The following is a 72,089-nucleotide window of genomic DNA, read 5'->3' on the forward strand; positions in this document are numbered from 1 at the left end:
TGTCAAGGTAGTTACAATTTTTTATGCTTTCTTATTTATCGGGTATGGGGACAGCATACACACATGGTGCAATTGAAGATCAGAAGGCAACTTTTGGGAGCTGGTTCTCTTCTTCCACCATGAGGGTTCCAGGGAATAAACTCAGGTCATCAGGCTTGGCAACAAGTACCTTAACCCCTGAGCCATCTCATTGGCCCTTGTCAAGGTATTTTATCACAGCAACAGAAGTACTAAGGCATACCTCTACTGACAACAAAGAACATTTTCCTTGTCATTATTCCCTGCAATACATAGTGTTTACATTGTAGTTGATGTTATGAATAGTTGAGAGATAATGTGTGGGAGAACACCCTTAGATTACTGTCACTGTTCTATTGCTGTGAAGCGACACCATGACCATGGCAGCTCTTATAAAACAAAGCATTTAACTGGTGCTTGCTTACAGTTCCAGGGGTTTAGTTTATTTTCATCATGGTGGGAAGCATGGAAGAACACAGGCAGACATGGTGCTGAAGAAGTAGCTGAGAGTTCTACATCTAGATCTGTAGACCTCAGGAAGAGTCATTGGGGGGCTGGAGAGATGGCTCAGCGGTTAAGAGCACTGACTGTTCTTCCAGAGGTCCTGAGTTCGATTCCCAGCAACCACATGGTGGCCCACAACCACCTTGAATGAGATCTGGTGCCCTCTGTTGGCAGGCAGAAGACTGTATACATAATAAATAAATAAAATCTAAAAAAAAAAAAGATTTATAAAAAAAAAAGTCATTGGGCCTGGCCTGAACTTTTGAAACCCCAAAGGCCACCCCCAGTGATACACTTCCTCCAATAAGGCCACACCTCCTAATCCCTCTCCAGTAGTGCCACTTCCTGATGACCAAGCATTCAAATACCTGACCCTATGAGGACCATTTTTATACAAACTATCACAACACCACAGTTATGTATGATACTAAATCACTTTCTAGGAGGAGGTAAGCATTGAGGGCTTGGTATCCTTTGAGGTCCTAGAACCAACCCCATACATATTAAAGGTGACTGTGTATGTGTTAGCAACTTTTTCCTGATGCACACTCCCTGTGCTTAGCACATAGTGGGTGGCACTCGGAGGTGCTCAGTAAGTGACTAGTCACTATCCAAGGGGACAAACTCTGGCTTACTGAAGTTAACTCTAGTATGCAACATATTCTGGATTGGGGAGTGGGGCTGTCTACAGAAGGTTCTGAAATAGATTCCATCAGACAAACCTGATGTGTACCTGGTTCCTCTCCACCAAGACAAAAGTGAAGGGACATGGAAGAATAGGGGACCCTGGCTACAGCAGCTTCTGTAAGTCCCTACAAGATGCCGCAGCCCTCCTGCCAAGCAAGGATTCTCCAAACACTGTTTTCCCATAGTTCTTGGACTTCTTATGTAGCAGCCTTTTTCTTTTGGGCCACCAACCAGCTCCCAAATCATGACACAGAGACTTATTATTAGTTTTGAATGCTTGGCCTAGCTTAGGTTCATTTCTGGCTAGTTCTTTTAGCTTAAATACCTGTTTCTCTGCATCTACCTATTGCCTTGGGGCTTTTTACCCTTTTCCCTTTCTTTCTGTATATCTTACTTTCATTACTTCTCATGTCTGTGTGTCTGGCAGCTGCCACATCATAATGAAGATTAGACACATCAGGTGCCTTAGGCAGGCAAGGTGAAACAAATGTAACACATCTTTACATAATCAAACAAATACAGCATAAACAAAAGTAATACATCTTTATGTCATTAGCAAAAGCAGCAGAAACAAGTGTAACACACCATCACATAGTTAAATATCCTGCAGCATAAACAAATGTAACACATATTTGCCTAGTTAAAATAATATTCCACAGCATTTTTAACCTCTAGATCCATCATGTCTAATAAGGTGGCCACATGTGGCCAGTAGGCACTTTAAAGATCTAGTTTAAATCATAAAACAGCTGGAAAGCTGGCTCTGCAGTTAAATGATGTGGAATGTCCTTCTGTGTGCTGTGAATATGTGTTGCTTTTATTGGTTGATGAATAAAGCTGTTTTAACCAATGGTCAAGCAGAATAGAGCCACGCAGGGAATCCAAACAGAGATAGAGAGAGAAAGAAAGAAGGTGGAGTCAGGGAGATGCCATGTAGCCGCCAAAGGGGTAAGATGCCAGAACATTACCAGTAAGACATGGCCACCTGGTGATACACAGATTATTAAAAAATGGTTTAATTTATATGAGAGAGCTAGCTAGTAATAAGCCTGAGTTATGAGCCAAACAATTATATTTAATATTAGCCTCTGAGTGATTATTTCATAAGCAGCTGTGGGGACCCTCTAGTGGAAGAGAAACCAGTTCATGGAGACCAGCCGGACAGAGAAAAACATTCAACTACAGTTAAATGTACTTACTACTCTAGCAAAGAAATAGGTTCAGTTCCCAGGAGCTACATTAGGTAGCTCACAACCACCTGTAATTCCAGTTCTAGGGGCTCAGACGCCCTCTTGTGGCCTCCTCATTGGAAAACAGTAATTTTTGAGACCCTAATCCAAGCTGATCTCCCCTTATGGCAAGCCTCCTGCCTCAACTCCCCAAGCGCTGTAATTCCAGATGTGCACAACCATACCTGGCCCACTTAAAAAACTGTTAATGTTGATTATGCACTTACATGACAATTTTATATGGTAAAATGACTAAAATACATTTTAAAAATCTTGTTTCTCTTGCTTTCCTCTACTTCTTTCATGTGACTATTGGGAAAGTTTTAAATGGAGTGTGAGCCCCATGTTGTTTCATTTGGACAGCATAGTTCTATTAGTTTGTCAACTTCTGTTTGTGTGCGACCCTGGGACTTGAATCTAGGGCCTTGCACAAGCTGGACAAGTGCTCTTCCACTGAGCAACAGCCCAGCCCAATAGCACAGCTCCTTAAGAACCCTCATCTGCATCAGGCCCAGAACATGGTGAACCAATAGAATTTCTTAGCTATATACTTGTATAAATAGAGGATTGGGGTTCATTTTTTTTCTTTTCTGTTTTTAGACAGGGTCTCATTAAGCAGACCTGGCTGGCCTGGAACTCACTACATAGATCAGGCTAGCCTTGAACTCACAGAGATCTACCTCCCTCTACCTCTAGAATGCTGAGGTTAAAGGCCTAGCTATATAGGGGCTTTCTTATTCACCAGCTTAACTCTATTCTGAATGTAGAAACTAATGTCCTTTTTGGGGGTTGTCTCTACATAGCCCTGGCCATCCTAGAACTTACTATGTAAACCAAGCTGGCCTGGGATTCACTGTACCTGTGAGAACTGAATTCTGAGGGCTGGGACTGAAGAAGTGTGCTACCATGCCCATTGAAATTAATGTCTCTGTAGGTGGGGGAAGGAGTGGGCAAAAGACCATTCATTAAGTCTCCATTCTCCTGGCTGGATTCTACAGCTAACCTCCCAACTGCTGCTTCTCAAGAATCTCTGGTACCAGGCTACAACTTCCTGGTAGAATTATGGTTCTTCTTGAGCCACCTTGGTAACATCCTTCTGGAGTTTCTTCAGTCTCCAGAGCCCTGGGATAATTCCAGGACACCCGATGCTCAGGCACCAGCTGAAATAGGCTATTGTCCCTGGACATGTTGTCCACAGGTTCAACCAGTACAATTGTTAGTTCAGATAGGAAATACATTAGAGAGCCTGGGTGACACCATGGCAGTAGTCTGAGCAGTTGGAAGGACCAGTGAAATACCTCAATTTTCAGGTTCCCATGGAAAACCAGCACCCAGTGTTGTAATTTTTAAAAAGCAGCATGAGAAAAAGACACCATGCAACAGAGTTCAAGGAGAGGATTTCCTTTTGTTTGATTTTTGTTGTTGTTGTTTTGTTTGTTTTTTCGAGACAGAGTTTCCCTGTGTAGCTTTGGAGGCTGTCCTGGAACTAGCTCTTGTAGACCAGGCTGGTCTCTAACTCACAGAGATCCACCTGCCTCTGCCTCCCAAGTGCTGGGATTAAAGGTGTGAGCCACCACCACCAGGCTTGGAGGGTTTTTTTGGGGGGGGAGGATCATAAAAAGGGGAAAGGGGAGGTCTAGAACAGCCTCTGGGGACAGGAGCAGTGGGAGAGAGGAAAGGTAGGTAGGGGAGAGAGGGAGGGAGGGAGGGAGGAGGGAGGGAGGAGGAGGGAGGGAGGGAGGGAGGGAGGGAGGGGGAGGGAGGGAGGGAGGGAGGGAGGAGGGAGGGTGAGGGCAGGTAGGCAGCACCCTTTTAAAAGGCAACATAGTGAATAGACACAGGTGGTGCTCTTAGTGGCAGCAGCTGGGGGCATATCCTGTCAGAACTCCAAAGGCAGGCTAGTACAGATGCCCAAATACTAACACCCAGTGGGTATGTGTGCCTCTGCCTCTTGTGACCAGTTCTGGATACTGCACATACTGAGAAAGCCAGCGCTGGCTGAGCCACTCACTGGGCATGAAGTGGGTCTCTCTGTTTCTGTAAGCCTTGGCTTCCTAGCTTGTAAAAGTTTGTCAATTAAATCTACCTTACTAGGTTATAAGGATTAAATGAAGTAATTACACATATTGGCTGATACCACGCGTGGTATTCAGTTCCAGTTCAACCAATCAACAGGGGTGATTAACAACTACCCCACTAAAAACACCTGCAGACTAGCAGACCAGAAGGGATGTGATGTCACCTGAACAGAGGCGGCTACTGTGGTGGCGTTCTGTACTTCTTATTCTTTTTATCTACCAGTCATCTATGTATGCTCGTCAGACAAAAATAGCTGACATTTATTGAGCACTCAGCACAAGATGGGTACTCCGTCATATATTTAACACTCATCATCCCTTTCAGCCGTTGCTATTTAAGGCAAGTGCTAATTTGTGGTCAACTTATGTAGGCAAAAACTGAGGTTCAGGGAGGCAAAAGAAGGTGCCCCAGGTCCCACAGCTATTAAGTGACTACATTAGAACTCGACAGGCTCTCACTAGGTGGCTTCTAGTCAAAGGCTGGACCAGGAATCCTGGAGATGTGGTAGGTGTCAGAACGGAGGCAGAGGGGATGGGTACATGCTGTCAAGGCCATTTACAGCATTATGCATCACTCTTTTGTGTTCATGGAACCTTCCAGGTGTTAGGCACTCTGCCAATATGTTTGGGAGTAATGAACAGAGACTCACTGTTCCCTCTAGTAATTGGAACAGGAGAGGCCAAATGCAAAGAAAAGAGACAGGAATCTTGATCACATGACCACACTTTATATTAAAAATAAAATCAGAGATGACCGCACTCCTGGGCTTCATGGGTTAAAATTATAATTTTTGTAAAGATTTTATCTATTTATTTATGTGTATGAATGTTATGCCTCCTGGGACGCATGTACCATGTACATGCCTCGTGCCCCTAGAGGTCAGAGGAGGGCATTGGATCCCCTGGGACTGGAGTTACAGAAGGTTATGAGTTGCCATGTAGGGACTGGAAATGGAACCAGGTCCTCTGCAGCAGCAGCAAGTGCTTTTAACCACTGAGCCCATCTCTGCAGCCCCTGAAATTGCAATTTTTATGTGACAAGCTAATTAAAATACATTACTACATAAATGTGATTTAGAAACTGGACAATCATCTCCTGTTCTCTGACCCGGAGCAAGTGTCCTGTGCTCTGCATTCCCAGGTGCAGCTGCTGAGGCCTGGTTTCTCTCTCTCTATTTCTCTATCTGTAGCCCATCACTCACTCAGACGCTTGACACAGCAGAGCACCCAGGAAAGAATCTGTAGTCTTGCTCATTGTCTTTGGTCCTCAACCAAGGTCATGGCTTAGGCCTATCAATGGCTGTCTTTGGGTGACTGTGTTTCCCAGGTCTAATGAGCTAAGGTCAGATTAAGGAGAAGTGGCATTGGCAGGTGTAGAGCTTGACCACAAAGTACGCCCAGCCTGGTGTTGACTGCAAACCCTGGACAGACCCAGCTGCCACCTTTACCTTAATGGTTGGCAGAAATTAACAACCAGGAACAGCTCCTGTGGCCTCAGACACTGTGACCATCCCAGATCACCTGGGTCTGGTATCCATGAGGAGAGCTCATGGATGGTCTACACTGTGATGACACTTAAACAGGCTACAGTGATGCCCAGACATGAGAAACCCACTTATGCCCATCCCATCACCCAGGTGACTTTCAGTCTACGCAGTTCAAAATACCGCTCCTCCAGACTTCCTGGTTTGCCTCCCTGTTTCATAACTTCCCTTGCCCTTCTCCAGAACACCACATTAGTTCTTAAGTCAATGGCATGACCCTGTCCCCTGCAAGGTCAGTCCTAGGAAAGAGAAATCTACTCTTCGGTTTGTTTGTTCTGCCAAGTCCTAGAACTGCCTGCATAAATGGTATGGGATATGACCCAGGACAGGTAGAGCAGGGCGGTGGCACTGCTGAGCCAGCTGTCCAGTGGAGGACACAGTGAAAGAACACATTCAGAACTAGACAGAGTGACTGGGGTGCTTAGGGGAGTTTGCTCCACAAGGGGAAGGTGGAGGGCCTGGCTTGGGATGGGGGCTCACCCGTGTGTGTCCTCTGCTGGGTGAGAGTCAGGCAGGGTGAGAGAGAGAGAGCAAAAGGAAGATCCAAGAGGCTGGGTCAGAGATGAAGATCACTTAGTTTGAGCTGGGAAGAGCTGCGCTTTACTGAGTGCTGACTAAGGAGTGTTTTGGTTTTTGGTTTTTTTCACTGATTGTCTTGGCTATTTTCTGTTGTGATAAAGCTTGTGCCCAAAGGCAACTTAAGGAAGAGTGGTCATGGGCATGGTCTCAGCAGGGGGTTAAGTGCCCATTATGAGTCAGGCCGTGGTGGTGGTGCATGCCTTTAATCCTAGCACATGAGGCAGAGGCCAGAGGATCTCTGTGAGTTTGAGGCCAGGCTGTTCTACAGAGTTCCAGCACTGCCAAGGCTACACAGAGAAACCCTGTCTCAAGAAAAAAAAAAAGACGATAGAAAAGAGAAAGAGTCCATTGTGTCAGGAAGGCATGGCAACAAACAGAAAGCATGGTGGCAAGAGCATTAAGCTCAGAGATTAACACCTTGAAGATCAAACATAAAGCAGAGACCGAACTGGAAGGAAGGCAAGACTTTCAACTCTCAAAGCTCAGCCTCAGTGGTGTACTTCCTCCACCAAGGCTGCACCATGCCCCATAACCTCTCCAAACAGCTCTACCAACAGGGGACCAAGTGTTCAAATGCCGGAGCCTATGAGGGGTATTTCTCACTCAAACCCATCCCACCTACCTTCACACAGGCACTATACCAGGATGTGCAGCAACGAAGCGGGGAAAGTGGACTTGGAAAATCAACCGGCCTGGCTTTTTAGAAAGTGAATACTGGGGACCGGGAAACCAAGCCACTTAAGAGATCATACAGCCGGGTGTTGGTGGCACACATCTTTAATCACAGTACTCGGGAAGCAGAGGCAGGTGGATCTCTGTGAGTTCGAGGCCAGCCTAGTCTCCAGAGCGAGTGCCAGGATAGGCTCCAAAGCTACACAGAGAAACCCTGTCTCAAAAAACCAAAAAAAAAAAAAAAAGGCCCTGACTCCTCTCCAGCAGCCCCTCAAACTCCTTCTTCCCTTTTTTCCATCACTGCCATCTCCCAGAGAGCACAGACTAAGTACCAGGGAGTCGGGGAGAGACACTAAGGGAGAGGGGTAGACACTGCTCTCAATGGCTGATGGGAGGCTGCTCAGCCAAGAGCAGGGGCAGTATCTGTTAAGGGAAGATGGCCATCATTATCAAGGCACCAACCCACAGCAAAACTTCACTGAAGACAGTGGACTCAGAAACAGGGGTATCTTTACACATATGGAAGAAAATGTATGTATTTCTCACTAAAAAATAAGGGGTAGCTTGATACTGGCTAGAACATAGGATAGGCTAGAAAGATTTCCCCAAAGGCAAATGGGACAGCCCTAGAGAGGTATGAAGGCCAGAAGCAAGGCAGATACAAGGTGGAGTGGACTCTTCAGCCTCACACAACCTCCTGCTGACTCTGAATGCCTGGCTGCCTATTTCAACTTAGCCCCAGTCATGGTGGGAGAATTCAATAGAAGGAGTATGCCAGGCTACTTTCTCCTCTATATCCTGGCCTCAGGAGAGTTCTTTTGTATGGAAGGTATCTGAAACATAGGGGCCGAGCGATGTGGCCATTGTTGCCACAACCATCTCCAAAGACCAAATATGTGTCATGGTAACAGAAATGCCCATATTAGGCATTTGCCCACTATGTCCCAGAGTTCTCTGAAGGCAAGTTGTGGTGGTTTGAATAATAACAGCCCCTATAGGCTCATATATTTGAATACAAAGATTAGAAGGCTTAGGAGCTGTGGCCCTGTTAGAGTAGATATGGATTAGTTGGAGGAAGTGTGCTCCTGGGAGTAGGCTTTGAGGTTTTAAAAGACCACGCTGGGCCCAGTGTCTCTCCCCTCCCTCCCTTTCTCCCTCTCTCCCTCCCTCTCTCTCTCCCTCCCTCCCTCCCTCTTTCTCTCTCTCTCTCTCCCTCTGTCTCCTGCCTATGGATCAGGATGTAGCTCTTAGCTATTCCTCCAGCACTGTGCCTGCCTGCCACCATGCTTCCTGCCATGGTGATAATGGACTAATTTTCTGAAACCGTAAGCAAGCCTCAGTTAAATGCTTTCCTTTATAATAGTTGTGGTGGTCACAGTGTCTCTTCACAGCAACAGAACAGTGACTAAGACACTGGCTTGCTTCCTTTCACCTAGAGCTCAATGCACTGCTTCTTCCTCAAGGCCTTCAGTCCCTGCTCCAACTCTGTCCACCCAAGCCTCCTTATCTCTTAAAGCCTAAATGTTCCTCAACCAAGTCAAGTCCCACAGATCCCTTCTCTCCTAAGCCCCAGTCCCAGCCCTAAGACACACCTCTAGTTCAACCTCCAATCTGACTCCATCTCACAGTCCCCAATCAAGTCTTAGAAAAGTGCCACCAAGTGTGACTTCTCAGGGAGTTCAGCCAGTCTTGTTTGTGCACAGGGGTATCAGTAAACAAATGAGGGCAAGATCAAGCAGCAGGCACACTTCAAAACGTATTAAGGTGGGTAAGAGGATGATGGCACACGGCACAGAAACCTTCAAGGTATGGATCTAAAACCTAACCCAGGAATAGGTAAGAAGGCACATAGCCTGGCCACATGAGACTTGGCTGGAATGAGGGAAGCCAAGTCTTACCTGCCATGGCTGTGGTGGTCTCTTTGACCACCAAGGCCAACAGAGTTACAGTCCGAGTGAGGCAAGAAGGCAGCCGGATTCAACACAACTAGCAGATAATGCTGGTTCAACTTTAGTAACCAATACATCAGAAATTCTTTTTTTTTTTGTCTCCATACAATTATAATTTCCACTTTTAGAGCCTTCTAAAGAGTACCTAATTATGCTAAAATCTGTATTATTACATTCGGATTGATCAGTTAGAATAGTTCAATCAAAATATGCCCCCATTCATGCGACTAGATATTTGTATACTATCTTTTGTCTAGACAACTGGTCCCAAAGGATAAAAACAGTTTTTAGCATGGTAAGGACAGCATCGTACTCTCCTATTACAAGTGTGCCTTTTATCTCCCCTGGCAAAAGGCATATGGGTTCTACACTGACAAGCTGAGAGTTAACATGTAATATAGTCAGTTAACATAACAGCATCATTTGGGGGGTCAGTAAAATTATGCCCTTGTTGTTTCCCCAAAGTCTTGGCTTGACAGGTTGAAGTCTTGATGTCTCTCCAAGTTATCGACTCACTCTTCCTCTTGGGACATCTCCTTTTGATGGATCTGTTGTCTATCTTTAGACACTTGGTTTGTCTGCTGGTCTCTGGGATGCTGTCCTTGTTGGATGTGTCAGGGCAGGAGTCATCTTCATTGCTTTTCTGTAAGATATAAGCATAACCTTGCCTCGACGTTAGACCATCGGGCCTTTCTATTGATTAGATTTTATATTTTTTAAACATATACTTTAGGTTGTGTCTCCTTTAGGGCAAAATGCTTGTGGGAAGCAGAAAAGGCATTCTCTTTCAAAGTGAAAAAAATTAAAGTTAGTATAGCTAAAATGTAGCATAGTACATGGGAATTTAAATTTGTGTATCGGTATTTGATGGTGTTGTTTTATAATAGTTTGACCTGTCGATTGTAAGGAATTTCAGTAACGTGATTGTAAAATCTTTTAATGTGTTTGCTGGTATAAGCAGGTCCATTATCAGTTTTTAGTTGTAATTGCAGTCCTAGGAAGGAAATGTATAAGGACCTATTTGACAAAATCAAATTCTAGATATGACAGAATGGTATTTTCCTGGAGCAACCCCCCCCCCCCCCCGCCAGGGTCCCCTGTCCTGTCTAGGACTGTGCTCTGCAGGTGACTAGGGAGAGTCACTGTGAATGTCTTTGGTGGTCTCTACACACCTGACAGTAGAGAAGGTCCTAGACACAGACAGCCCTAGCTCTAGATGTCAAGCTGATATGAGAACCACTCACTATAATTACGACTAGAATTCTATGTAAACTAAGCCTTCAATAGAGGTTAGGCACTCATGAGCCTCCTCTAACTTCCTCCCTGCTCAAGAGTCTGGTCATTGATGTCAGACCAAGGGCAAGCACAAAACTAAAACAGAAGTAGAACTTACTTAATTCGCAATGGCCATTAGCTTTTAAAGATTTGAACCTAAGGCTATTTATGTAAGATTTGGGATCTTTAAATTTAGGCAAATTTTAATCTTGAGTTGGAGAAGACTGCCCCTATTAGGGAACAGGATATTCAGAAGTACCTGAGAAACAACCACAGAAAATTCTGAAGGAGAAAACAATTGGATTTTCCCGTGTAAGCATGAATGTACATATCTAGCTAACACTGTAAACAAAACAAAAATGTGAACAACATCAAAGCACACCAGTTCCGTGGTGGAAGAATTTCCCAGAAGGCTCTAGTTCTTACTACATTTCACAGATTCTCAGTCTCTACCAAAAATAATTTTAGGTGAAAACTTTAAAATAATCTAATTCATATTGATTGCATCTCTGGCTTAACCCCTTCTGCCCTCCAAGGAAATCTGAGAAACATGAGATTATATTTTCAGTCCTTGGCCACCGTATTATCCAGAAGAAATATTCTAAAACATTTTCTTGATTCCAATTTGCCCCATTTTCTCACCTTAAATCCATGTTAAGCTTGTTCACATTGCTATTTTAAATTTTTTGTTATGTTGTACAAAAACACAAATTTAAAAAATGAAATTTTAGTAATCATAAATACAATGGAATCTGGGTGGTGTTGGTCTCTCAGTTCCTGAAAGGTCTGAAGTCAGAAAGTCTCCATTTTTTATGGAAAGACAAGATAAAATTCCTTATTTTGCTAAGACTGTGAGCATATTGCCAGATATGCTTGTTCCATCAGATTGCACCTGCCCTGACAGAGCCTGTCTGAGTTACCTCCAGGAAACCAGAGTAGCAGTGGAATCCACATGGCCTGCAGAAAAAAACAAACATTCTTTTCTCAATGATCCTCCAAGCAATATATGACTGACTCCAGCTTGCAAAATAATTGACGGGAATTTTATCTTCTCTTTCATGGGCCCTTTTTTTTTTTTTTTTTTTTTTCATTAGCTCCTCTCCATTTCCAATTTTCTTTTTGTTTTTTTGAGACAGGATTTTTCTCTGTGTAGCCCTGGCTATCCCAGAACTTTCTCTGTAGACTGCCACCGCCTGGCTGTATTTCCAATGTTCAACATCAATAGTTCCTTGTTCAGGAAGCCAAGGACTGAATTTTACAGATACTTGTACCAAGCAGCAGAGCTATTGCTCTGAATATCTTGTTCCTCTGGATCTTAACAAACATCTCAATAATTGTATCAAATGCTTAGTCTCAGAGGACTGAGAAGAACCCAAACTTATTTTACTATCTTACTTACGGTTGTGGCATCTTGGGTGAGAGGACCAAACTCCTATCCCCGATTCTATTAAAAGAAAAAATCTTACCTTCTCCAAGAGTTGAGTCGGTGGCCAGTTGTGCACACACCACCACAGTTGGACACCCTGATGGTAGCCAGGCCATGCTTATGGTGCCCCCACCCCCCGCGCCCCCGCCATGATAGCAGCCATGCCATGCATATGCGACACCACTATGAGAGTAATGATGCGTGTGAGGCAAAGGGACAGTCTAGTTTAACATGACTCAATAGCCAGTGTTGGTTCAAACTTTTATTTTATTTTACTTTATTTTTCTTTCGAGACAGGGTTTCTCTGTGTAATCCTGGCTGTCCTGGACTCACTCTGTAGACCAGGCTGGCCTCTAACTCAAAGATCCGCCTGTCTCTGCCTCCCAAAGGGCTGGGATTAAAGGCGCGCGCCACCATCGCCCGGCTAAGTGTTGGTTGAAGAGTCTGACACCAGGTAGTTTATTTTAGGTGTATTTAAGCACAGCATAACTTGGTGATAACACAATCCCGTGTGCACAATAAAGTACATGTGACGTCTCCATAAAGATGGGTTCTGTAGATTGACCACACGAGACAGTTTTTTAAAATTTTATTTATTTGTTTTTGGTTTTTCAAGACAGGAAGTTTCTCTGTGTAGCCCTGGCTGTCCTGGACTCACTCTGTAGTCCAGGCTAGCCTCGAACTCAGAGATCCATCTGCCTCTGCCATACAAAAGCTGGAATTGAAGACATTAATTATCACCACCACCCTGCTGATTGATTACATCTTAAGGATCTGGGGGAGGATCTGGCTTTGTCTTGGTCATACAGATAGCACAAAGGTCAGCAGAATATTAAACAACTCCACTCCCAGCCTTCTGGGTGGAAAACAGTTATACATCTCTTCCTTTGAAGAGACGGCACTGCGTGTTTAATATCCTGGTTTCACCTTGGTGCTCACCTGTGAGAACAAGGACTTTGGTGCCACATGGCATTCTGTGGCTCTAAGAGGAGTGATAGCTCTCTAACTTTGTTCCCCAAGTCTCCAGAGTCAAGGCTCTTCCCTCTGCATACTCACCAAAGTAAAAAAAGGTGTTCCTCCATCGTGGGCAGTAAGGTCTGGGAGCATACTCTGTGGCAGCAACCTTGCTCTCCGAGCCATGTGGCACCCACGGACACCACCACCGTAGCCTAAGGCATAAAGTTAGGCAAAGCCAGCTGCTTATAATTTCCACTTCAGAATGCATCTTCTGACCCAGTCATCTGGCAGTAGCTCACCTGGGAGAGACTCCTGCAGGCAATCATGGTGAGACATTCAGGGCTCCATTCCCTGCGCTGTCTTCCTGATTTGGTCCTTCCTCACTGATGGCAGTGAGAATGCTCCTAATTAATGAGGGATAAAGAGTCAACATGAAAACAAGTCCTATTCGTCTAAAATCGCTCCCTACAGAACAACTGAGCAGTCATAAATAGCAAAGACACAGTTCAGAGGCTCACTCTCAGGGCTCCTCACACCAAGGTGCTGCTATCTGGCAGCCTTCCCTGCTGCTGTCATTAGTGGCCTGCATCTCAACCTCAAAATCCGTCCTTCTCATGCTCCCTCCTAAAACAGATCTCCTTTCATACATTTAGTCTCATTTCTTCAAAGGCCCACTCAGGCACACCAACTCCAAAAGATTGCTTCTGCCAGGCATGGTGTTGCACGCCTTTAATTCCAGCACTCTAGAGACAGAGGCAGGAGAATCTCTGTGAGTTCAAGTCCAGCCTGGGCTACAAAGCAAGATACAGAACTACAAAGAGAGATCCTGTCTCAGAAAAAGACACAGAAAAAGATAGTTTCACTATGAACCTTGTAGTGGTGAGTACATATCACCCATTATATTTAACTCACCCTGGCCTTTCTAGATTCTAAAGAGTCAATCCAAAACCTTGTTCTCTGATAGCAGGGAGACAAGCTGAGAAGGGCCAAGCCAAAATATCTCCTATAAAGGAATGGTGGCACACGTCTTTTTTAATCCCAGCACTTGGGGACAGAGGCAAGTGAGCTACGTAGTAGGGCCCTGTCTTAAAATGAACAAACAAAACAGAAGGAAAACAAGATGCCTCCTATCACTGACACTTACACAGTAGCCCATGTCCCACAGGGAGGCTGAACTATTGGGCCAGTAAGAAGCAGGAGTGTGTGAAAGCGCCAGCATTTGAGAGGGACAGGAGAGGACCCTCCAAACACGGGAAATGGCTTTCAGCAACTCCTCTCCCTGCATTGTGGATGACCAGAGCACAGGCAGTCTGTGGTCACTTCTAAATGCAGGTCCATACAGGGGAACAGACATCAGGCCAAGAAGAGGTGCAGATACCAGAGGCCCGCAGCCTGAGTCCAGGGAAAGAGGCCAGCCAAGCACAGGCCCCCATAGTGGTCTTTCTTTCCTACAAAAGCCCCATAAAGCCTCATGGTCTCTAGGTTGGGAACTAGTAGGGACTGGGACAGACTATATGCACTCAAGTCTGAAAAAAAAGTCATTTCTGTTATCCTTTTACTTTTCAAATACTGAAAATGAAGTTCTGAGTTGGTCTTTGACTGAGAGTGACAGACCCGGTTTTCCATGTCTGGTCTATCCTTATTTCATCACTCAACGCCCTTGACAACATGCATGGTGCTGTATCAGATGCCAGGGACCAATAATCCAAAGAATGAACTGGACAAGAGATCTACCTCAAGTACAGGTGGATCTAGAATGTTCCTGACAACTCCCATGATGCTCCTGTACACAGTGGATTCACTTGCAAACAGTATGAAACTGATAACAGCACCCAGCTTGCCACTGCTCACAGCAGGACATGTATAAGGAAAGGGGTTGGAACAGGAGTTACCAGACAGTTTGTATCCCAAAACTGTTGGCTCTTATTTCCACAACAAACCCATTGTTCCCTCTGACTCCTACAATACAGCAGGGCAGCTGTCACCAATTACACCACTAAGTAACCCCCAACAGGATGAAATGGATGCAAACAGCAGGTGTGTGGGAATGTGCCACTGTGGACTGACAATGACCTTCTAGGAGAACTTAATTCCCAGGGCAGGAAGCAAAAACCCCAGTGATGCAATGACGTATATGTGGATAGCTCCAATACCCTAGAGGCCCAAGTGTATGTAGAGCTGAGAAATCACAGTATGGGAAAGCCCCCAGCACTGGAAGGCATGGCTGTGGACCTTCCAAACACAGGACCATTCTTTCCACATTTCCTCTGCCTGCACTACCAATGACCAGGGCATGGGTTCCCCCTTATCACTTACAAATGCAGGGCCAGAGAGGGCAGAGGGCTTGTTGTCAAATGCAGAAGCTGAGAGCAGTCAGCTCAGCCAAGTATGAGGACTGAGGAAGTACATCGAATCCTGTAAAAATTCCTTCCACATGACCAACAGATGAGACAGAAGGAGACACACCCCAAGAGTTTTTAGGCTGTGGAACTTGGGACGAGGGGCCGGGGAGTTCCTGACCCTGAGGAAAGCAGTCTAGTTATTCTGCTTTCTGGAACATAAGACTTTGTCCTGTTGAGTTTTATGTCAGCTTGATACAAGGCCCTGACCCTGAGGAAAGCAGCCTAGTTATTCTGCTTTCTGGAACATAAGACTTTGTCCTGTTGAGTTTTATGTCAGCTTGATACAAAGTACAGTTATCTGAAAAGAAGTCCCAGTTGAGAAAATGCTAGCCTAAGACCCAGCTGTAGGCAAGCCTCTAGGATTGTTTCTTGACTAATGACTAATTGATGGGGGAGGACACAGCCTATTATGGGTGGGGTCATCCCTGGGCAAGCCATGAGGAGAAAACCAGTAAGTAGCACCCCTCCATGGCCTCTGCATCAGCTCCTGCCTTGAGGTTCTGGCCCTGTTTGAGTTCTTATCCTGACTTCCTTCAGTGATGGACTATGATCTGGAAGTGTGAGCCTAATGCACCGTTTCCTCACCAAGGTGCTTGGGTCATGGTGTTTCATTACAGCAGTAGAAACCTAACTAAGACAAACCTGGGTACAGGGGGATATGATGCAGATCCTTCCCGCTTTCTGATTCAGACTTCTGCTGCTAACCCACCACAGCAAGGAGGATCATGGAAGACTCAGGACTGAAGCAGGAACAACAGGAATCAGTTGCACACCAATTGCCCAAAGGAGAGTAAAACTGGGGCACTGGATGCAGCCATCTTCATCTTCTGTCCATTTGCTTCCTAGTCTATCCCATTCCTGGCAACCTGTGCACATTCCCTCTTGGGGACAGCCATCTTTTTATTTGTTTGTTTGTTTAAATTTGTTTGTTCATTTATTTGTACATACTGACAAGTTTTCCCTCCCTCCTCTCCTCCGGTTTCCTCCCCCCTCCCTCCCCCCCCATTCACTCCTCCTCCCATGGGAGTCAACAAAGCTTGTCACGTCATGTTGAGGCAGGACCAAGCTCCTCCTCCTGCATCAAGGCTAGGTGAGGCATCCCATCATGGGGAATGGGTTCCCAAAAGCCAGTTCAAGTGCCAGGGGCAGGTCCTAATCCCACTGCTAGGAGCCCCACAAACAGACCAAGCCGTCTTAAGTACAGACCTTACCATGGGAGCGCTGTGGTCCGGCTGCTTCCTGGCAGGGTAGATGTCTCTCATGGCCCCTCTGCACCAAGGTGTCAGTTCTGCAGTAAACAAGAAGCACTTAAATAAGCATCTAAATGCCACCTGCTTATGTCAGTCCTGGGAAGCACATGAAGAGGTCCCAGTGCAATAGCCACATGGAACAAACACCGGGAGGCTAGATTACTCATGACGCAGCATTTTCCTGTGAGGCAGCATTTTCTCGTGACGCAGCATTTTCTCGTGGAAAAAAGAAAGACATTGGCAACATCACAGGGACAACAAATCGTCTATTGACAGAGCACTTTTCAGATCTTATGTGAGAGCTCTGATAAATTGCAGCGGTTCGAGAACGTTCCTTTATCCTGTCTCCTGTCAAAGAACCTCAAATGGAAAAATACTGGCTGACTGTCAAACCACCGCCTTCAAAGACCTCAGCCCTGCGCAATCATCATTTCAGATAAGACCCTACCTGTCCTCCACAAGAAGACCAGTTTAGGGTCAAAATGAGAAATCGGTTTCATTCACACCACAGATAACTGCAGAGGTGCCACGCAGCCATACACAGATCTGCCTTTGCAGCTTCCCTACCCCAGCAGGAAGGAACTAGATTCACATAGGACCTGGGTCTTTCTGGCCCGAGTCCAGACTCCCAAGGGCCCCACTAGGCTTTCCTGCAGTCTTTGATGGGCTGATATCGGAGCCTGGCTGAACTCCACCTCACCCCTCTCTTGACGCTCATGGAAAGGCAATTAGGTGGCACTTACCTGGACTCCTGCTTCCTGGACAGTAGCGACCACCACAGAGTGCAGAGAGTCGGGGGGAGGGGCGTTGGCTGCCGCAGACTAGCTTCGTCATCCTTCGTGGTGTCAAGAGGGTCTCGCCCCTAAGGCCCAGCAGGGAAGCAAGCACTGGGCATGGGGTTTCACGGCAAGACGCCACACCGGAGTGCGAGCGCTGCGTCCTAGGGTCCTGGGCGCATCAACTTGAAAAGATGCAGATCCGATCGCGGGTCAACAGTCTGAGGACGCTGTGTAAAAAAGGACAGGTGGCTTCGGATGCGCACCGGGGCTCAGTCCCCAACCCTCCGCCTCTGCCCAGGAGCATTGGCACCGCGTCCTTCAGTCGCCCCCCGAAGGCTATCTCCCCAGAGGTTGGGTCATCAGACTCCAGAGGCCAAGATCCAAACTCACCAACGAACTCCTCCCGGTACTTCGGGAAGTCCACAGCCTGCAAGGGTGGGGGGATCAAACCCACATCCTAAGCTCCAGGGTCCTGGGTTTCCCAAGTTAGAGACTGAAGGCCTTGGAGGCGGCCAAGAGCGCAGACCCGATGCGACTCACCTAGCGAGCTGAGACGTGAAGTAAACAGTGCGAGTGCCGCAGTGTAGGACTGCGCAGGACGCTCCTCAACACCGCAGTGTCTACCCAGCTGCGGCTGCGCGCGCTGCGGTGCTCCAGCTGCACCAATGCTCACCCAGCCAGTGCTCATGGCTCTACAGCGTCCTCTGCGGGAGTAGAGCTGAAATGCTAATCCGCCAGCAAGGCTCTCCTTTCTAATTCCTAGCTTCCATTCTACCAAACCGTTTATTCCACCCACATTTCCATGCTCCATTTTGCCAGAAAATTAGTATGGAACATTAGCTTAAGAATACGTCTATCTGCCTGTCTGTCTATTCATCTGTCCACCCACTCAACTTTTCATTAATCTATCCATCTAGCTTTGCACCCACTCAAAATACCTATCAAGGGCCAGTCTACGCGCTAGAAATAAAAGGTATAAGACAGGCATGATCCCTCACTTGGTTAAATTTTAATGGGCATGAAAAAAATAGGCCAGAAAATTTGATCGTTAAAATCATAAGTGCAGCCGGGGTAGTGGTGGCCAGTCTGTTCTACAAAGAGAGTTCCAAGATAGCCAGGGTTGCTACAACACACAGAGAAACCCTGTCTCAAAACACCCCCTCCAATTGTAAACTCTACAAAGGAAATAGGCATAGCCATAGGCAGGTTGCGACAGTGGTGACCTATTTATCCAGGGTGGACAGTAGGGCCTTCTCTGAAGAAAAGGCATTTAATCTAAAACCTGATGGAAAATAAGGAATGAGTTGTGAAAATGGTCACTATATTATAATCAGGAGTATATTAACAATTGACGCAACATGGAGACAAAGTTCTTGCAAATAGGTCAACAATGTTTCTTGGTTTGGTTTGGTTTCCTTGAAACTGGGTCTCTACATATCCCTGGCTGTCCTGGAACTCACAGAGATCTGACTGCCCCCGCCTCCTGAGTGCTGGGATTAAAGGTGTGTGTCATCATACCTGGCTGTTTCTTGTGCTTTAAAAAAATATGTTGAATTTGTGTGTGTGTGTGTGTGTGTGTGTGTGTGTGTGTGTGTGTGTGTGTGTTTGGTGGACACACATGTGCCATGGTGTACATTTAGATATCAGAAGACAACTTCCAAGAACTGGTTCTCTTCTTCTACCATGTGGTCTAGGATTTGACCTCAGATTGTCATTCTTGGTGGCAAGTAACCTTATTGGTTGAGCCATCTAGTCCAACCTAGCCATAATTTCCCAGTGTGATATAACTGCAATGTCTGTTCTCAGTGCAATAAAGGAATACAACTAACAGCCAGTACTTTTGAGCACACAAAATATTTCAGGCATTTTGACTCATTTAATTATTATGCCAGTATTATGGACGTAATGGATTTCCTCCCCTAAATCCATTTTGTAATCCTGCCTCTTACCATGGGGTTGTATGATGGAGTTATGTGTGAGGTTATGAGGGTGGAGCCCCTTCTAAGAGTCCTCTGGAGTTTGCTTCTCCCTTCTGCCATTTGGAGACAATGTGGAAGGCAGCCATCAGTCAGCCTGTGATACAGGGATGGGGTGGGGGTGGGGGTGGGGCTCACTAGTTACTAAATCTACAGGGTCCTTGACCTCAGACTTGCAGTGTGTCACTGTGACAAAATACTGAGGAAATCCACTTAAAAGAGTAGAGACTTGTTTTAGCTTTTGTGGTTTCTGGGCCTGTAGTGAGGTAGATTGTCAAATAGCCATGCTAAGGAGTACCTGATGAAAACAAAGCTGCTTGGAGTGGCCAGAGAGCAAAAGAGAAAGGGTTGAGCTTCCAATCCCCTGCCCCATGCCCCTCCCATGTTTCCAGTCACCTCTCCTCCTTCTACTAGGCTCTACCTACCAAGCCATTAGTACATGGCCTTTGGGGACATTTCTATTCCAAAGCATAGCATCTAGGCTCCATAGCCACAAGAGATAGATTTCTATTGTTTATAAGCCATCCAGTTAATAGCATTTTGTTAGGCCAGTTCAAATGGACTCAGAACCCAATTCTATAAGGTAAACATTACCATCATTCCATTTGCTGGTAAGATAATAAAAGTTGGAACTATTTGATGGACTTATCCCATGTCATATACTTCACATGTCAAGAACTGCATATGCTCTAAGTGTCAACCATACTTACAAGCTGAGAATTAGCTCAGTTAGAGGACAGGACTCTATTGCTTTTGGAAAAAACCATAAACAGAACAGGCTAGAGAGATGGTCTCAGTGGTTAAAACATTTGTCACACAAGCATGAAGGTCCCCAGAAACCCTCCTAAATGGGCATGTCAGACCTCATGTAATTCCAGCCTCAGGTGGAGACAAGGGGACCCCAGAGCAAGCTGGCTAGCAATGAATAAAATGGAAGAGCAGTCAAGGAAGATCCCTGGCATCAACCTTGGGCCTCCACATGTGTGCACCCTCACACACATACAAAAACATGCATGCATACCATGCACAGAGTGGGGAGGATAGGAGTAGGCAATAGACAAAGCTTTGTGTTCTGGTTGGTCCCTAGTGCCTTAGTGCCTTGGAATATGGAGTAGGGGTGGCGCAGTACCCCTGCTATGAATCTACACCTGGTATTTGCTGGGAATTCACCATTTTGTAGAGAGCAGAACTAAGCTGCTTTTGGTTTATGATGTTGTTTACCTTATCTCACAAGGTCACAAGCTGCAAACCCCTAAGAAACTACCCAGATAGTCAGCAGTCAGGGCCTTACATTGGTTTCCTCCCAGCAGTAATGTGCACAGATGTTCAGGACCCACAGCAGACAGCCCTTCCCAGTAGCAGACAGAACAGTCATATCACACCCAGAAAGGCATCCAAGGGGTGACGGGTCCCAGGATGGGACCTCACAGGTGGGATCAGTGTTCGTATAAGGAAAATCCTAGAGGGCCTCTCTGCCCTTTGTACCATATGATACATATCTCTCTGTCCCTGCAGTTGAAAGTGGTCCCCAGCCACCTACTTGTGCCTTGATCTTGTTGTTGCAGGCAGAGGAATATGGGAAATTCTCTGGGTTGCAAGAGCCCTTGACCATGCTTTGGAACCTGGTGCTTTTCATATATATGGCTTCCCTTCTGTCCACAGACTGTGGTTTCCTTGTGTAGCTTTTCTTTTTTTTTTCTAAAGTAAATGTACAGATTTTTTAAAAGTTCTTTTTTTCCTTTTTTACATTTTTTTTTGAGACAGGGTTTCTGTGTGTAACATCTCTCTGGCTGTCTTGGAACTTGCTTTGTAGCTCATTGTAGAAGAGAATGAATGACCTCATTCTGAAACAAGAGAAAAATTCCTTGCACCCCAGTCTACACTTGCTCCTACAGACAGAAAAATGAATGAAAGAAAAATGAATGAAAGGATAAATAAACTGATACATAAAATAAAACTAATGAGCCACCAGTGGTGATGCTTGCCTGTAATCCGTGCACTTGGGAGAAAATGTCTACCAGGGTGCAATGTGGCATACCTGTGAGCCCAGCACTGGTAAGCCTGAGGCTGGAGGACTGAAAGTGTGAGGCCAGCTTGGGCTGCAGGGGTGGGGTGGGGATATAGTTCAGTGATGGAGGGTTTGTGTAGCTTTCTCGGGACCCTCTGTTCTTCAGCATCTAACAAAACAGCAAAAATCCAGCTAGTTTTTGTAGCTAAGTACATTCATTACTTTTATTGTTGCTGTGAGAAAATCCATGGCAAAAGCAACTTAAAGAAATAACATTTTGGCCTTTGGGCTGAGAAGGTGCCATCACGGTGGGGAAGTCACTGCAGGAGGACTTCTCATGGCTGCTGTCATATTGCATCTGCGTTCTGGAAGCACAGAGAGAAGAACGCTGGTGCTCAGCTCTCCCCTCACTCCCTCCCTCCTTTTCTCCCTCCCTTCTTCCCTCCCCCTCTTCCTCCCTCTCCCTTCTGCATTCAATCTGGGACCCCAGTCCCAGTCCCCGAGGAATGGTGCCACCTGCCTTCAAGTTTGGTCTTCCCTCCCAGTTAAACCTCGCTGGAGCCAGGTGGTGGTTCACGCCTTTGATCCCAGCACTTGGGAGGCAGAGGCAGGCAGATAGATCTCTGTAAATTTGAGGCCAGCCTGGTCTACAACATGAGTTCTAGGACAGCCAGGACTGAAACTCTGTCTGGAAAAACAAACGGAACAATAACAACAACAAAAACACCTTACTGGAAACATCCTCACTGTCAGGCTCAGAGATGTGTTCACCATGTGATTCCAAATCTGGACAAGCAATGAAGATTAACCATCACTGTGAGTTCTGCAAAGCTAAAAAACAAAGTAAAAACAGTAACTTCATCCATACACTGTCTCCCTCTGAGATGATGACGAAAGAGGGAGCAGGCCTCCCTTTACAGACTCACCATGGTAACAGGTAAAGGGTGTAAATGGAAGTTACAGACCAATTCACATTTGACTATAGACATAAACATCTTTTCAAAATACTGGCAAACTTCAGGCCAAGACAGCCATGGTCCAGTGCCTTTGAAGGGCTTGAAATAGTGTCTTTTTTCTTTTTTTTTCCAGACAGGGTTTCCCTGTCCTGGAACTCACTCTGTAGACCAGACTGGCCTTGAATTCACAGAGATTGTCTTGCCTCTGCCTCCCGAGTGCTGAAATTAAAGGTGTGTGCCACCACACCTGGCAAATGGTGTCTTCTGACGCTCCTGTTGGTGAGGATTAGCCTTAAGAATCAAGGAGATGCTGGGTGGTGGTGGCGCATGCCTTTAATTCCAGCACTCAGGAGGCAGAGGCAGGCGGATCTCTGGTAGTTCTAGACCAGCTTGGTCTACAAGAGCTAGTTCCAGGACAGCCTCCAAAGCCACAGACAAACCCTGTCTTGAAAAACAAAAAACAAACAAAAAAAGAATCAAGGAGATGGAAATTAATTACATGTTTATCAGTGGTAACAGAGACTCACCCTGGCCAGCCTGCCTGCAGGTTTCCTGACACCTATCCTCCTGCCTTCATCTTGATTGCAGATACCCCTTCCACAAAGCCCATGGCTGGCCAGGACAGATCTGGAATCTGGTTAAGTGTTCCAGGTGCAGGCAAACCCTGGGACCCAATTGGTGACAAGCACATTCTCAAACATTGAGACAAGTTAGATGATGGGCATTGGAGGGGGGGGGGCGACTTCTGCAGCTGTAACAAGCATGGAAGTGAGGATCCTTGGTGTGAGGGATAATTTGGATTATCAACTTGACAGGATCTAGAATCACTTAGGGATTCTAGAACTGGTTACTGTGGTAGAAAATCTCACTCTAAATGTGGGAAGCATCATTTTATGGGGCTGAGGCTGAATGAGAGAGACAGAGAGAGATAGCAAGGGGAGTACCAACATTGTCTTTCTCTACTTCCTGATTTCAGATGCAGTGCAACCCGCTGGCATTTCTGCCTGACATTCCTGCCACCTCAATGTACTATAACCTAAAACTGTGAGCCAAAAGAAACCTTCCCCCGCTAAGGGGCCTGCGCCAGGCATCTTGTTGCAGCAATAAGAGAAGCAACTAATATACTTTGACTCAGAAGGTAACCAAACATTGTGCTTGGAATCCAAGAAGTGAAAGACTGCATTTTCCAGGATGCCCACGCATTGCCTGCACAATCTCCTTTGTCTCCAACAGCCCTGCACAATCGCACTATCTCAGACTTAATATTCTTCTGCTTAACTTCATGAGGCAGGGGTGGAGGTGGGGGTGGGGGGTCAATCCTGCAAATAGACTATTAGGAGATATTCTCAGGAGTCTTTATTAGAAGGACCTGCTGTTCAAGCATTGGGTGGTGTAACATAGGGTCATTCTGCTCCACCAGAGGAGGCTTCCTGGGAAAGTTTGTCCCTTCAGTCATACATTTTTGTGGCAACAGCTCAACCAAGCATTCCCAGCATGTCTACTTCCCAGACTACGATGCCAATTGTGTGCCCTGTGCACAGTCTGCATGACTGTATGTGCTAGTAGTCCCTGGAGCAATTTCAGAACAGCCAAGTGGACCTGGATGCTGGGCTGGCTGAGGCTCCCACCAGGTTTCGGCCCCCAACCTCGGGAGCCCAAGCTTAATCTTGCAGGTAGTAACAGTAACAGATGAGCAGAAAGAGGCAGAGCAGGACAATGAACAGGTACATAGCACCCAGCAGGACAGCCATTTGTGCTCAGGGATAGGGCCTGGAGCTCTTGCAGGCCTCAGTGAGCTTGTTGCTGACTTTCTGCCTTGACCCTAGGCATCACCTCCTTGGAAGAGTCTGTGTGGGCAGCCTTGACTCCTCCTCTTCCTCCAGGGAAGAGTCCCAGGCCTCAGGAATCCTCAGCTACTGTGAGGTCACAAACTCTCAGAGGGTAGAATTTTGTTCTCCCTGCTCTAGCCAGACTATTAGTAAAACCTGTATGTTGAAAGAAAGAATCCTGATATAGAATCATATTTGTTTCTCTCGCTACACTTTCTAAGTGGATGTGTCTTTTCCTTTCATCTAGAAAATACTGGGCATGTCCTATAACTCTTTTGTGTCTTTCTTACAAATAAAAGTTTTTAGAAAACTGGGTGAGGCTGGAGGCATCACATCCCTCACCTGTAATCCCTGCACTCAGGAAGCAGAGGTAGGTAGATCTTTTGAGGTTAGTTTGGTGTATGTAGTGAGTTCCAGGCTTCCAAACATGCAAGGGTTACATAGTGAGACCTGTCTAAATAAAAAATTTTAAAACGCTGGGTACAGTGACTGTGGTGGTTTGAAAAAAATGACTTCCAAAGGGAGTGGCAGTATTAGGAGGTGTGGCCTTGTTGGAGGAAATGTGTCACTATGGGGGTGTGCTTTGAGGTCTCCTATGCTCAAGCTATGCAGCGTGGTACTCAGTTCACTTCCAAGTCAAGATGTAGAACTCTTAGCTCCTTCTCCAGCATCACGTCTGCCTGCGTGCCACCTGCCATGAAGATAACAGACTTAACCTCTGAATTGTAAGCCATCCCCAATGAAATGTTTTCTATTATAAGAGTTGCCTTGATCATGGTGTCACTTCACAGCAATAAAACCCTAACTAAGACAGTAGCACAGATCTATAGTCCCCACATTCTGGATGCTGAGAGTTTATGTCCAGCTTGGGCTACAGGACAAGGCCTTGTCTTGTAAGGACTAGGGATATAGCTCAGTGGCAGCATGCCTTCTTAGTATGCTTCAAAGGCCTTCAAATTGATTTTTACCACAAAATACAACATAAAATAAATCTTCAATCACTAGAATTTGAAAGCAGAGTTTCTTTTCAGTTACTTTAACACTTAGCCTAAGCATGCTTTCCATAACCATCCATAGATAAGAACTTTCCCTTCCCAACCAGCTAGGGGAGAACACTGGGAGCTACTAGGGGAGGGCATGGAGGGGAGGGGCTGCTGTCTCCTAAGGGTGGCCTTCTCTTGCATCCAAACTCATTTCTCCACTAGAAGACTTCTGTCATCTCACACACTCTTAGGACGCCCAGGAAGAGCCTTGTGGAGGAAGTATAAGGTAAAAGGGACATCTCTATTGACTGGCCTGTGTCCCACTGTAACATCCTAAAAAGTGTAATTCCCTCTCCTTTCCATTGTTCCTTTTGCGCTGTTAATACCTTCTCACTAGAAAATCTGGGTCATGGCAGTGGTGGCGCACACCTTAAATCCCAGTACTTGGGCGGCAGAGGCAGGTGGATCTCTGTGAGTTCGAGACCAGCCTGATCTATAAGAGCTAGTTCCAGCATAGCCTCCAAAGCCACAGAGAAACTCTGCCTCGAAACCTACTCCCCAAAATATTTTAAACAATTTTATGTGCATGAGTGTTTTGCTTGCATGTACTATATGTAACACATACACGAAGTGTTCACAGTGGCCAGCAGAGGGGATCAGATCCCCTAGAACTGGCCTTACAGATGTGGACAAGACTGGTAACTGAACCCAGTCCTCTGCAAGTGCTTTTTGCCACTGAGCCTTCTCTCCAGCCCAGACTATCTTTTGTCTTTTAAGAGTCACTCTTAGAAAATGTAAAATTAGGGCTGGGCATTCCTTAACCCAGCATTCTGGGGCAGGGATGGGAGGGTGCTCTCTCTCTCTCTCTCTCTCTCTCTCTCTCTCTCTCTCTCTCTCTCTCTCTCTCTCTCTGTGTGTGTGTGTGTGTGTGTGTGTGTGTGTGTGTGTGTGGAGGAGGGCCTCCCTCAGCATATCCCAGCAACATTCTACAGTTCCCTCCCATCACAGAGACCAACAGCATTCAATCTCAGAACCTTATGATCATCTCCCAAGTGTGGAATATGGGATCTACTCACCCTCTAGGACATCCCACCAGCGCCGCCCCCCTTTCCCTCAAGGTTGCACAGGGCAAGTTTGGATTTTCCTTTTCTCCTGACCTAGTGAGCCTCTGGAATCTTCCAATGGAGTTCCTTCTTGAGCGTCAAGTGCAGGGCTGCCGTTAAGCCAAGAGCCACATTTAACCCAGGCAGAGACCCTCCTGCTTCAGCCTCTCAAGTGCTGGGATTAAAGTCTTGTGCTACCACAGCTTGGCTCCCTTGAGATTTTTAGGAAGACGTTTAGCAAAGTATTCATTACGAGTCTACTTCTATGGACTTCTATCTCACCTTCATATTCCAGCCTCAAGCCTTTACTGACATCTCCATGTGGTGGTTTTGAAGAAATACGACTGTAACTTATCATTTGTTCCTTTGTGGCACCACTGATCCAGGTGCTATGGAATCAGCAGTGAATAAGATAGAATTTATCCTTATAGAACAAACAAACAAGCAAAAAGTAATGAAGGACGGTTTCCTTGTAAACCCTGCCACTATCAAAAATTAACTTAACATGAGTTGGCCGGTGGTGGCGCATGCCTTTAATCCCAGCACTCCGGAGGCAGATGCAGGCGGATCTCTGTGAATTCGAGCCAGCTTGGTCTGCAGAGCATTCTAGGACAGGCTCCAAAGCTACACGGAAACTCTGCCTCAAAAATTCGAAAGAAAACGAATAACTTAACAGGTCCAAACAGTTGTTTGCCTCATCTGCTCCAGGGGGCGCTAGAGTTTCCGCCAATCGGAATTGCCGCTCTAGGCTGCACCAAGCCTTAGTATCTGTACTTCCGCCGGCGCCCATCGTGAAGAGTGAAGCTTCCTGTCGCGTGGACGTGCTTGCTGTGTGGCCAGTGCCATCCATCGAAATCTGTGGACATCTCGCGTGCTTCGGGCCTGTCTGCTCCTCTGCCCAGTGTAGAGCGCCACGGTGAGTGCAGCGGGGCACGAGGGCAGCGCCGTCCCCTCAGTGGGGCAACCGAGGCCGGCGGGCAGTCAGTGCACAGCGGGCCTGGGTGCGGAGGAGGGCGCCGAGCCCCGTGCTTTTCGTGTCCCAGCCCTCAGCCTTTGCGTTGTGGTTTCCGAAGCACCAAACTCATGCCTGTCGCCCACACAAAGCCGGTCGTTGTTTACGACCTGTGTCCCACGGTTTTAGAATCCTTCCAAGGCGAACCCCTGGGCCAGGGTTTAAGTTCAGGACGCTCCCAGGACCCCTGGCGCAGCGTCCCGGAGGCCTGCCTTGCACTGCAGCCCTAACCTTGTGCTTTCTTGTCAGGCCCGTAGGCTGTGCACCCTCCTGGAAACCGATGGGAGCTCCATGGGTCCACAGATTACGGCTTCTGCCGCAGCTGGGGCCCCCTACTCTCTTCAACTCCCTAGTGGGCGCCCACTGCCCAGGGAGGGGATGCTTGGGTAAGTGCTGCGACACGGATGCCTCTGCATGGCCTTCCGGTGGGCACCGGCAGAGTGGGGTGGAGTTCAGAGAAGCCTGGCGGGGGCCAGAAAGACCAAAGGCCAGATGGCTGATGTTAAGTTTCAAACGGGTCAGACAGCTGAGGTGCCTGTTAAGCAGACCTGGCCTCCAGGTTTCTCCCAGCATCCCTCGGTCTCTACCTGTTACAGGGTATGGCTGGCTGGCATACCCCTCCCTCCACCCTAAACTCTACAGCCCATATGATCTTCCCTGAATAATCCAGACATTTTGTTACCCACCGTTTTGGGGCCTTTGGGCCTCCTGGCTGCTGCACCTGGGCCCCCTCTCTTACTTTCCCGACCCCCTTCCCACGTGGCCCAGCTCAGTCTGATCATAGCCACTCTGGATTCTGTAACAGTGCTCTCCCCATAGCTATAATAGACTTTTTCCTCCACCGTATCCAGGAGCAGTCACGTCCTTAACTTTCCTTCTTGTCTTTTGTTGTTGTTTGTTTGGGTTTGGTTTGGTTTTTTGAGACAGGGTTTCTCTGTATTGCTTTGGAGGCCCTCCTGGAACTCGATCTGTAGACCAGGCTGGCCTCAAACTCACAGATCTGCCTGCCTCTGCCTTCAGAGTGCTGGGATCAAAGGCGTGCCCACCAATCCCTGGCCCTTTACTTTCCTTATTTCTTTTTTTTCATTCAGTTTTTAAGCCACTGACAGGCCACAGAATGGCAAGACTCTGGGGACAGTTCAGGTCCATGTTGCATAGTGGGAATCCCTTATAGATTTCAAAGGAAATGGAGACGTGAGAGTCCTTGCCACATGGTTTGCTGGCCTGGCAGCTTCTGTGTCTGGTACGCTGGATGCTATTCAGATGGCTCACCTGGGCTTATTGTTTGCAGAAATAACAGCTTGGGTGTCTCCATCCTGTCAGACTAATGGACCATGGTGCTCCTGAGTGACGATCGTCCCCTGGCATCTGGAGGTCTGTGTCCCACGTGAATATGTGCAGTTTCCCAAATTGCATTTGAGTGTGTAGAGGTGAGTTAGGTTGAGTTCATCAGATCCACATTTGCCCTTCTTGGGGGCTTTGAGGTATGCCTGCTTCTTGCAGAACCAACTTAAGATGTGCCCTCAGTCCCCTTGTTCCTAACTTTGGTGGGTTGTCATCAGGAAGGATTTGGGGATCACCCACTACCCATATCTCAGTTACTGCTCTCTGCTAGATTCTGTACCTTCTCTGGTCCTTGGTTTCCTCATCTGAAAACGGGGGCTTCCAGTCCTGTGTCTGTGACATGAGAGTTTTGTTACCCTTCAGCTCTCCTGACCGGGCAGCTTATATGAGTGCTGCGGCTGCTGCAGATGTGATAGAGTTAACCCACCCCTCCCTGCAAGTCTAGTGGCCAGTGATAGTTAGAATTGTCACCACTCCCAGCCAGTCTTCTGAGCTTTTTTTTTTTTTTTTTTTTTTTTTTAAGATTTATGTGTTATGTATGTAGTGTTCTATCTGCATTGTGCCTGCCAGCCAGAAGAAGGCGCCAGATCTCATTACAGTTTCAAGTCACCGTGTTGTCCCTGGGAAATGAACTCAGGACCTTTGGAAGAGCAGCCAGTGCTCTTAACCACTGAGCCATCTCTCTAGCCCCCAGAAGCAGCTTCCTCCCTCTCTACTGCAAATCTGGCTGTCGCCTATCTGTCCATGTTTCCAGTTTAACCATTTCCCAGTTTGTTGGCCATAGCCTTCCCTCTCAACTTGCCCATTGCTCTTTGTGCCCTGTATTCGAAAGTGATCATGGGCTGCCTGTGCCCTGGTCATTGATAGTTCAGGGAGAGGAGGCAGAAAGCCTTTCCCAGTGTTTGGAGGAGCCACACCTGTCCTTGCCAAACCCTGGCGCTTTTCCACACCACTTCCTGCTTGTTGAGTGCCTGCCAATGAGGTTGTGATAGGAATCTGGGGCTGGCCTCCAGGAGTTCATGGGTGGGGTGTGGAGCTCAGAAGCTTTCTCAGCCTCCACACCCATTGTCACCTCAGGACACCTGAGACCTTGTAGAAAGTGTTACCTTGCTTGACTCCTAGCATGCATCTCGCTCTTCTGTCAGTCTAGAATCAGGGTCTGACTGTGGAGCAAATAAAGACAGAGGACAGTCCCTCGTAGTGAGGTATTGTCTCCTGTAAACTGGGTGAGCAGCTGGTACAAGGTTCAGGAGGAAGCAGATCTGCTGTTCTCTCTCCGTTAGGAATTCTTCCCTTTGTGGCCTACCTTACATCGCTGCCTTGGGTAGCCACATGGGAGGGGTTTTTCTCTCCACTCTGGGAACAGGCCAGAATGAGAGCTGGACAACACAGAATAATTGATGTGTCTGTGCTACCTTTACAACCAGGTCCATGCCCAGTGCCACTAGAGGACAGTACTCCCCAGAGTACCATGGCCCTGATGTGCTTTTGAGCAGTCCACACAGCGGAGCATCAGGCTTGTCTCCAGAGAGCTCCAGTATCTCTTCCAGGTACGATGTGAGTCCATTGTGACCACTCAGGTAATCATAGCAGATAAGTCAGATGCCCAGCCTGTGTTCAGAGAGGACTGCTCAGGATGTCAGTGCTTGAGCGAATCTAAAAACTGGCTCTGTCCAACTTGGAGCTTCTGCCTTTGAGCCCCTGGAATTTGCAGTTTTCTCTGTTGCTTTGGTGGCTGCGTAGAGGAGGTGAAGATGAGAAGGGGTTTGGTGTGCAGATCCTTCCAAATCCTGGATCATACCTGGCACTTCAGAGCCCTGCTATAAGAGGTCTTAGGGCTTCTCCAGTGTGGGTGAGCTGTCAAGGAAAGAGGAAGAGCATTGAAGATACCCGTATATTCCACCGTCCCCCTCTGACTTCTCTATGCCATTGCACCAAGTAGCAGTGATTTGTCAGCAGTGTAGGAAAAATATGTAGCTGGCTGACAAGGGAAATGAAGGGCTAAGGGTAGTGTGGAGCATCTGTATTGGCTTCCTGAGGCACCCTCCTTCAGGACCCACTCCTCCCCCAGTGGCAGAAGTGCCCCCACATGTGTGCCTTGCTTCTCCCCGGGGAGCTGTATCTTGGTGGCTGACTTTTTTTTCTGGTGCTGGTCACATAAACATCGACTGTCCAGTGTGACTAGCAATCGAACCTGGAAAGCATGTTTGCCTTGAGCCTCCTGCCTGCAACCAGCTGATACCTAGCTAGTCCCCAGGCTCCACGAGAGGCAATCTTACATATTTTGAATCTCCATTTGCTGGCTTGGAAAACCAAAGCCACAAGCCACAACAAAGATCTTTTTATGGGCATGAGTTCATAGGACTGTCTTCAGCCCCAACAGTTTCTGGTAGTTTTGTCAGTTGAATGTCCCCTGTTCTTGGCAGGTTGATGTGGTCCCATGTAATTGATGTTAGCACAGGATCCATGTGTTCACTGTAGCTTACATATGGCCCTGGCATCAGTCTTTGTCTTTCCTAGGTTTCCTTTTGTCTTTTCTGCCCCTGTATCCGAAAGTGATCTTGGCTGCCTGTGCTCTGGTCATTGGTAGTGCAGGGAAAGGATGCTGAAAGACAGGTTCCTGGATTTGGGGCCTCTGTTCTGACCCCTCAAAAACATGGAGCCTTCCTACACTCTTCAGCCTTATAGCAGTCTGTCACTTTCTGGAAGCTACACAAGTCAGTGCTGAGTCTTTGCAGCTTGGTACCATGTTTCTAGAAACTTGTGAGGCGATAGGCCAGTGCAGATTTCCAAAGAGCCACATCTGAAGGCAATGTGCCCGTCAGGGGAAGAGGGGAGATAACAGGAGGGAAATGGGCCGAGTGAGCAAAGCTATGGGATAGGGCATGTCCTTAAGTGTGTGTTGAGAGGGGGAGCTCCCTGGTACACAATATGCAACTCACTTCCTCACATTTGTGTGACCTGAGATATGTATTGGCATCATTTGTGAATCACGGTTCTTAGCCATTTTTTCTTCTAATTGTCTAGCCCTTTCTTTAAAATGCATGGTTTGCAGACCAAAATACAACGTATATTTTTTATGTGTATGTGTGAATGCATTATATATATTATACCATGTGTGTGACTAGTGCCCGTGTTAGTTTATTTATTGGGGAATTAGAGTTTGAGAGGGCGAGTCCATGACCAGCATGGTGGCAGGCAGGCCTGTCCATGCTGGAGCAGTAGCTAAGAGCTACTTGAGGCATAATCACCAGGCAGAGAGCTGACTGGGAATGGCGTGGACTTTGAAACCTCAAAGCCTCTTTTACCATGACACACCTCCTCTAATAAGGCCACACCCCCTAATCCTTCCCAAACAGCTCTCCCAACTAGGGACCTAGTATTATATAAGCCTATGGGGTCATTCAAACCACCACACACATCCAAACTGCTTCTTACCAAAACTAAAAGCGGGGAAAACAATTTCTTTTAAGATCAGAAGTTACAGTGTATTCAGTATAGAGAGGAAGTAACCCCGTAGTCCTGAGGTGATAGCCAAGGCTCATAGCCTTCACCTGTGGAGGATGGGTAAAGAATGGGAGGTGTGGGGCTGGGAATGTGTCTCAGTGGTAAAGCACTGGTGCAGTGTTGAGTGTGAATGAGGCCTTGAATTCCCAGAAAGGCTCCAGGAAGAGCAGCCACCTTGTAGCCCTCCCACCCTCAACTGGTAGCTGTGTCTTGTTTTTGTTGAACCTCTTGGTGGACTGTAGGTGCTTATTGTGGCTTGTCTCTGTAGGATTGTCAGCTATCTCTGCCATGTATGTCAGCAGTCCTCGAGTTTGAAGAAGTGGCCGGAACAGGGTCCTTGCCAGGTATGAATCCCAGATGCTTCCCAGGAAAGCACCAGTTGTGCAGCAAAGGCCTCAGTCAAGAAGAAAAGCAGAGGCTGCTTCCCTACCCAGGCTGACAGGGACATGTCTCTCTCAGCCTCTGCCACCTCACTTCTCCTGTACATCTTTGTGGAGTGAAGTGGATGCTTACAGAGCCCCTGGGAAGTCATGTGCCCCTCAGCTCATTCGGGTGTGTTGCACTGTTGGGTGAGGAGGGACTACATTTGGGAGTGCAGGCAGCTTTCTCTGAGCTTTGGTGAGAAGCAGCCCTTCCCTGACTTGTAAACCTAGTGAGTCTTCAGAAGTACTCCCATGTTTGTCCTTTCCCTCCTTCTCTTTAGTAAGAGACCATTAAAGTAATGGTTCTCAAATTTCGGTTTCTGAAGCGAGCACTGCTAGCTTGGAGCATGTGAGAGATCATGCCTGGAGGGGATTTCTAGCAGTGCTGCATTTGAGAAGCTTCGGGAATTGGGAAACTACTTCAGTTAGAGGCTGTAAATAATGTCACTGTTTCCTGGCCACTTGTCACAGCTTGGCCCTTTCCTAAGCTGCCCATAGTTCCTTCCTTTCTGCCCCTGTATTCGAAAGTGATTCTGGGCTGCCTGTGCCCTGGTCATTGATACTGCAGGGAGAGGATGCCGAAAGCCTTTTCCCCGTGTTTGGAAGGTCTGCTGTCCTTGCCAAACCCTGGTGCTTTCGAACAAACGCTTCTCACAGCCTCTTGGTCCCCTGGCTATTGCCACCAGGCCCTCTACCAGCACTGGGCAGTGTCACAGAGGCTTGTGGAAGAGAGGTGGAAGCTGGTTTCTACCTTGAGGGGTTTTATTCTGGCCCAATTTTGCAATTATCCTGTGAGCCCCAGTTACATTCTCTTGTGGAACATCCTTCCCTGCCTCCCATGGCTACAGAAGAAAGGCCTCCAGGAGCCTATGTGGCAGAAGAGAAGGCTGGCATGCCCGCACTGTGCAGTGTTGGGAGATGGATAAATGTGGGCAATGGGGATTCTGGTCTCCTGAGCCCCCTGAGCCTGTCTAATTGTGACCAGCTTTCAGCCTCCAATTGACTAACAACAGTGAGGCTCTGTGGTTATGTAGGTGGAGATCCAAAGCATTGTCCTCATTTTTTTTTTTTTTTTAATAGGTGTTCGTGGACACCAGAGGGCTAGGGAGTGGGGGGCAAGACCACCACTCAAAGTGAAACTGAAAACTGCCCACTCAGAGCCCGAGTGAGCATCATGGAACAGCTTTTTATTATGTATAGTAATGGCCCAGGCATGGGAGACTCCTGCACCTTGGAAGGCTGTGTCCTGTCCTCATCTGCTAATGCCTGCAATGACTAGTGACAACTTGTTGCCAATTTTTTTGCTACTTCCTCAATTGTGCAATAAACTTTACAGATTAATTCAGTCTGTCTTTTTAATTCCGGGTTACGTCATGAGCTCACGGGGCTGGGCGTGGAAAAGACCAGCTCCTGTCACTCCTTGTGCCTTGCCTGTTCTTCAGGCCTGGATTCAGGGTGATGGAAGTGGACAGAAAGGGCTGGTAGCCTTTGTGTATTTAGGACTTGTGAGAGTTGATGTTGCTGAACAGTCAAGGTCAGGATTTGGGAAGGTGCCTTGAGTCAGCTTTGGTGTGAGGTTGGTCCTGTGTCAATAAAGAAGGCTAGGGTGTCCCAGAGTTCTAGGACCAGTTGCAGGGCTTCCTAGGAAGTGAGACCTTGTTGCTAAAACTATTGAGGTGAATGGGCAAAGGGACTGGCATGTAAAATGCATGGCATCCTGACAGAATACTGTAGAAATGGGGAAGTAGTTGCCATGGGAATTGGGGTATGCTAAGGAGGTTTTGGAGGCCTTTGAGTTATAGAAGTACTTCGATTGGGTGGGAGGGCAGGGAGTGGTGGAAGAGAACCCTTTTGAGGAATAACCATTGAGTACCAACAGTGGCAAAAGAGAATGGCAAAAAGGAAAGTGTGCCCTGGGTGTTGGTGGCACATGCCGTTAACCCCAGCACTCGGGAGGCAGAGGGAGGTGGATCTCTTCGAGACCAGCCTGGTCTACAAAGAGCTAGCTCCAGGACAGTCTCCAAAAGCCACAGAGAAACACTGTCTTGAAAAACAAAACAAAAGGGTGCAATTACTGGTAGGTTTGTAACTAGGACTTTGTTATTTAAGAAATTAAGGACCTGTGGGATGACTTACTGGGTAAACTTGCTGAGTTTGATTCTCAGAAAATAAACATGTAAACAAATAGTAAATTTGAAAAGTTAATTTTTTTTTTTTTAAGATTTTTATTATGTATACAACATTCTGCTTCCATGTATATCTGCACACCAGAAGAGGGCACCAGATCTCATTACGGATGGTTGTGAGCCACCATGTAGTTGCTGGGAATTGAACTCAGGACCTCTGGAAAAACAGCCAGTGCTCTTAACCTCTGAGCCATCTCCCTAGCCCCGAAAAGTTAAAGAGAATTTCTCAATATTTTTAGCTTTATAAATGTCTGGGCAGAGGTCTGCACATGAATGCAGTTGCTCACAGAGACTAGGAGAGAGCATATGATCCCCTGGACTGGCCATATAGGTGTGCTGTGAGCCACCTGACGTGAATGCTAGGAACTGAACTTGGGTCCTCTGCAAGAGCAGTACTCATTCTTAACTAATGAGGCATCAGTTCAGGTCTGTGAGGAGGCTTTTAACTCAGTCTGTTAGCCAGTCTGTAGGTGTGGGCCGTTAAGATTCCCCTAGGGTTGTGGGAACACAGAAGGTAAATAAATTGTGTGGGTTAGTGCCAGTGGCCATGTCAGAGGAGCAACAGGTGGCAATTGACTTCAGGAGTTGGGCCCACCAGAATGCAGGGCACTGATGGGTGAAACTCTGATAGCAAGGCCCCGAATGTTTCGGCTCCAGAATGTCTTGTCACGGCCGTGCCTTTATTGTCACTTTTCTCTGGTATCTGACATGGTGTGAACGGGTTTAGGGGGATCCCCACTGCCTGTAATGTAATGTGATTGTCTCATGGAAATAACCAGTTCCACTGGGCGTTTTTACCGTGGATTATTAGGAAGATGATTTCCTCCTAAACTGTACTATTTAAGCAATGGTTTTATACAATAATAGTCTTAGTTTAACCAAGGGATTATGATAGAGGTTGGTTTAATAGAAAAGTTAATGTAGGTAAAGGTAGGATACAGGGTTACCTCTGCCCCTGATAAAGCAGGGACTACAAAGGGTAGAAATAAGAACAAAGAAGCGTCACACAGCTAGGACTTCTGAGTTTTTCTTGAGCTGTATAGACTGGTTTAGGTTAATGATTAAGGAGAACAATAAGTCCCAGGAATTAGCTCAAGTTATTTTTGATGTTGTGAAATGTGTGCACGGGTTTCGGTGTGCAGAGCTTTACTTCATGTAACTAAAAACCAAAGAATTGGATGGTTAGTTGCGATAATTGGACAGGATCTAAAATATGAAAAGTGGAACTAGTGACCTGTTTTTCTGGCAATTATAAAAACTGCCTATGGAAACTGTTATGGCTGAAAGTCTCCTGATCCATGACAAGTCTAAAAGATAAATGTTTAACTGTGGATTCTTGGAGATAATTTGTTTTTCACCTGTAATAGTAAAATGTTTAATCATGTAAGGGATATGGAAAACATGTTGTGTTGTACTTTTATTCATTGAAATCATTTGCTTAATAAAATGTAACCACATTGTAATTTTCATATTGTTTGAAAGATTCTGTTGGGGCATATAAGCTGTAAGGGAAAAAAATAAGTCAGAAGGAAACACCAGCAAAGATGGAGGAGAGAAGAAATCAAGACATAGTGTAGAAGGAAGTTGTCAGCAAAGAGCAAGAAAGGAAACATCACAGTAGAAGAACAGAATAGAAAAAGAATAAAGTAGAACAAGCAACAAGAAGGATAATAAAATGAGAAGCTGCATTTTTCTTGCCTACTCTGCATCTCGTTCCCAGTGTCTGACCTGCTGAAGGCTGGTCCTGCAAGTGGAGTAGGCCTTTTCCATCCTGAGAAGGTACCAGCTGACATTAGTCTTAACACTTGTTAATATTGCTTTCACCACTGTGGTTTATAAACACCCTGGATATCTGTCATTTGAGCTAGAGAAGTAATAGGTCTTCTTGGACCTATTACTTCAAGGAATCTTCTTGAATTTTTAGTGAAGACTCTTAATGTTACTGGGCCTCCTAATGTTACTGGACACTTACCAAGGCTGGAATTGACAGTAACTTTTTGGCTTTGGGCATTCCATTAGCATTGGTTACTGTACAGGTCTATCTAATAAAGAGTCCTGAATGATCAAGGCAGAAAATGGAGTCCCACTATTGGAAGAAAGTTAACATTGGTATTGAAAGAAAGTTAACATTGGTACCTGTCACACCAAGAGTGACTTGAAGCATCTTGGTGGCCATCTGTATTCATGTGAGTGGGACTTTTACCGTGGAATCTTGGGCAGTATCTTTAAAAATACTGGAGCAAGGCTTTCCTTCTCCATAGAGGAGGAAAAGTTCTGTTTCTTAGAATGCACTGCCCACGGTGGTCTTTGCCCAGCACACTGCTTTCCCAGAGAGTGGCAGCCCTGCCCCGTTTAGAATCCTCCTCAGCAATGGGTTTCTCTGAGGTATTAGTTTATATCTACCTGGGTCAAAGTTATTAATTTGACTTACTGTGTTTTGATCATTTCTTCTGGTCCTTTTAGACTGTACTTCTATTATTGAAAATCCCCAAAGCTGAATTAAAAAGTTACCTTGCCATATCTGGGGCTCCACTGTCTCCTTTGCTGCATATAATGTCTGGAACAGATTGATAAAATGAGCACCCAGAAGTATCTGACATTAATACCTTTAATTGTAGTAAACTTAATCATACACATGCCATTGCTCTTTTGCAAAGAGCTTATATCTCATTTTTATTTTTTTTTTTATTGCCACTTTAGAAAAATCCTCTGCATTAGAACAAAATGAAATCTTTTCTGGACTGAAAGCATTCTCACCCCACCCTACTCCCCTTTTTGAGTTGTGTGCTTGTCTTCACAGGTGAACAAGTTAAGGCACAGACGAGAGCCTTTGCCTTATTAACCCTTTCATTCCAGGAGCGGCGATTAACCCTTTCATTCCAGGAGCGGCGGTACCCAGTGAGAGCAGACACCTTGCCATCAGCAGTTTGTTTCTTAAAGATCTTCATGTCTGTTTGAAGACAGACAGTGGCAGGGCAAGAGCCAGAGCAGTAACTAGTTAGGGAACAGACTTCGTCAGTCGTGTGAGAGGCACCTGCAACTTGGGTTATGGAGGTGGAGACGGAAGACAGGAGCTCTTGGTGTAGGTATGGAAGGAAGAGGCAGAATCTTAGAGAATGAAGCTAGAGTCAGCCAAGCACGTAAAACACAATACCACATTTGTGCTGAAAGTGGCTATGTATCTGCTTAGATATTTAGATTTACATGTATATAATATCCACACATGTTTATGTATTAATACAATTATATGTAGTTTTAGTGTGCTTTTCTGATTTGCTTTTCCTAGTATGTAATCTTTATTCTAATTAGCCTAAGGCATCTTTTTGGTCAGGAGATTTGAATTCCAAAGGAGACAAAAATGTCCATTTTTGACTTTAAAACCCAGGACCATGCAACAAGAAATAGCAGGGTGGGCTGGACATCTTTAGGCCTATCTGTTGCTCTTAATACTAAGGAATTGGACGACCTGTCCCATGGAATTTTTCAGTTATGTGAGGGAGAAACTTCTGTCCACTCTGAAGGCTTGCCTGGGACCAGGAAGAATGCGGATATAATTACGGGCCACAAAAGAGAAGTGCACTGCTTTTCTGACAGTCTTGAAGGACTGAGGAAGGGGAACAGAGAACCATGTGTCAGGAGGCTAAGGAGGGTGTCCCAGCTGGAGAACAGGAGGAGAGCAGAGAGCATGAAGTCTCCATTTCCCTTGTCGGGACTCTGGCTTGGAGGGCGCAGGTATGTGGCTGGAACTCTGGAAGGAAATCACAGACTCTGCTTGTCATTTAACAATTGTAAGAAGCTACCTCACACTGTCCCCCACCTCAACCTGTAGAATGGTCAGGAAACAGGACACCGTGGTGGGTGAGGCAGAGGTAGGTGTATCAGTCAGCTAGAAAGGCAATAGCAAAATGCCACATTCTGGTTGCTTAGGCTGGTGGAATTATTCTCTCACAGTTTTGGAGCCGTCAAGTCCAGGGTCAAGGTGCCAGCTGATTCAGTGTTTGTGGGTGTTTTCTGCATGGCATGCAAAAGGCCTCCTCCTTGCTGTATCCTAACATGGTGGGGAGAGAGAATGGCCTCCCTGGAGCCTTTGTAATAAGGACACCTATTCTACCAGTTCGCCTCATAGTACCAGTGACTGTCATGCAAGGGCTTCCCTGGTTCTCCAACCTCTAGAAGTCACCTTTTCAGTGGGTAACTGAAGCTGACAGAGAAGGCTTGTAGATCCAAAATACCTTTATTCAGATAATACCAGCCAAGTGCAAGCCAGAGCGTGCCCAGAGGGCAGCAAGCTAGGAATGGCAGAGAGAAGGGGCTCCCACGGGTCTGCAGCACCTTAAGAACCCCCCACGCGTCATCCTGAACACTCCTTGACCACACCCTGACAGGGGTGGTTAAACATACCTGTAGCCAGCCCTTAGGAGGCGTGGTTACGGTGTCTCCCTACAATTCCCCTTTTAGTCTAAATAAGGATTAAAACTTAATAGTGTAAAATATCCAAAATTAACAATCGTAAAGGTGAAATACAAGAAGATACAATAATCTGTTATTGCACATCCTAACTATGTCTATTTCAGCTAAGCCCTAAAGTCATGTGGAAAGGGTGTCCAACCTGAACACCTCCTTCCAATCCCAACCCTAAACAATAGGAAGGTCATTCCTAACTAGGCTTACACTACCCTAAAATAAACAATAATGGGGAACGGGGGTGTAGCATCTTCCAAGTTACTTCCTGCTCAAGTGGGACAATGGTAGCCTTGTGGGGTCCTGTGGGAAGAAAATGTTAGTATAGTGAAAGTCTCTAACGGGTTATCTCCAGTCCATGTTAGATGGGATTTGCTTGATTGAAGATCTAGGTTTGAATCCTCAATTTGATTGAAGCCAGTACTTGAAGCTCTGGTCGGAGTGTCAGTTTAAATGGAGTAAGTTGGATCCAGTGCAGTAAGTTGGCCCAATTCCTTTTCCGGAGAATCCAGGGATTGTTGTCAGGTGGGTCTTCAATGGCTATATGGGACTCAAACATAAGTGTTAGCAGAGAAATGTTTGCTTGTATATGTTTGCATGCTAGGAAAAGCAACCATGGGAAAATAACAATTATGAGAGGTTGTATGCCTTGAAAGAAAGAGCCAAGAAGAGACAGAAGACAATCCTCAAATTCTTTTTTATTCTGTATTACATCAATTGGCTTCTTGATATAATACAGAAACTCTAAAGTTTAGTTAAACAACATGCTTGGATTTTAGGGGAGGAAAGCCGAATCCAATTCTAAATCCAGTGTTGATTTTCTAGAATAGGGACTAGGAAATGAAGAGAAATAGAGTTATTTGAGAGAGAGAGCTGTAAAGTTTACCGTATGGCACATTCCTTTTGTTTGATGGTTATAGCTACCTTCTTTTCTTAAGCATCTACCCATGTAGTGTTCTTGGACTTCTGGAGATGAGTTCCTATGAAGATAGAAACAAAGCATTTCTCTTTCCTTTGGGAGGTTTTTATTTAGTTTATGAGATATACCTCAGTAAATACCTGTCAGTCATCCTTGTCAAGAGGGTTGTTCTTTTCAACTCAAATCTTGATCAACTTTGATGGTATCCAAAGTTTTTCTTCTCCTGTGGAAACAAATGCAAAACCCCTCCCCCAATGTAACACATACTGAGGTCAGCACATCTTTGAAGTACACTGGTTGATTCAGTTCAGCAGTTTTTTCTGTAGTCCATTGTCTTTCTGCAGCTGTTTGTCCTTTGTCATTGGCATTAAGAAAGTTTAGTGTCAATAAAGCTTTATGCAACCTATGTTTGGGGGGTTTTGGCTTACCAGCTTGTCTATGGAGCATCTCCTTAAGCGTCCTATTAGGTCTTTCAACGACTGCTTGTCCTGTTTGGAGAAGGTGCCTCAGAGTGGAGCGATTCCTTCTCCTCGTCCTCAAATCGATCCTTGAGCCTAGCGACAATGTACTCATGGGAAGCTTTAATCTCATTCATCACGAAAGATTCAAGGCATGATAGCGAATCCATGAATTGCTGTGACTGTTGTTCTATAAGGTTTTCTAGATGTGTCATACATTCATCCCTAGCTAGCATCTGGGTGGCATGGAGACTGCCATCCAGGAATTAAAATTTAGAATCAAGGTTGTGATTTGCCTCAGCAATTGACTTGATAGACATTTCTAGTTTGTTAGCTCTGTTCTGTAATTCATCTTGCAAGCTTTGAAACTTAGATTCAACTCTATCATCGTCCCTCTTGTATTTTTCAGCCATGGATTTAATGGCATTATCCAATTGTTGAAACCTATCCTGGGTATCTTGCATCTTAGTAACAAAACTATAGGACAGAGAGGCCATCTGAGTTTCCAGTTGATCCAATTGTTGAAATCTATCCTGGGTATCTTGCATCTTAGTAACAAAACTATAGGACAGAGAGGCCATCTGAGTTTCCAGTTGGTTACATATATTCTTTAATTCATCACGTCCTCTGACCGCCTAGCCTCTAACGCCTCTGAAATGGAGCATCTCTCTGTGTTTATGTTATTATAAATGCGCTGCATTTCAGCTTGGGTAGTAGACAGCTCTGCCTGTATCGTATAAAACATAGAGCAAAACTTATCATCTAGCTTCTGTTCTACATGCTGCATAAACGTATCATGGGTCAATCTGGTCTCCAAAACCTCATTACATAAAGCTTGCATATCCTGTAGGCATGTGGTGAAATTAGTCTTATTCCTGTTCCTAAGGAATGACAATATGTATATTAATACATTCACAGCTAATAAGGCATATAGGCCAATATTCAGCAGGTCAACCTCTTCCTCGAACATTGAATTTACATAAGAATTGAAAAGGTTGTTGATTGGGAAAGACAATAGAAATTCGGCCATTTTACTAGTGGTGTCATCTCCAGATGTAGTAACCACTTTTGACCAGCAGGTGGCGGAGTTGCATTTATTTTGAGTAGGACCTGAAATTTTCTGAAAAATACTAGGTATGGGAAAACCTTCGGACTGTACCTGGTGAAGACCAAGCTTGGTGTGTGTAGCTGGGCTGAAGCCAGGGCCACGCTTTGGGGGTTGGTCGCTATGCGGCAGGGACGCATCGGTGAGCGTTTTCTGTGGATAAAAGCTGCAAGCCAGTGGTTTTGCTAGCCAGTGTGCCCAGAGGCAGCAAGCTAGGGAGACCAGAGAGAAGGGGCTCCCACGTGTCTGCAGCACCTTAAGAAGCCCCCACCCGCCATCCTGAACACCCCTTGACCACGCCCTGACAGGTGTGGTTAAGTACACCTTAGGAGTTGAGGTTACTGTGTCTCCCTACAGGTAGCTAGTGTAGTAGCTTTTCTCAAAGCTGTTTTTTTTCCAGTGCTGTTTTGTTCCAAGCATCCTTAGGGTCCTGGGCAGGAAGGATCTGCTCTAACTGGTTCCTGCCTCTGCTTCTACTTTGCATGTGGAGTCCTGGTTCAGGGTAGCATCAAGATGTCTTCCTGCACTTTAGGCACAACAGCTCGCACAGGGATTCAGCAGAAAGAAAGCAAAGATGGGCCAGAGGCCAACAGTCTTCTGTCTCGGTGCAAGGAGAAAGGTGATCAATAAGCACATCACATAGCTGCAAGTGCAATGAGACACTGAAACAGAGAGGAAGATGGACAGGAGGTTGTTACTCTCCCATCAGGCAAGAAAGCAAGCCGTGGCTGGTCAGGTGATGTTCAAGACACTTGAGGTAAACATGGCTATAGCCATTTATCTGTCAAAAGGAAGAATGTGCCAGACACAAGAAACAGCTCAAGGTCACTAGCAAACAGACACTTTCTCACACACTTGGGGCAGTTAGACCGAATCTCAGGGGTCTCTGAACAGGCATTGCTGTTTTGCGGGGATGCAAGGGTGTGAGAAGACAGGAGTCCAAGAACACGGTAGGAAATGCAAGAAGAAAAAGGGTGGCTATTACAGCTTAAGCCAACAGGTGTGAACTTGAGTTTGCATTAAACCCTGGAAGACAAAGTAAGATGGCTGAGGTCCAGCCAGTTCTGAATCAGGAGGTGTTGCATGGGGCAAGAGTTCTTCCTTCCCAATTTTTATTTTATGTTTGATTATGGGTATGTGTGTGTCTAGGTGGACATTACTGCAAGTGCCTGTGGAGGCTAGAGGCATTTTCAATCCCCTGGAGATGGATTACAGATGGTTGTGAGTACCTGACGTGGGTGCTAGGAACCAAACTTGGGTCCTCTGGAAGAGCAGCAAGCACTCTTACCCACCGAGTTGTGTTTCTAGACCCAAGAATTCATTTCTAATAAGTTCTTATGGATGCTCAGGGACCACACTTTGAGAACTGACCTCATTCTAGGCTATCTGAGAGATGGCTCTCCTCCTATCCGTGAAGTAGCCTTCACAATGGACAGGCAGACCTTCTCCTTTCAGGATAGCATGCATCCAGCTGCCTACTCCATCTGATTGTTTGGACCATGGCAAGATGTCCACAAATATCTCAGGCAACACTGATAAGCAACTTGGACCCAGTCCTTCACTGTCTTGTCAGAGGAAAAGAATCCACGTTTGGTAACAAGCCTTTGGCCCTCTGCCAACCTCTGTGTTTTGCCATCAAGTTGGTAAGTACCTTATCCTATGGTAGCAGGCAGGCAGCCTACTCAAGGTTCCATCTACCCAAACAGCTCACAACTGACCCACCACATTGGGGGAGAGTGAGTGACCTTGACTCCTCTGAAACTCATTTGTTTCTGTCATGGTACAGTGTCTGTGCGTGCGTGTGTGTGTGTGTGTGTGTGTGTGTGTGTGTGTGTGTGTGTGTGTGTGTGTGTCTACACTGCGCATAGGATACGATGGCTACTTTTTCCAGTTGCCTGTCCCACAGCACTTTGCAGCCACACATACAGCCTCCCCCTATACTGAGCATTCTAAGTGGAAGTGGGGCTGTAGGGGAGACAATAACAAACACAACGTGACATGCCTCAAGCTGGCCTGTCACATAGCTATAGCCTAGGCCAGAATGAAGGCTAGAGAAATGCCAGCTGTGGTCATTGTGATTAAGAGAGAGACCCCATTTGGCTCTGAGATGGCATTCTCTCTTCTGATGGAACCCATTGCCTCCTGTAAGAGGCCACTTAGTATTCCTGGTGAGTGCTTAAGCAATTTTCTGATAAACTTTAACAGGATTAGAACCTCTTTAGGGAAATCAACTACCCAAACACCCAGTGGTTTCAGATGCCTTTTGTCTTATATTCAGTTTAATAAGGGTTATTCAACCATTCCTTTTTTTTTTTCCCCCAAGAACCCTCCTTCACAAAAGGAAGCTGTCAACTTGGTTCTGTGGCTAACTAGAAATATAACTTGGATGCATGCTGATAAGCAGTTTATCTGGAAGAAAAATGTAAAATGGACATCTTTAGAGGGCATGAGAATAGCATCTAAGACTTTAGTTACTGCTTCTTGCCAGACAGTGTATTGACCGCTCTCCAGCTTTGTATAATGAATTGAGTTAGGATAGTGGTTTTGTTTCTGAGGTGCCCAGAGAGGTGGAGTAACTCACACCTCTCACAGCCTGTGGCTGAAAACCCAGGTTTGGAATCTAAGAACCTAGGTCCAGAGCTGGAGCCTACTATAGACTCACTCTTCTGCCTTTGCTGAAAGAATTATAGAAAAAGACAGAAAGTAGGGTAGTCCCTGTGAGAGGGCGGGTGTTGTGTTATGGAACTGTAGAGGAGAGAGAAGGATCTCCCTCAGTAGGGGACTTGGGGAGAAGATGCCTGTCCCAGAAGAGGATGTAGGGGCAGGCCATATGGAGACAGAGAGCAGAGCATGCCACAAACGGTGTCAGCATGAACATGTTGAGAGGAGATCGTGGATCCACGGACAGCCATGGGCAAGGACCCCAGTCCTTTTAGCACCGAAAGCCTTGTCACCTGGTGGGGTGTGGAGTGGAACTTCTATGCTCCTACCTCTTGGATTTTTTTATTCCTCTGGATTCAAAGAACCCATCCCAGTCCCAACCCTCATTAGCAAGGTGACCCTGGGCATTTCCCCCTGGACTAACGGTTTTCTCACCTGAAAGTGAAGGGCAATGTCAGCATCTCCTCCATGGGCTGTAGAGGATTCAAGGACACAGACCTGAAAAGCAATTAGCACCTGCCTGGCACCCATTAAGGGCTCCATGAAAGGGAAGCTGTTAATGCTTGAGTGTGACAGGATCCAAAATGGCCTTTGAACACCATTTATTTTTCATATTTGAGAGAAAAATTGGCTTCTCATCTTGTCTAATTTCAGATTTTTTTTTTTTTTATTTTTCAAGGCAGGGTTTCTCTGTATTGCTTTGGAGCCTGTCCTGGTACTCACTCTAGGCCATGCTGACCTCGAACTCACAGAGATAATTTCAGACTTTCTGAAAGTTGCAAAAGCTTGTACAAAGAATTCTTGTACAAGGATTATGCAGAGTGTCAAGATGGCCCAGGCATTTCAGTGGGTAGCATGCTTGCCTCATGTGCATGAAGCCCTGGGGTCCACCCCCAGAGTCTCATAAACTGTGTCTAATCCCAGCACTTAGGAGGATCATGAGCTCATGGTCATACTTGGCCCTATAGTGAGTTTGAGACCGGCCTGGACTACATGAGACCCTATCTCAAAGTAATTATCTGTAGAAATACCAGGTGGTAGTGGCACAAGTTAATCCCAGCATTTAGGAAGCAGAGGCAGGCAGATCAGTGTGAGTTGGAAGCCAGCCTGGTCTACAGAGTTCCAGGACAAGCCAAGGCTACACAAATAAATCCTGTCTCAAGAAGCAAAAACAAAACAAAAAAGAATTATGGCCACCATAGGCCTTGAGAACCTGGTTCACATCTCTCTCAACCTGGTCCTCTGAGACTACCTGAGCTGACTTCGTACCTGATCTGAGCAGTTGTCCACTCTGCCTGAAGCATTAAGAGGAGAGAGCCTTATCATTCTCAGTTATTATAATTTGCTTGGAACCATGTGGGAACCCTCCATACCTGGTTTAGTGGGGAGTGGGTGAAAGGGCTGGGGTGCCTCCATTCCTTCTTGGAGATCCCTCCTTGCTTCTTGGGGGACCTCCCCTCCTGGTGCTCTCTTTGTGTGCCCCTGGGGTGTTGTAGCAGTTTGAATGTAGGGCCAAAACCTGAGCTCCACTCCCACTTCTATGTTTACATATTTCCAGTATCTTTGTACAAATGGTATCGAAGGAGGGTCTCCAGCTTCATTTATCTGCTGCTGTTCAGAATCCCATTTTATATTTTCTTACAGCCAGTTTAGGTAATAAATTTTATTTTGAAGGTTTTTTATATGTAAAGAAAATATCTGATGATGCAGCACATTTATTTGTCCCATTTCTTTAATCCCTTGAGTCACTCTGAGTCCCCACTCTTGCTCATGTATCTCATGGCCTGAACGTTTTGTTTCAAGGTTACTGATCTCAGATGTTAGGGCAAAGCTTCCACCTACGGGTGCTGTGTCACATTTTGTTGATAACATTAAAGTTAGGGTCCCAGAATGGGAATAAGTGGTAAACACTGGACCACATATATGAGGGCTACCATAAGCATCCTGTAAATCTCTGCAAGTGGCCTGGGGTGTTTCAGGTTAACCATCACCCCCCAACTTTTCTGCTAGCTGGGACATTCCAAACACCGCCATCAGATGACTACTGCCCACGTTTTTTTTTGTTTGTTTTTTGTTTTTTGATGTGATTCCGAAGTTTGGAAAGTGACCCATTGAGCTTCTGGGGATTCAGGCAAATGTCTGCCAGGAGCACAGGGCTCCAACGCAACCCATAGTCTCCTGTTGCTTCCTTAGAAAGGGAATTCACACCATCCATCTCTTGTCTTTTTAAAGTGACTTCTGTGGGAGTCTTGGGTGCTTTGTAGGGCTTGGAACTGACTTGGGGTTCCTAAGCTAGAGTTGATCCACTCCCCTAAGTGGGACCCTTCTTGGGTATTCCATAGAGCAAGGCACTAGCTGCTAGGGAAAAGTCCCAGGGCACCAATTAGCATTTTCCGGGGATTCATGACACACAAGACACTGTGGCCCATTTCCCATGAAAATCCTCATATAATATTGAGACTCATTTAAATCTAAAGGACTCCTGAGAAGCATGTCACAGAGGAAGTGACCTACAGGGTCACACAGCAGTTGTCATCTCTGTAGCCGGAATTTGCTTGAGTTGGAGATGATGAAAACAGTAATGTCCGCTTGCTGCCTCAGAGGACTCTGGGGTATCTTGAGAAAGGACAGTCTTCCACTCTGCTGTGGGTCAGGGTGACTGGTAGAAGTGGCGAAGGACCCCATTGAGTCAGTCTCCTGTTAAAGGGTGGGCTCACATGGTCAGGCAGGCAGCAATGCATGGTCACAGCCAAAAACCTGGAGGACTGAGGGGCTTTAAAAGATGAGAACAGGTACAATGGGGACATTCAACTTCTGCGATGTTTAATAACACAGGACAAGTCATCTTTACCAAGATTGTTTCCATGAACTCAATCCTTTGCCAGTAGATTATGCATGTTGAAGGCTTTAAAAAATGTATGTTGTCATAGCACTCAACAGGGCTGCTGCTGAGGGTCATGCCTGGCTCTGTGTCCTTACAGCAGCCAAGGTCTGCATTGATGTCTGTGATTCCTGTTGCCATGGCCCAGGGGCTGGGTCGCTACCTGGAGCTGTTTGGTGTCTGAGAGCCACAGTGCCACTGGGGACATGCCAGTCTGTGTGGCCTGTAATGTCACCCGGGGCCACAGTGAAGTCCGAATCCAGACTGCTGCTGAGGACCGTGGTGTGGCCCCACGGTCCTACCATAGCACGGTCTGTATTGAAGTCTATTGCCTGTGTTGCCACCAAAGGTTACACAGAAGCCCAGGGGCAGGGCACAACCTGTGGCCTTGTTGGTATCTGGAGGCTGTGCCACCACCATAGCCATCCTCATATGAGTGGCCAGTGCTTCCATCCTGAGCCAGTGTGTCATCCAGGCCCAAGCAGCTGCTGAAGGCCATGTCTGGGTTGGTGGTCCTGCAGCAGCTTGGGTCTGTGTTGATGTCAGTGGCCCGTGTCACCTCAGGGAGGCCATAGGAACCATGCACATGAAATCAGAGGGCCATACTTAGCCGGCCCTACCCTATGCTGGCCCTGAGATAGCTTGCCTTGACCCTGCTAAATTCTGCAGGAAGAGAGCTGGCCCCAACCCTCATGGGAGAGCTGACCCCCTGAACTCAGGAGAGATGACTCCACCCCTCACAATGGGCAAGAAGAGAACGGACCCTGATGGCATGGGTGTAACTCAATTTTATTTCAGAGTATAGGAAATATGTAGGATAGGAAGCTTGGGAACAAACCCTAATTTGCATTAAGTGCCCTGCTCTTGTCATAAGGCTTAGTATGTGGCAGTACCGTCCTATGGCAAAGCTCCTAGTATAAGTCCTAGTTACCATAGATGTAACGGGAAAACTGTGTCAAAGGTCATGCTAGAGATACACCGGGCATCCAGGCTTAAAGACAGCTTTCAGATAAAGTCAGTCCTCTGGGCCTAGAGACATTCTCCAGACAAGGGCATGTAGAGAGCAGGAAGCCTGGCTGGGGAGGGAGTCCCTCATGTTGCTAAGCTTTGAAGAGAGCTGCCAGGCAATGATAGACTTCAGCCTCTGACCATCAAGGCTTCCCAACAGATGTTCTATGATTACTTTCTGTTAACTAGCCTCCAGATCCAAAGCTGATTTTATTTAATTAACACAAATGCAAACTCGGGGTTTGTGATCGAATATCCCCCAACACAAGTGTGCACCTCCATACTGGTCTTTTTAAGAGGGTGCTGGGGATCTGAGCTCAGGTTCTCATGCTTGCCCACTGAACTTACAGTTGAGACATCCCTGGACCCTGGTATTTTCTTACTGAGGCTAAAATGTAAGCTTTGGGAGGAGTGGCATGGCTGTTGGTCACTGGATAGCAAAGAGTCATTGTGGTCTGTGCTGGTGGAGCTTGCTAGAATCTCTCTTGAACTTGCCTCTAAATGTTCCTGCATTGCTGGGAACTAACAGCAGTTCCACTGGCTGCATTCTTCCCCCAAATCTCCATGTGAGCATGCTGGGACAAGAGGCTGGCTTCCTTTTGCTGGACTGCACCAGGGGGAGCTAGCTGACTGTGCTCTGGCAGACTGCTGAGTAAGCACACCTGAGCCAGTCATGGTTGGACTTCTGGGAAACAAAACAAACAAAACACATAAAAGAGATTGTGAAGGGGCTAACTTTCCCCTTTGTACTTTATCTTCTCTTCCTTCTGCTTGGAACATGGCCAGGAAAGTTGTTGTCATTATCAGGGTGGAGAGGCAAGCCAGAAAAGAAAGAGTACCTGATGTCCTACTGGCCTTTCTTCCTTGGACTGCTTTTCTTCAAATTCCTCATTGTGAGAGAAGAAAGCAAATTCCCGTCTTGATTGTGATGCTTCATCTGGGTTGTGTGGTTTATTGAGGTTGTACGTTAACTCCTAATTGCTGTGGTTATCATCTGGGTCTGATGGGTCCTGAGAGTTCTGCAGCCAATGAACATCAAGCTTCACACAAACATATGAAATTGTCTTTTATCACAGACACACCTTGGCTTCCTTAAATGGCAACTAATAATGATTATATGAATAAAAAGTGCCTAGTTTAGGTGGTGGTGGTGCACACCTTTAATCCCAGCACTCAGGAGGCAGAGGCAGATGGATCTCTGTGAGTTTGAGGCTAGTCTGGTCTACAGTGTGAGTTCCAGGACAGCTGGGGCTCAGAAAAGCAAAATAAAACAAAAAGCAAAGCAAAGCAAAGCAAAGCAAAGCAAAGCAAAACAAAATAAAAAAACCCAAAAGTTTGAATTGAACAGAAACAAAAGGAGGATTAGAGCATATGGGAATGCCTTGTGTAAAGGCAGAAAAAGTTTAAAGACATGTGGATCAGATCCAGGGAAATAGCATTGTTGGTAGAGTGCCTGACACTCAAGCCTGAGTAGCTGAGTTCAAGTCCCAGAATGCCTGTAAAATATAGTGATGTAATCTCAGTGCTAGGGAGATAGAGACAGGCAGATTCTTGGGGCTCCTGGCTAGACAGCTGGGCCTAAAATCAACTCCAGTCTAAATAAAACAAATCAGTCTTTAAAAAACATTAGGCTGATGGCTCCTCAGAAATGATACCTGAGGTTATTCTATAATGACACCTCTGGCCTTCATGCACACACATGCACCCATCTACAAGTGAACACACACACACACACACACACACACACACACACACACACACACACACACAAAAATCAGGGGAGAGGGTAAGATGGCTCAACAGGTAAAGGAACTAGCATACAAACCTGATAACCCACATAAAGGTGGGAAGGGCTAACTCCACAAAGTTGACTTCTAACCTATGTGAATACTGTGACTTGTATTCACATACACATCATGCACACACACACACCACCACCACCAACAAAGTTTTTGTTGTTTTCAGAGACAGGGTTTCTCTGTATTGCTCCAAACCTGTATTGCTTTGGAGGCTGTCCTGGAACTCCCTCTGCAGACCAGGCTGGTCTCGAACTCACAGAGATCCACCTGTCTCTGCCTCCCAAATGCTGGGATTAAAGAACAACACATGGCTAAGCTTTTAAAAAGTCAATGTGAATGAGTGATGGGAGACCAGATGGGAGATCCCAGCAACAAAATACACCAATATTAGCTGCATAGTGTTCAATATTTTCACAAGGTGGACATGCAGAAATAGCTGCTGGGATATGGAAACGTGATTGACATGCATCCTAGAAGCCCCCCTCATTCTCTGCTCAATCATCACTCTGAGGGAACTGTATCCCAACTTCTGACTGCATACATTGCTTTGCCTGTTTAGAAAGTTACACAAATGGCAGCATACAGCAGGAGGTCTTTTGTGTCTGGCTTCTTCCTCTGAACATTGTGTTGGTGAATTCATCCATGCTGTTGCCGTGGGAACACTTACACCAGTCTCAGAGCAGCTGGAGGGGAACGGTGTATGAGATGGACAGACATTGGGAGAGAGCCTAGCTGGACAGAGCTGTGGGAGCAGATGTCCATGACCAGGCCATGTAGCTGCTAGCCTATCACATTATTGCTGGAATCTGTAACTCTAACATACAGGGTCAAGATTCTGGAGCCAGATGGAGAGCTAATATTCCCTAGCTAGCAGCCATCTTCAGACTTACATGAATTTTAATTTATGTACCCAACAGTCTTTTTACTGTCCACTGCCCCTTACCATACATTGTTTATGTCTTGAAACAATTTTTTATTTTCATTTTTTTGAGACAAGGTTTCACTATGTATTTTAGCAGGCATAGAACTCACTATGTAGACCAGGCTGGAATTGAACTTATACCTGACATTGCTTCCTGTGTCCTGTGACATCATGCTTGGCCATTTACTCTTTAAATGGTCTTAGTCATACAGACATCATAGACATGGAGACATCACAGAGAGAAAGAAATCACAGACAGACAGACATTATAGACAGGCAGACATCAGAGAGAGCAGACATCATAGACAGGCAGGCATCATGGACAGGCAGACATCATACACAGGGTGACATCATAGACAGGTAGATGATAGACAGGAAGACATCATAGACAGGGTGACAACATAGAAAGGCAGACATCATAGACAGCAGATATCATAGACAGGCAGGCATCATAGACAGGCTGATGTCATAGATAGGGAGACATCATAGACAGACAGACATCATAGACAGGCAGACATCATAGACAGGCAGACATCATAGACAGGCAGACATCAGAGACAGGCTGACATCATAGACAGCAGACATCATAGACAGACAGATATCATAGACAGGCAGACATCATAGACAGGCAGACATCATAGAAAACTGACATCTTAGTTTTCTATGGAATACATCATAGGCAGGAAGACATCACAGACAGCAGACATCATAGACAGGCTGACATCAGAGACAGGCTGACATCTTAGACAGGCAGACATGATAGACAGGTACATATCATAGACAGACATCATAGACAGGCAGACATCATAGACAGGCAGACATCATAGACAGGAAGACATTATAGACAGGCAGATATAGTAGACAGCAAACATCATAGACAGGCTGACACCACAGACAGCAGACATTATAGACAGGTTGAGATGATAGACAGGATGACAACATAGACAGGCAGATGATAGACAGGAAGACATCATAGACAGGGTGACAACATAGAAAGGCAGACATCATAGACACACAGACATCACAGACAGCAGATATCATAGACAAGCAGGCATATAGACAGGCAGACATCATAGACAGGCTGACATCATAGATAGGGAGACATCATAGACAGACAGACATCATAGATTGCAGACATAATAGACAGGAAGACATGATAGACAGGTTGACATCATAGACAGCTAGACATCATAGACAGACAGATATCATAGACAGGCAGACATCATAGACAGGCAGACATCATAGAAAACTGACATCATAGACTGGAATATATCATAGGCAGGAAAATATCACAGACAGCAGACATCATAGACAGGCTGACATCATAGAAAGGCAGACATGATAGACAGGCAGATATCATAGACAGGCAGACATGATAGACAGACATCATAGACAGGCAGACACATAACAAAGGTAGACATCATGGACAACAGTCATTGTAGCAGGCAGATATTATAGACAGGCAGACAGACATCATAGGCAGACATCCTAGACAGAAATCATAGACAGGCAGACATCATTGACAGCAGACATTATAGAAAGGTTCACATCATAGTCATAATTACATCACAGTCACCAGATATCATAGAAAGGCATCAGACATAGCAGACATCATAGAGATTCAGCCATCACAGACAGCAGACATCATAGACAAGTTGACATCATAGACAGTTAGATATCATAGACAGGCAGAAATCAAAGACACTATACATCATAGACTGCACACGTCATAGACAGGCTGACATCATAGACAGGCAGACATAAAAGACATGCAGACAATTGATATCACAGACAGGCTGACATCATACATAGGAAGACATAAGAGACAGGTTGATGTCATAGACAGATAGATATCATAGACAGGCAGATATCATAGACAGGCAGACACAATAGACAACAGACATCATAGACATCACACATCATACACAGGCTGACATCAAAGATAGGAGACATCATAGACAGGTTCACATAATAGACTTACATCACATACAGCAGACATCATAGACAGGCATCAGGCACAGCAGACATTATAGTCAGGTAGGAATTATAGACAGGGGGACATAATAGACAGGTAGACATCATAGAAAGGCAGACATCATACACAAGCAGATATCACAGACAGGAAGATATCATAGAGAAACAGACATCACAGACAAGCTGACATCATAGACAGGCAGACATCATGGACACTTGACATCACAGACTGGCTGACATCATACACAGGAAGACATAAGAGACAGGTTGACATAATAGATAGATATCATAGGCAGACATCATAGACAGCAGACATCATAGTCAGGTTGACATCATAGACAGGCAGACATCTTAGACAGGCTGACATCACACACAGGCTGACAACACAGACAGGCATCATAGACAGTTCGACAGCATATACAGGCAGATATCTTAGACAGCATACATCATAGACTGCATACATCATGGACAGGCTAACGTCATATACAGGCAAGCAGACATCATAGACAGGCAGACAGGAAAAACACGCTGACAACATAGGCTGACAACACAGACAGCAGACATCAGAGACAGGTTCACATCATAGACATGCTTACATCACAGACAGCAGATATCATAGACAGGCAGGCATCATGGACTGGGAGCCATCATAGATAAGGTGACATCACAGACAGGCACACAATATAGACAGGCAGATATCATAGACAGCAGACCTCATATTCAAGCCGACATAATAGTCAGTCAGAAACCATAGACTGGCACACATCACAGACAGCATACATCATAGAAAGGCATCAGACACAGAAGACATCATAGACAGGCAAGTATCATAGACAGGCAAACATCATAGCTGATATCAAGACAGGCTGACATCATAGATAGGAATACATAAAAAATAGTATGACATCATAGATAGAAAGATGTCATAGACAGACATCAAAAACAGGCAGATATTATAGGCTGACAAGACAAAGAGCATACATCATACACAGGTTCACATCATAGACATGCTTACATCACAGACATCAGACATCATACACAGGCATCAGACACAGCAGACATTATAGACAAGCAGGAATCATAGACAGGGAGACATAAGAGACAGGATGACATCACAGACAGGCAGACAACATAGAAAGGCAGACCTCACAGACATCAGACCTCTTATTCAGGCTGACATCATAGATAGGAAGACATCATAGACAGCCTGATATCATAGACAGGGAAACATCATAGAAAGAGAGACATCATAAAGAGTCCGACCGACATCATGGATTGGCTGACATCACAGACAGGCAGATATCATAGACAGGCAGACATCATAGACAACTGATATCATAGACAGGCTGACATCATAGATAGGAATACATAGAAGACAGTATGACATCCTAGATAGAAATATGTCATAGAGAGGCTGACCTCTATGTCAAAGACTGGCAGGTATTATAGACAGCAGATATCATAGACAGGCAGACATCACAGACAGGCAGATATCACAGACAGGAAGATATAAAAGATTAGTTAACATCATAAATAGAAAGACATCATAGACAGGCAGACATGATAGACATTCTCACATCAGGCAAAGATCATAGACAGTTTGACATCATAGAATGGCAGATATCATGGAAAGTCAGACGTCCCAGAGATGTTGACAATACAGACAGACACACATCATAGACTGGCAGACATCACAGATAGGCTGACATCATAGATGGGCAGATATCATAAACAGACAGACATAATAGACAGCACACATCATAGACAGGCTGACATCATAGACAGAAGATATCATAGATAGGTTGACATCAGAGATAGGCAGACATCATAGAAAAGCAGACATCATAGACAAGCAGACATCACAGACAGGAAGATATCGTAGACAGGCAGACATCACCAACAGGCTGACATCTTAATCAGGCAGACATCATAGATAGTTGACATCACAGACAGGCTGACATACACAGGAACATGTAAGAGACAGGTTGACATAATATAAAGACAGATATCATAGACAGGTAGACATCATAGACAGCATACCTCATAGATTGTACACCTCCTAGACAGGCTGGCATCATAGACAGGCAGACATCATAAACAGGCAGATATCATAGACAAGCAGACATCATAGACAGTTTGACATCACGCACAGGTTGACATCACAGACAGACATCACAAACATTCATCATAGACAGGCAGACATCATAGACAGCATACACCATAGACCACACACATCATAGATAGGCTGACATCACAGACAGGCAGGCTGACATCATAGACATACAATATAGACATACAGTCATCAAAGACAGGCAGATATCATAGACAGCGTGATGTCATAGACAGGGAAACATCATAGAATGAGAGACATCATAGATAGTCAGATATCATAGACTGGCTGACATCACAGATAGGCAGACATCATAGACAGGTTGACATCATAGAAATCAAATATCATAGACATTCAGACATCATAGACAGCGTGATATCATAGACAGCAGACATCATAGACTGAGAGACATCATAGAGAGGCCGACATCATAGATTGGTTGACATTACAGAAAGGCAGATATTATAGAGAGCAGACATCATAGACAAGCAGACATCACAGCCAGGCAGACATAATAGACACCAGACATCATAGACAGGCTGACATCATAGAAATCATATATCATAGACAGGCCAACATCACAGACAGGTAGACATCATAGAAAGTTGACATAACAGACAGGCTGACATCATACACAGGAAAACATAAGAGACAGGTTGACATCATAGACAAATAGGCTGACATCATACAAGGGCAGATATAGACAGATATAATAGACAGCACACATCATAGACAGACAGACATCATATACAGGTTGACATCATACATAGGCATACATCATAGAAAGGCAGACATCATAGACCATCAGACATCACAGACTGGAAGATATCATAGAGGGGCAGACATCATAGACAGGCTGACATCATAGACAGGCAGACATCATAGAGAGTTGATATCACAGACAGGCTGACATCATACACAAGAAGACATAAGAGACAGGTTGACATCATTGACAAATAGATATCATAGACAGGCAGACATCATAGAGAGTAGATATCATAGTCAGGTTGACATCATAGACAGGCAGACATCATAGTCAGCTTGACATCAAAAACAGGCTGACATCAGATATAGACAACATAGACAGTTATACATCATAGACCACACACCTCCTAGACAGGCTGACATCATAGACAGGCAGGCAGACATCAAAGATAGGCAGACGTCAAAGAAAGGGAGACATCATAGGCTGACAACACAGGCAGCAGATCTTATAGATGGGTTCATATTGCGTGCGCTCAAAGATGATCCATAGGCCGTAATGCTAAGATTTCTTTATTCAGATAAACACCAGCCCAAACGCAAGCCAGAGCATGCCCAAAGGCTGCAAGCCAGTGTGGCCAGAGAAAGGGGAGCTCCACGTGTTTGTGGCCTCTTAAGAATTCTCTCTGGGTCATCTTCGACCTCCCCTGACCACACCCTTACTGTGTGGTCAGGCACACCTGTAGGGGCTACTAGGAGGCGGGGCTACAGTGTCTCCCTACAGGTTCACATCATAGACATGCTTACATAACAGATAGCAGACAAAATAGACAGGCATCAGATACAGTAGACATCATAGACAGGCAGGCATCATAGACAGGGAGAAATCATAGACATAGACATGAATCTATATGTCTGCCTGTCTATGATATCTGCCTGTCTATGATATCTGCCTGTCTTTGATGACTGTTTATGATGTCAGCCTGCCTGTCTATGATGTCAGCCTATCTATGATGTGTGTGGTCTATGGTGTATGCTGTCTATGATGTCTGCCTGTCTATGATGAATGTTTGTGATGTCTGTCTGTGATGTCAACCTGTGCGTGACGTCAAACTGTCTATGATGTCTGCCTGTCTATGATATGATGTCTGCCTGTCTATGATATCTGCCTGTCTGTGATATCTGCCTGTCTATGATATCTGCCTGTCTATGATGTCTGTCTGTCTATGATGTCTGCCTGCATGTATATGATGTCTGGCTGCCTGTCTATGATGTCAGCTTTTCTATGATGTGTGCTGTCTATGATGTCTGTTGTCAATTATGTCTGCCTGTCTATGATGTCTGCCTGTCTATGATGTCTGTCTTGATGTCAGCCTCTCTGGGATGTCAACCTGTCTATGAAGTCTGCTATCTCTGATGCCTCCCTTTCTATGATTTCTGCTGTCTGTAATGTAAGCATGTCAATGATGTGAACCTGTCAATGATGTCTCCTGTCTATGAAGTCAGCCTGTCTATGATGTCTGCCTGACTTTGATGTCTATTTGTGTATGATGTCTCCTGTCTATGATGTTTGCATATCTATGATGTTGGCCTATCTATGTTGTCTTTCTTCCTATGATAACTGCCTTTCTATGATGCCATGCTGTCTATGATGGCTGCCTGTGTATGATGTCTGATGTCTGCATGTGTGCCAGTCTATGATATCTGCCTGACTATTATGTCAGCCTGAATATGAGGACTGCTGTCTATGATGTCTGCCTGTCTATGTTATCTGCCTGTCTGTGATGTCATGCTGTCTATGATGCCACCCTATGATGCCTGCCTGTCTATGATGTCTGCTGTGTCTGATGCCTATGTATGATGTCTGCTGTCTGTGATGTATGTTTTGATGTGAACCTGTCTATGATGTCTGCTGTCTGTGTTGTCAACCTATGATGTCTCTCTGTCTTTGATGTCTGTCTGTCTATGATTTCTGCCTGCCTGTCTATGATGTCTAACTGTCTTTGATGTCTGTCTGTGATGTCAGCCTGTGCATGATGTCAACCTGTCTATGATGTCAGCCTGTCTATGATGTCTTCCTCTCTATGATATCTGCCTGTCAGTGATGTCTGCCTGTCTATGGTGTCTGCCTGTTTATGATGTCTGCCTGTCTATGATTTCAACCTGACTCTGATGTCTGCTTTCTATGATGTTTCCCTGTCTATAATATCTGTCTGTCTATGTTGTCTGTCTGTCAATGATGTCAGCCTGTCTATGATGTCTGCTGTCTAGGAAGCCTGCCTGTCTATGGTGTCTGCCTGTCTATGATGTCTGACTGTGATGTCAGACTGTATGTGATGTCAGGCTGTCATGATGTCAGCCTGTCTATGATGTCTGCTGTCATGATGTCTGCCTGTATGTGATGTTAGCTGGTTGATGATGTCGGCCTCTTTATGATGTCTCTCTTCCTATGATGTTTGCCTGTGTATGATATCATGATGTCTATGATGTCTGCCTCTCTATGATGTGTGCTGTCTGTGATGTGTTCTAGTCTATGATGTCTGCCTGTCTATGATGTCAGCCTGAATATGAGGTCTGCTGTGTATGATGTCTGCCTGTCTATGTTGTTTGCCTGTCTGTGATGTCATCCTGTCTATGATGTCTCCCTGTCTATGATGCCTGCCTGTCTCTAATTTCTGTCTGTGATTTCTGCCTGTCTATGATATCTGTCTATGATGTCAGCATGTCTATAATGTCAGCCTGTCTATGATATCAGCCTGTCTATGATGTCTCTCTTCCTATGATGTCTGCCTGTCTATGATGTCTGCTGTGATGTGTGCCAGTCTATGATGTCTGCCTGTCTATTTTGTCAGCCTGAATATGATGTCTCCTGTGTATCATGTCTGCCTGTCTATGTTGTCATCCTGTCTATGATGTCTCCCTGTCTATGATGCCTGCCTATCTATGGTGTCTGCTATGACTGCTGCCTCTCTATGATGTCTGCTATCTGTGATATAAGCTTGTCTATGTTATGAACCTGTCTATGATGTCTGATGTATGTGTTGGCAGCTTATGATATCTGCTTGTCTTTGATGTCAGTCTGTCTATGATGTGTGAGGTCTATGATGTCTGCCTATCTATGACATCTGCAGTCTGTGATGTAAGCCTGTCTGTGATGTCAACCTGTCCATGATGTCTGCTATCTCTGATGCCTGCCTATCTATGATGTCTGCTGTCTGTGATGTAAGCCTGTCTATTATGTGAACCTGTCTATTACATCTCTTGTCTTTGATATCAGCCTGTCTATAATGACTGGCTGTTAATGTTGTCTCCCTGTCTATGATGGCTTCCTGCTTGTCTATGATGTCAGCCTGCCTATGTTATGTGCTGTCAATGATGTCTATTATCAATTATGTCTGCCTAGCCATGATATCTGTCTGACTATGATGTCTGTCTGTAATATCAACCTGTCTGTGATGTCAACCTGCCTATGATGTCTGCTGTCTCTGATGCCTGCCTTGCTATGATGTCTGGTATCTGTAATGTAAGCATGTCTATGATGTGAACCTGTCTATGATATCAGCTGTCTATGATATCTTCCTGTCTATGATTTCGGCAGTCTATGAGGTCTGATGTCTCTGATGTGTGCCAGTCTATGATGTCTGACTGACTCTTTTGTTCGCCTAAATATGAGGTCTGCTGTCTATGATGTCTTCCTGTGTACGATGTCAGCTGTCTGTGATGTCAACTGTCTTTGATGTCTGCCTGTCTATGATGTTAGCCTGTCTGTGATGTCTCCCTCTCTATGATATCTTCCTGTCTGTGATGTCTGCTTGTCTATGATGTCTGCCTTTCTATGATGTCTACCTGTCAATGATGTCACCCGGTCAATTATGTCTACTGTCTCTGATGCCTGCCTGTATATGAAGTCTGATGTCTATGATATAATCCTGTCTGTGATGTCAACATGTCCATGATGTCTGCTGTCTCTACCTGCCTGTCCATGATGTCTGCCTGTCTATGATATCATTCTGTCTATGTTGTCTGTCTTTCTATGATGTATGTCCCTCTATGGTATCTGCCTGCCTGTCTATGATGTCAGCCTTTCTAGGATGTGTGCTGTCTATGATGTGTGTGGTCTATGATGTATGGTGTCTATGATAACTGCCTGTCTATGATGTCTAACTGTCTATGATGTTTGTCTGTGTTGTTAGCCTGTGTGTGATGTCAAACTGTCTATGATGTCAGCATGTTTATGATTTCTGCCTGTCAATGATGTCAACCTGACTATGATGTCTGCTGTCTATGATGTCTACATGTCTTTGATATCTGTCTTTATAGGAGGTCAACCTGTCTCTTACATGTTCCTGTGTATGTCAGCCTGACTGTGATGTCAACTGTCTATGATATCTGCCTGACTAAGATGTCAGCCTGTTGGTGATGTCTGCCTGTCTGTGATGTCTGCTTGTCTATGATGTCTGCTTTTCTATGATGTCTGCCTATCTCTGATGTCAACCTATCTATGATATCTTCTGTCTATGATGTCAGCCTGTCTATGATGTGTGCTGTCTATTATGTCTGTCTGTCTATGATATCTGCCAATCTATGTTGTCAGCCTATCTGTGTTGTCTGCCAGTCTATGATGTGTGTCTGTCTGTGTTGTCTATATCTCTGGGACGTCTGCCTTTCTATGATATCTGCCATTCTATGATCATCTGTCTATGATCTTTGCCTGATGTGAGAATGTCTATCATGTCTGCCTGTCTATGATGTCTTTCTATCTGTGAGGTCAACCTGTCTGTGATATCAGTCTGTCTGTGATGTGTGCCTGTCTATGATATCTGCCTGTTTGTGATGTCTGCCTGTCTTTGATGTCTGTGTGTCTATGACATATTTCTATCTAGGATGTCATACTGTCTTCTATGTATTCCTATCTATGATGTCAGCCTGTCTATGATATCAGTTGTCTATGATGTCTGCCTGTCTATGATATCTGCCTGTCTGTGATGTCAGCCAATCCATGATGTCGGTCGGACTCTTTATGATGTCTCTCTTTCTATGATGTTTCCCTGTCTATGATATCAGGCTGTCTATGATGTCTTCCTATCTATGATGTCAGCCTGAATAAGAGGTCTGATGTCTGTGAGGTCTGCCTTTCTATGTTGTCTGCCTGTCTGTGATGTCATCCTGTCTCTTATGTCTCCCTGTCTATGATTCCTGCTTGTCTATAATGTCTGCTGTGTCTGATGCCTGTATATGATGTCTGATGTCTGTGATGTAAGCATGTCTATGATGTGAACCTGTGTATGATGTATGCTCTTTGTCTTGTCAGCCTATAATATTTGTCTGTTTTTGATGTCTGTCTGTCTATGATGTTGTCCTGTATTTGATGTCTGCCTGTCTATGACATATTTCTATCTATGATGTCACACTATCTTTTATGTCTTCCTATCTATGATGTCAGCCTGTCTATGATATCAGCTGTCTATGATGTTTGCCTGTCTATGATGTCTTCTGTGTCTGATGCCTTTCTATGATGTATGCTGTCTGTGATGTGTGCCAGTCTATGGTTTCTGACTATTACATCAGCCTGAATATGAGGTCTGCTCTCTATGATGTCTGCCTGTCTATATTGTGTGCCTGTCTGTGATGTCACCTTGTCTATGATGGCTCCCAGTCCATGATACCTGCCTCTCTATGATATCTGCTGTCTGTGATGTAAGCATGTCTATGATGTGAACCTGTCTCTGATATCTGCTCTCTGTGTTTTCAGCCTGTGATGTTAGCCTGTTTTTTATGTCTGCCTTTCTATGATGTCTGCCTGTCTATGATGTGTGCACTCTATGATGTATGCTGTCTAAAATATCTGCCTGTATATGCTGTCAAACTGTCTATGATGTCTGTCTGTCTATGATGTCAACCTGATTATGATGTCTGCTGTCTATGATGTCTGCCTGTCTATGATGTGTACAGTCTATGATGTATGCTGTCTAAGATATCTGCCTGTATATGCTGTCGAACTGTCTATGATGTCTGTCTGTGTTGTCAGCCTGTGTGTGATGTCAACCTGTTTATGATGTCAGTCTGTCTATGATGTCTGCCAGTATATGATGTCAACCTGTCTCTTATGTCTTCCTATGTATGATGTCAGCCTGTCTATGGTGTCAGCTTGTCTGTGATGTCTGCCTCTCTATGATATCTTCCTGGCTGTGATGTCTGCTTGTTTATGATGTCTGCCTTTCTATGATGTCTACCTGTCTATTATGTCTCCCTGTCTATGATTCCTGCCTGTCTATAATGTCTGCTGTGTCTGATGCCTGTCTATGATGTCTGCTGTATGTGATGTAAGCCTGTCTATTATGTGAACCTGTCTATGATGTCTCCTATCTTTGATGTCAGCCTGTGTATGATGTGTGATGTCTATGATGTCTGTTGTCTATTATGTCTGCCTGTCCATGATATCTGCCTGTCTAGGATGTCTGTCTGTGATGTCAGTCTGTCTGTGGTGTCAACATGTCTATGATATCTGCTGTCTCTGATGACTGCCTTTCTATGATGTCTGATGTCTCTAATATAAGCATGTATATGATGTGAACCTGTCTATGATGTCAGCTATCTTTGAAGGCAGCCTCTTGAGGATATCTGCCTGTCTTTGATGTCTGCCTGTGTAAGCTGTCTGCCAGCCTGTGTATTATGTCAGCCTGTCTATGATGTGTGCTGTCTATGATGTCTGTTGTCTATTCGTCTGCCTGTCTATGATATCTCCCTGTCTATGATGTCTGTCTGTGATGTCAGTCGGTCTAAGATGTCAACTTGTCTGTGATGTATGCCTGTCTATGATATCTGATTTCTACTATGTCAGCCTGTCTATGATGTCTGGTGTCTAAGATGGATGCCTGTCTGTGATGTCTGCCTGCCTATGATACCTGCTGTCTATGATATATGCCTTTCTGTGATGTCAGGCAGTCTATGATGTTGGCCTCTCTCTAATGTCTCTCTTCCTATGATATCTGCTTTTATATGATGTCATGATGTCTATGATGTCTGCCTGTCTATGATGTCTGCTGTCTGGGACTTAAGCATGCCTATGATGTGAACCTCCCTATGATGGCTGCTCTCTGTGTGGTCAGCCTATCATGTCTGTCTGTATTTTGTGACTGCCTGTCTATGATGTCTGCCTGCCTGTCTCAGATGTCAGCCTATCTATGATGTCACCCTGTCTATGATGTCTGCCTGTCTATGTTGTCTGCCTGTCTACAATGTCTGCTCTCTGTGTTGTGTGCCTAACCATGCTGTGTGCTGAATAGATGTCTGCTTGTCTATGATGTCTGCTGTCTATGATGTCTGGCTGTCTATGTTGTCTGGCTGTCTATGATGTCTGCTGTCTGTGTTGTGTGCCTGTCTATGATGTATGCTGTGTATGATGTCTGTCTGTCTATGATGTCAGCCTGTCTGGGATATCTGCGTATCTATGATGTCTGTCAGTCTATCTATGATGTCAACCTCTATGTGAAGTCTGACTCTCTATGATATCTGCCTAACTATTATGTCAACCTCTCTATGATCTTTGCCTGTTTATGATGTCAGATTCTCTATTATGTCTTCCTGTCTAAGATGTCTTTCTGTCTATGATATCATCCTGACTTTTGTGTCTTCCTGTCTTTGATGTCAGCCTGTCTATGATATCAGCTTTCTATTATGTCTGCCTGTCTATGATGTCAGCCTATCTGTGATGTCTCCCTGTCTATGATATCTGCTTTTCTATGATGTCTGCTGTCTATGATATATGCCTGTCTGTGATGTTAGCCTGTCGATGATATTTGTCTGTCTATGATATCTTCCTGTCTGTGATGGCTGAGTGTCTCTGATATCTGCCTTTCTATGTCTGCCTGTCTATGATGTGAACCTGTCTATGATGTTTGCTGTCTATGATGTCTGTCTGTCTATGATGTGTGCTGTCTATGATGTCTGTCTCTCTATGATATCAGCCCTTCTATGATGTCAGGCTGTCTGTGATATCTGCCTATCAATGATGTTTGTATGTCTATGATTTCAACATCTCTGTTATATCTCACTGTCTATTATATCTGCCTGTCTTTGATGTCAAGCTTTCTCTGATCTTTGCCTGTTTATGATGTCAGAATGTCTATCAAGTCTGCCTTTCTAAGATGTATTTCTGTCTATGATGCCAGCATTTCTATTATATCAGCTGTCTATGATGTCTGTCTGTCTATGATGTCTGTTTTCTGTGATGTGTTCCTGTCTATGTAGTCTGCTCTCTATGATGTCTGCTTTTCTGTGATGTCTGTTGTCTCTGATGCCTGCCTGTCTGTGAAGTCTACTGTCTGTGATGTAAGCCTGTCTATTATGTGAACCTGTCTATGATGTCTCCTGTCTTTCATGTCAGCCTGTCTATGATGTCTGCCTGTCGAAGATGTCAGGCCGCCTATGATGTCTGTCTGTCTATGATTCCTGCTGTCTGTGATGTCTGCCAGTCTGTGATGTCTACCTGTCTATGATTTCAGCCTGAATATGATGTCTGCTGTCTATGATGCTAGACTTCCTATTGTGTCTGCTGCTTCTGATGCCTGTCTATGATGTTTGCTGTCTGTGATGTAAGCATGTCTATGATGTGAACCTCTCTATGATGTCTGTTGTCTGCCTATCATGTCTGCCTGTCTTTGATGTCTGCCTGTCTATGATGTGTGCCAGCATGTCTATGATATCAGCTTGTCTATGATGTGTGGAGTCTATGATTTATGGTGTCTATGATATATGCCTGTCTATGATGTCTGTCTATGACAACTGTCAGTGATGTCAGGCTGTCTATGAGGTCAACCTGTCTGTGATGTCTCCTTTCTATGAGGTCAGCCTGTCTATGATGTCTGCTGTCTATGATATCTGCTGGTCAATGATGTTTGCCTGTCTATTATGTCTGCTGTCTGTGATGTCAACCTGTCTAAGATATGTGCCTGTCTATGATGTCTGCTTTCTATGAGGTCAGCCGGGCTATGATGTCTGCTGTCAATAATGTCTGCCTGTCTATAATACTTGCTGTTCTGTGATGTCTGCTGTCTCTGATGCCTGCCTGTCTATGGTGTCTACTGTCTGTGATGTAAAACTGTCAATTATGTGAACCTGTCTATGATGTCTCCTGTCTTTCACCATTCCTATGATGTCTGCCTATCTAAGATGTCAGGCTGTCTATGAAGTCTGTCTGTCTATGATTTCTGCTGTCTGTGATGTCTGCCTCTCTATTGTATCTGCTGTGTCTGATGCCTGTCCATGATGTCTGCTGTCTGTGATGTAAGCATGTCTATGATGTGAACCTCTCTACAATATCTGCTGTCTGTGTTGTCAGGCTATCCATGTTTGCCTGTCTTTGATGTCTGCCTGTCTACGATATATGCCAGCCTGTCTATGATATCAGCCTGTCTATGTGTGTGCACTCTATGATTTATTGGGTCTATGATAACTGCCTGTTTATGATGTCTGTCTATGACATCAGTCTGTGATGTCAGGCTGTCTGTGAGGTCAACCTGTCTATGATGTCTGCCTGTCTATGATGTCTCCTTTCTAAGAGGTCAGCCTGTCTATGATGTCTGTTGTCTATGATGTCTGCTGGTCAATGATGTTTGCCTGTCTATGGTGTCTGCTGTTTGTGATGTCAGCCTGTCTATGGTGTTGGCTCTCTATGAAGTCTGCCTGACTCTGATGTCTGTTGTCTATGAAGTCTGCCTATCTATGATGTCTGCCTGTCTATGATGCCTGTCACAGATGTCTGCCTGTCTATGATATCTGTCTGGATGTCAGCCTGTCTCTGATGTCAGCCTGTCTATGATGTCTGACTTTCTATGATGTCTGCTCTCTATGATGTCATCCAGGCTATGATGTTGGCTGTCTATGATATACACCTGTCTGTGATATCTGCCTGTCTATGATGTCAGTTGTCTATGGTATCTACCTCTCTATGATGTCTGCCTGTCAATGATGTTTGCCTGTCTATGATGTCTGCTGTCTGTGATGCCAGCCTGTCTGTGATGTCTGCCTGTCTAAGATATCTGGCTCTATGATGTCAGCCTGTCTGTGATTTCTGTCTATTTTTGATGTCTGTCTGTCTATGATGTGAACATCTCTGTGATGAATGACTGTCTATGATATCTGCCCGTCTATGATATCAACGTGTCTACAATTTTTGCCTCTTTATGATGTCAGACTGTGAGTCATGTCTGACTGTCTATGATGTCTTTCTCTCTATGATGTCAAATTATCTGTTATGTCTCCCTGTCTATGATGTCAGCCTGTGTATGTTATCAGCTGTCTATGATATCTGCCTATCTATGATGTCTGTCTCTGATATCTGCCTGTCTCTGATATCTGTCTATGATGTCAGCCTGTCTGTGATGTCAGCCTGTCTAGTCTATGGTGTCTGCCTGTCAATGATGTTAGCCTGACTATGATGTCTGCTGTCTGTGATGTCAACCCCTTTATGATGTCTGTTATCTAGGAGGTCTGGCTGACTATGATGTCTGCTGTCTTTGAAGTCTGCCTGTCTATGGTGTCTGCCTGTTTATGATGTCTGTCTGTGATATCTGCCTATCTATGATATCTGTCTGTAATGTCACCTGTCTATGATGTCAACCTGATTATAATGTCTGTTTTCTATAATCTGCCTGTCTATGATGTCGGCCTGTCTCTGCTGTCTGCTGTCTATGCTGTCTGCATGTCTATGATGTCAGCCTGTCTGTGATGTCTGCCTGTCTATGATGTCTGCTGTCTGTGATGTCAACCCCTTTATGATGTCTGTTATCTAGGAGGTCTGGCTGACTATGATGTCTGCTGTCTATGAAGTCTGCCTGTCTATGATGTCTGCCTATCTTTGATGTCTGCCTGTGTATGATGTCTGACTGCCTGTCTATTATATCAACCCGTATATGCTGTGTGCTGTCTATGATATCTGTTGTCTATTATGTTTGTCTGTCTATGATATCTCCCTGTCTATGATGTCTGTTTGTAATGTCAGCCTATGTATGATGTCAACCTGTCTATGATGTCTGCCTGTCTATATCTGCTTTCTATAAAGTCAGCCTGTCTATGATGTCTGCTCTCTATGATGACTGCTGTCTGTAATGTATGCCCATCAATGATGTTTACCTCTCTATGATATATTCTGTCTGTGATGTCATCCTGCCTATGATGTCTGCTCTCTATGAGGTCTGCCTATCTAAGATGTCAGCTGTATATGATTTCTGCCTGTCTATGATTTCTGCCTGTCTATGATATCTGTCTGTGATGTCTGCCTGTCTGTGATATAGGTCTGTGAAGTCAGCATGTCAGTGATGTCAGCCTGTCTATGATGTCTGCCTGCCTGTCTCTGATGTCAGCCTGTCTATGATGTAACACTCTCTATGATGTCTGCCTATCTATGTTGTCTGCCTGTCTGTGATGTCCTCTGGACTATTATGTCTCCCTGTCTATGATTCATGCCTATCTATGTTCTCTGCTCTGTCTGATGCCAGTCTATGATATCTTCTGTCTGTGATGAAAGCATGTCTATGATGTGAACCTATGATGTCTGACGTCTGGGTTGTCAGCCTATGGTGTCTACCTGTCTTTGATGTCTGCCTGTCTATGATGTCTGCCTGCCTGTCTATGATGTCAGTGTCTATGATGTGTGCAGACTATGATGCATACTGTCTACGATGTCTGCCTGTCTACAATGTCTAACTGTCTATGATGTTTGTCTCTGATGTCATCCTCTCTGTGATGTCAATCTGTCTATGTTGTCACCCTGTCTATGATGTCTGCCTGTCTATGATGTCAACCTATCATGTCTGCTGTCTATAATGTCTGCCTGTCTATGATATCTGTGTGTCTATTTTGTCTGTCTGTCTATTATGTCAACCTGTCTCTTATGTCTTCCTGCCTATGATGTCAGCCTGTCTGTGATGTCAGCTGTCTATGATGTCAGACAGTCTCTGGTGCCAGCCTGTCTATGATGTCAAACTATGTTGTTAGCCGTCTATGATGTCAACTTGACTATGATGTCTATGATGTCTGCCTGTCTATGATATCTGTCTGTCTATGATGTGTGTCTTTCTATTATGTCAACCTGTGTCTTATCTCTTCCTGCCTATGATGTTAGCCTGTCTGTGTTGTCTGCCTATCTATGATGGCTGTCTATCTAGGAAGTCAACATCTCTGTGATATCTGACTTTCGAAGATTTCTGCTAGTCTATGATGTCAACATGTCTATGATCTTTCCCTGTTTATGATGTCAGACTGTCTATCATTTCTGGATATCTATGATGTATTTCTGTCTTTGATGTCAACCTGTCTTTTATGTCTTCCTCTCTATGATGTCAGCCTGTCTATGATATCAGCTGTCTATGATGTCTGCCTGTCTGTGATGTCAGCCATTCTATGATGTCGGTCTCTTTATGATGTCTCTCTTCCTATGAAGTTTCCCTGTGTATGATGTGAGGCTGTCAATGATGTCTGCCTCTATGATACCTGCTGTCTGTGATGTCTGCCAATCTATGATGTCTGCCTGTCTATGTTGTCTGTCTGTTATATCATCTGTCTCTGAAGTCTCCCTGTCTATGATGCCTGCCTGTCTATAAAGTCTGCTGTGCTGATGCCTTTAAATGATACCTGCTCTCTGTGATGTAAGCATGTCTATGATGTGAACCTGTCTATGATGTCTGCTGTCTGTGTTGTCAGCCTATGATATCTGCCTATCTGCCAGTCTATGATATACAAGCCTGTCTCTGAAGTCAGGCTGTCTATGATGTGTGTGGTCTATGATGTATGCTGTCTATGATGTCTGCCTGTCTATGATGTCTAACTGTCTACCCTGACTGTCTGTGATGTCAGTCTGTCTGTGATGTCAACCTGTCTAAAATGTCAGCCTGTCTGTGATGTCAGCCTGTCTATGATGTGTGACTGCCTATGATCTCTGCTGGCTGTCATGTCTGCCTATCGTGTCCAATGTCCATGATGTCTGCCTGTCTATGATGTCTGGCCATTTATGATGTCTGCCTGTCTATGATATCTGTCTGTCTATGATGTCTGTCGGTCTGTTATGTCCCCTGTCTCTTCTGGATGCCTGTCTATGATGTCAACCTGACTATGATGTCTACTGTCTATGATGTCTGCCTGTCTATGATAACTGTCTGTGTATGATGTCTTCTCTCTATGATATCTTCCTGTCTATGATATCTGTGTGTCTATGTTGTCTGTTTTTCTATGATGTCTGCTAATCTATGATGTCAGCCTGTCTATGATGTCATCTGTCTATGATGTGTGCCTGTCTATGATGTCTGCTATCATGTCTGCCTGTCTATGATGACTGCCTGCCTGTCTATGATGTGTGCTGTCTATGATGTCTGTTGTCAACTATGTCTGCCCATCTATGATGTCTGTCTGAGATATCTGCCTGTGTATGATATCTTTCTGTGATATCAGCCTGTCTGTGATGTCTGCTGTCAATGATTTCTGCTGTCTATGATGTCTGCTGTCTATGATGTCTACTTTCTTGATGTGTGCCAGTCTATGATATCTGCCTGTCTATTATGTCAGCCTGAATGTGAGGTCTTCTGACTATGATATCTGCCTATGTTGTCTGCCAGTCTATGATGTCATCCTGACTATGATGTCTCCTTGTCTATGATGCCTGCCTATTTATGATGTCCTCTGTGACTCATGCCTGTCTATGATTTTTGCTGTCTGTGATGTAAGCATGTCTATGATGTGAACCTGTCTATGATGTCTGCTGTCTGTATTGTAAGCTTATGATATCTCCTTGTCTTTGATGTCTGCCTGTCTATTATGTCTGCCTGCCAGTCTATGATGTGCCTGTCTATGATGTGTGCAGTCTATGATGTATGGTGTCTATGATGTCTACCTGTCTATAACATCTGCCTATCTGTAATATCTGCCTGTCTATGATGTCTGCCTGTTTATGATGTCTGCCTGTGTATGATGTCAACCTAACTACGATGTCTGTTGTCTATGATGTCAGCCTGTCTGTGATCTGCCTATGATGTCTGCTGTCTCTGATGTCTGCCTGTCTATGATGTGTGCTGTCTATGATGTCTGCCTGTCTGTGATGTCAGCCTGCTATGATGTCTGCTTGTCTATGATATCTGCTCTATATGATGTCATCCTGACTATGATGTCTGCATGTCTCTGATGTCTGCTGTGTCTGATGCCTGTCTGTCTATGATGTCTGCTGTCCATGATGTAAGCATGTCTATGATGTGAACCTTTCTATGATATCTGCTGTCTGTGATGTCAGCCTATGTTGTCTGCCTGTCTTTAATATCTTCCTGTCTATGAAGTCAGCCTGTCTGTCTGTGATGTCAGCCTGTCTGTGATGTGAACCTATCTATGGTGTCAGCTTGCCTATGATGTCTGTCTGTCTATAATATCTGCCTGTCTGTGATGTCTGCCTGTCTATGATATCTGCCTGTTTATGATGTCTGCCTGTATATGATGTCAACCTGACTATGATGTCTGCGGTCTATGATGTCTGCACTCTATGATGTGTACCTGTCTATGATGTCTGTCTATCCACGATGTCTGTCTGTCTATGATATCTGTCTTTGATGTCTGTTTTTCTATGATGTCTGCTATTCTATAATGTCAGCCTGTCTGTGATGTCAGCCTGTCTATGATGTGTGACTGCCTATGATCTCTGCTGGCTGTCATGTCTGCCTATCGTGTCCAATGTCCATGATGTCTGCCTGTCTATGATGTCTGGCCATTTATGATGTCTGCCTGTCTATGATATCTGTCTGTCTATGATGTCTGTTGGTCTGTTATGTCCCCTGTCTCTTGTGGATGCCTGTCTATGATGTCAACCTGACTATGATGTCTGTTGTCTATGATGTCTGCCTGTCTATGATATCTGTCTGTCTATGATGTCTGTCTATGGATGATGTCTACCTGTCTATGATGTCAGCATGTCTATGATGTGTGCCGAATATGATGTATAGTGTCTATGATGTCAGACTGTCTATTATGTCAGCCTGACTATGATTTTGGCTGTCTATGATGTCTGCCTGTCTATTAAGTCAGCCTGAATATGAGGTCTGCTGTCTATATGTCTGCCTGTCTATGTTGTCTGCCTGTCTGTGATTTCACCTTGTCTATGATGTCTCCCTGTCTATGGCAGACATCCAAGACAGGCAGACATCATAGACAGGCTGACATAAAAGACAGCAAACATCATAGACAGGTAAACATATTGACAAACTTACCTGAAAGACATCAGGCATCATATATAGGCAGGCATCAGAGACAGCAGACGTCATAGACAAGCAGGCATCATAGACAGGCAGACATCACAGACAAACAGACATCACAGACAGACATGATAGATAGACAGACACCATGGACAGACAGACATCACAGATATCATAGACAGGCAGACAAGATACACATCAGAAATCATAGACAGGCAGACATCGTAGACAGACTGACATCATACACAGGCTGACATCACCGAACAGTAGATATCATTGAAAAACAGACACCATAGACAGAAAGATATCATAGACAGGCAGATATCATAGTCAGACAAACATCATAGACAGACAGATATCATAGACAGGCAGACATCATAGAAGGCAGACATTATAGACAGGCAGACATCTCAGATAGGCAGATATCATAGATAGGCACACTTATAGACAGGCTGACATCATAGACAGGTTGACATCAATGACAGTGTGACCTCACAGATAGACATATGGACAGTTAGATATCATAGACAGCATACATATAGAATGCACACATCATAGACAGGCTGACATCATAGACAGGAAGGCAGACATCATAGACAGGTAGTCATCAAAGACAGGAAACTTCATAGAGAGACTGACATAAAAGACAGCAGACAAAAAGACACAGGTTCACATGATAGACAGGTTTACGTCAATACAGCAGACATCATAGACAGGCAGGCATCAGAGACAGCATACATCAAAGACAGGCAGGCATCTTAGAAAGGCAAACACAATAAACAGTTTGTCATCACAGACAGGCAGACAACATAGACAATCAGACATTACAGACAGACATTATAGACAGGCAGACACCATAAACAGGCAGACATCAAAGACATCAGACATCATTGAGAGAAAGACATCATAGACAGGGAGCAGACATCATAGACAGGTAGACATCATAGATAGGCAGACATCATAGCCAGCACATATCATAGACAGGCTGACATCACAGGCAGATATCATAGACAGGCAGTCATCCTAGACAGCAGATATCATAGACAGATTGACCTCATAGACAGCTGACATCATAGACAGGCTGACATCATAGACAGGCTGACATCATAGACAGGTTGACATGACACACAGGCTGACATCATAGACATCATAGACAGTTAGACATCATATACAGGCAGACATCATAG

General features: G+C 45.2%; 5 non-coding genes across 5 annotated transcripts; 3 read left to right on the forward strand and 2 right to left on the reverse strand.

The window, feature by feature from the left end:
- Nucleotides 1-14,118: 14,118 nt before the first annotated feature.
- Nucleotides 14,119-14,252, reverse strand: LOC113832322. The gene has a single exon (XR_003486675.1). It is a non-coding gene; the product is annotated as a small nucleolar RNA SNORA71 (small nucleolar RNA).
- Nucleotides 14,253-15,110: 858 nt separating this feature from the next.
- On the reverse strand, nt 15,111-15,244 carry LOC113832314. The gene has a single exon (XR_003486676.1). It is a non-coding gene; the product is annotated as a small nucleolar RNA SNORA71 (small nucleolar RNA).
- A 14,133-nt stretch (nt 15,245-29,377) lies between these two features.
- Nucleotides 29,378-29,509, forward strand: LOC113832321. Its single transcript, XR_003486673.1, has one exon. It is a non-coding gene; the product is annotated as a small nucleolar RNA SNORA71 (small nucleolar RNA).
- Nucleotides 29,510-31,101: 1,592 nt separating this feature from the next.
- Nucleotides 31,102-31,232, forward strand: LOC113832316. The gene has a single exon (XR_003486677.1). It is a non-coding gene; the product is annotated as a small nucleolar RNA SNORA71 (small nucleolar RNA).
- Nucleotides 31,233-33,002: 1,770 nt separating this feature from the next.
- LOC113832320 lies at nt 33,003-33,132 on the forward strand. The gene has a single exon (XR_003486674.1). It is a non-coding gene; the product is annotated as a small nucleolar RNA SNORA71 (small nucleolar RNA).
- The last annotated feature ends 38,957 nt before the right edge of the window (nt 33,133-72,089 follow it).

This window comes from Cricetulus griseus, chromosome 6 (assembly GCF_003668045.3).
Source record: "Cricetulus griseus strain 17A/GY chromosome 6, alternate assembly CriGri-PICRH-1.0, whole genome shotgun sequence".
Taxonomy (NCBI): Eukaryota; Metazoa; Chordata; class Mammalia; order Rodentia; family Cricetidae; genus Cricetulus; species Cricetulus griseus.